At 42.8% G+C, this 65,174-nt stretch overlaps 4 protein-coding genes across 4 annotated transcripts; all 4 read right to left on the bottom strand.

The window, feature by feature from the left end:
- Positions 1–24,899: 24,899 nt before the first annotated feature.
- On the bottom strand, positions 24,900–29,162 carry LOC130483190 (olfactory receptor 13H1-like). Its single transcript, XM_056856016.1, has 2 exons — positions 29,152–29,162; positions 24,900–25,821 (listed from the first exon to the last, which is right to left on the bottom strand). Exons 1-2 carry the CDS (start codon positions 29,160–29,162, stop codon positions 24,900–24,902), a joined length of 933 nt encoding a protein of 310 aa, XP_056711994.1.
- A 10,491-nt stretch (positions 29,163–39,653) lies between these two features.
- On the bottom strand, positions 39,654–40,586 carry LOC130477769 (olfactory receptor 13H1-like). Its single transcript, XM_056849833.1, has one exon. It carries the CDS (start codon positions 40,584–40,586, stop codon positions 39,654–39,656), a length of 933 nt encoding a protein of 310 aa, XP_056705811.1.
- Positions 40,587–48,150: 7,564 nt separating this feature from the next.
- Positions 48,151–49,089, bottom strand: LOC130477761 (olfactory receptor 13H1-like). The gene has a single exon (XM_056849821.1). It carries the CDS (start codon positions 49,087–49,089, stop codon positions 48,151–48,153), a length of 939 nt encoding a protein of 312 aa, XP_056705799.1.
- Positions 49,090–55,703: 6,614 nt separating this feature from the next.
- Positions 55,704–56,609, bottom strand: LOC130477752 (olfactory receptor 13H1-like). The gene has a single exon (XM_056849809.1). It carries the CDS (start codon positions 56,607–56,609, stop codon positions 55,704–55,706), a length of 906 nt encoding a protein of 301 aa, XP_056705787.1.
- Positions 56,610–65,174: the final 8,565 nt, after the last annotated feature.

Below are 65,174 nucleotides of genomic sequence, written 5' to 3'. Positions count from 1 at the left end.
GTTAAATAACAATGTAAGCATTAATACATACTCTTCTACACCTAGCTCTTTGTTTAGTATGTTGCACCATTGCAATATCATTCTTGGCAGTCATTTATGATTCTAATATCTTGGTGGGAGACTTAAATTAAATTATAATATAGTGTGGGTTGTAGACATTATCATCACAGCTGTCAATATTATGTTGTTAGAATATAGTGGCTTTGTATAGTAACTTTATTGCATTAGACATAAGTGCCCGGTGGTGGCGGGCAAACCCCCGGCGATCCGCCCCCTGAACACCGACCTGTTGAGGGTTGGTGGGCAAATATGCCCACAAGCGTACACACGTACGTGTGAACACGTGCAAGCACGTTTGCCCGCCGACCTTCAACAGGTCGGTGGGCAGGGGATCGCCGGGGGTTCAACCAGAAGTGCCACCTCGCGAGGGGCCTTTACTGCAGAATGTCAAGGGCCCGTCAAGGGCCCCTCGCCATGTGGCCCTTCCTGGTGTAAATGCATTGCAAGGGGCCTTTTACCACTCCAACTGGGCCCCTCGCGAAGCAGCACTTCCAGTTGTAAACCGGAAGTCACGCGCATGCTCATCGGTGCAGCTGCGCGTGCGAGATCCTCTCAGCTTTGCCCCAATAGCCTACCGCTGGAGGCGGATGCATTGCATCGTGTATCATTCTCCGAAATTTCCTCGCTTTCTTACATGCCCACTTATATGATAAAATGTTGCATCTATAATGGTTTCACTGTAGTTTCAGCAGGGTAGCCATGTTGGTCTGCAGTAGAAGAGCTAGATTCGAATCCAGTAGCACCATAGAGACCAAGGTTTTCGGGGTATAAGCTTTCGAAGTCAACGCTCCTTTCATCAAATATTTCACAGGAGTATCTGAGGAAGGGAGCTTTGATTCTTAAAAGCTTATACCCCCAAAATCGCCTTCATCTCTGAGGTGCCACCAAACTCAAATCTAGCTAACTATATCTCTAGCAGTAGGAAGGAGCCAGAGTCCAGTAGCACCTTAAAAACTAGCAAAATTTCTGGCAGGGTATGAGCTTTCGTGAGTCACATATCACTTCTTAAGGTACAGTTGTGAGCTGTGACTCACAAAAACCCTGCAAGAAATTGTGTTTGTCTTTAAGGTGCTACTGTACTCTGGCTCCTTTCTACTGCTACAGACAGACTTACAAGGCTACCCATCATGATTTATATCTGTAGCAGAATGATTGCTTAAATTTACTAATTGTTATTAAGCTTAGATATTATTCCATTAAGCTACATAAAGGAATGGGATGAAGATTGAAGAACTGGTTTGCGTTTAAAGAACTGGAAATGGATCTGGGAAAATAGCCCCTTGAAACTAATCTCAATGATCCTGAAAGACATTTTTGTAAATTACTCTTGCAATGGTATCTTACACCCCATGAACTAGTCATTATATATAGAAATACAACAGATGGACAAGTGAGATCCGATTAGGACATGCAAATTTGATACTTGTGATTTGGGTATGTCCAAACTTAATCTATTTTGGTAAAATGTGGTTTAGTTTATTAATGATATGTTGTATGGTAATAGACCACCAGATCTTAAAAGGATTCTGCTAGGATATTTAAAGGAATTGGTATCCACCATTCTGCTTGCAGTTGTGAAGATGGTTATTATGACATGTTAGAAAAAACAGAACCCAGCCCTTCAGAAAAGATTGGTTTAATCTACTGTGGAATGTAGCCTTATTAACTAAATTAACATATTACAAAAGGATGCACACAAATAATTTACAATGTACAGAGAAGTTTGGTGAATGCTGGGCAATGTTCATATGTGCTTGTATGAAAATTAGAAATAAAATGTATATTTTTGCTTTTTATTCACCCTTGTACACATCCTTCTCTTCTTTTTTCCCCATTTTGGTTTAAACTACTATGTAAGGACGGCCCAGGCTAGCCTGATCTGGTCAGATCTTAGAAGCTAATTAGGGTCGGCCCTGGTTAGCAATTGGATGGGAGACCACCAAGGAAGTCCAGGATTGCTATGCATAGGAAGGCAATGGCAGACCACCTCTGTTAGTCTCTTGCATTGAAAACCCTATGGGCAGGTGAAGATTTTAATGGTACAGAAGTTAACGTATTTTTCGCTCCATAACACGCACCTGACCATAACACGCACCTAGATTTTAGAGGAGGAAAACAAGAAAAAAACTTGTTTTCCTCCTCTAAAAACATCCCGGGAAGGGGGGCGGTGGGTCTTTAAACTGCTCAGTTTAACCTCCCCCCGTGCTTCCCAGTCCTGAGGCTCAGCTGTTGGGCGGGTCCCCGCCCAGCAGCTGAGCCTCGGGACCGGGAAGTGCGGGGGAGGGGGGAGAGTGTGCAGAGGTTAAACTGCTCTGTGCTGCCTGCCCAGGCAGCGCAGAGGAGTTTAAACCCCCACCGTCCCCCTTCCCGGGAGTCCCGGGAAGGGGGGCAGTGGTCAGGCAGCGCAGAGCAGTTTAACCTCCCCCCGTGCTTCCTGGTCCAGAGGCTCAGCTGTTGGGCGGGACCCCGTAAAGGGGTGAATGGGGCGCAGCTCCTTCCCCCGGCCCGCCCAGGAAACACCCCCCCACACATCGGCATGGCAATTGGCCGCCGTGGCCTGTGCCACTGAGAGGCCGCAGTAGCGGAGGGGCAAGGTGCGGCTATGCGGCGCTTGGGCACCGGCAGAACTGCCCTCGCCGCCAGTGTAAGTGCGTCCTGATGCGTGATTACACTCACACTGGCGGTGAGGTCACGCCGCCTCCTAAAAGGACTCCCCTCAGGAACGCACAGTTACTGTCTTCCTCTTATTCCTTTAGAACTTTTGGGACACTTTACATGCATTCCTACGTGTCCATATACGTATGGTTTTTATAACTCACTCAGGTATGGGTTGGCCCAAAGAGAGCGCTATACTGGGCATCAAGATACAAAGGTCATTTCTTTGCTGGAAATAATCAATGCCAAAAGGTTCTTGTTTCTGTGCTGACTTTTTCTCTGTCCCTTCTGTGGCCCATAAAGTTGAAATGGAAGTTTACAACACTTTCTTCTTCCTTCTCTAACATTGTACTCAACCACACTTGTATACACACGTGTGTGTGGTCAAGTCACAGCAGACCTATGGTGACCCATAGGGTTTTCAATGCAAGAGACAAGCAGAGGTGATTTGCCATTGCCTGCCTCTGTGTGGGCTGAGAGAGTTCGGAGAGAACTGTGACTAGCCCAAGGTCACCCATCAGGCTTCATGCGGAGGAGTGGGGAATCAAGCTTGGTACCCCATATTAGAGTCCACCACAACCTCTACACCACAGGGGGGGGGGATCACAGGGTGGCACACATATATGCCTCCCTTAATCAGTGGCAATAATTGTCTGGTTCCACTGGAAAATGTATCAGTATGTAAATTTTGTGATCTTAAGAACGTGCATATTGTAATCTATGAAGAGAGCAGGGAGGGAAGGAGAGGACTTATTGCTTGGTAAATAGCAGTGCTTTCCAGGCTGAAGTGCCCTGCATATTTTTTTTTCAGTTCTTCACACTGAACCGTCATTCTAGAAGTCACTGCGAAGCCAGTGCATACCTGCTTCACATTTCTGGTGCCCCTTTAACGCAATATTTTGTATTTGCTCCTCCGCCCCCACCTTGAAGCATCCACTCAAGCAAGCATGAAGAATAATAGCCGAGGGGTTAGCTATGCAAACGACAGTTGCTAATGGCTATGCAAACGAACAAATGAAGGAGCAGGCGAGTGGGGGGTGGAATTTGTTTAACTTTCTCCTCTTGCTATCGGGACCGTGAATAGTCATCCTAAAGGTCGGATTTAAAAAATCAGCATTGAGCGAGGAGCAGATTCAACCCTACATAAATGACCATTGTGTCACACTGATATGGTAGATTTTATTGAGCGCACCACAAAAGTTGCTCTGGAAGTTGCAATTTTTACTGAACCATCCCACTCCCTATAGTGTTCTTACAGTTTTACTCAGATGAAATAATAACTAATCTTTGAGTCTAAAACACAAATGTTAAGTCATTACTTGGCAGTTTTATTAAAGACTTCTGGGTCATATCCCATAAGGACAGCTTATAAAACACTAAGGAGCGAGTGTCAGCAAAATCATTATTTTCTGTCTCCAGGGATGGACAGAGCTGCCCTCCCTGCATGATCTTCTAACATGACCAACAGAAGCAATGTTCTCAAGAACTTTAAAAAAGGGGAACTTTAACTTTCTCCCGTTCTTGCCAATCCTGTGCTTGAACTGACGTAAAATACCATGTGGAATCTTTAAGATTAATCACAGTTAGAGAGAAAGATCAGTTGACATCAGGATATTTTGTGAAGACATCCTTGAACTAATGATTTCGTTGGATGGGATTAATTGAATTCCTGACCTTAAAGAGAAAGATTAGGTTGCTAGTGCTGTTTTTCCCCCCACCTCGCAGCTTGATTGTTGTATTTCAAAATACTTTGAAATGAAGAATCTATATTATTCAAGATCTCAGCCTTCTTTCCAGGCATCACTGGAGAAATAGCACTAGGTAAGTAAAAGCCCTTTAACAACAGAAATAATGTGTGCATAAATGCCCCTTTTGGATTATTACATAAGAACACAAGAAAAGCCCTGCTGGATCGGACCAAGGCCCATCAAGTCCAGCAGTCTGTTCACACAGGGGCCAACCAGGTGCCAACCAGAATTATCCGCCCCCCCATTTATGCTCCTTGTAAATCAATTAGTCATTTTAAATTTTACTTGGATCTTTCTTTAGGGTATGGAAATAAATCAGCATGAACAGACTCCCTGAAACAAAAAGGAAATATAAAAATGACAAGTATTGATTCTATCTAGTCGAAAATACAAATCAAATAATTCTTGCGATGCCAAATCAGCCGTCCATGGAGGAGGTTGCCTGCTGTGCCCTTCCATGAGTCACTGCTCTGTTGTCACTTTATTGTAATTAACCTTTTCTGAGGAGAGCAATTCTGCTGTATCTGCATCAGCCGTCATTGGTGTCATTCTGTCATTCAGTTATTGGGGGGGGGGAATGGTCCCCCCCCTTTGCTTTGCTCTCTACAGTTGCTAAGGTGAAAGCCAAGAGCTACCCAAAAATGTGTTTGCCCCAGCTGATATATAGCCCCCTCTAATTTTAAGGCATCAGGTTATACTGACACCATTCCTTTCCCTGTCCCGCATAACTGTTGGTATCATGAATTAAAGAGGTATGTGAGGAAATTGGCACACAATAAATACTCATTCATTGAATTTGCTGAGCGTACTTCCCAGAAACGTCAATACTAAATTTGTGCTAGGTGCATTTTGCTACTGGGTACTTCCAACTCATATCAGCCCACTCAGCCGGTGGAAGCCAGCCAGGGGCTTCAAGGGAAGCTTCTAGGATGGGAAATGGAGATGAGAAGGACTTTGGGAGAAATAACTCTTTCAACCTATACGCACAGTTTAATTTATTATGAAGCAATTTAAAAAAATTAGGTCCTTCCATTGTGCTGGTAAGTTTTATGTGGATAGAAGTTGGCAAAAGAAGAATCAGTAATTTTTTTTTCCTGGAGGAAAAATGTTGGGGTCTCAGCTTTTACATCAGAAAATCTTATTTGAATCTGTGCCCACAGGCAACCTACCTTTGAACTATTAAGTGTATAGAGAGGTGGGAGACAGCAGTTATTCGTTCATAAGGGAAAGATGTGTGTGTGTGTGTGTGTGTGTGTGTGTGTGTGTGTAAAGTGCCTTCAAGTCGCAGTCAACTTATGGCGACCCCTTTTGGGGTTTTCATGGCAAGAGACTAACAGAGGTGGTTTGCCAGTGCCTTCCTCTGCACAGCAACCCTGGTATTCCTTGGTGGTCTCCCATCCAAATACTAACCAGGGCTGACCCTGCTTAGCTTCTGAGATCTGACGAGATCAGGCTAGCCTGGGCCATCCAGGTCAGGGCAAGGGAAAGATACCCAATCCTAATCTGAAGCCAGACTTCTGGGCTAAGCTCATGGTTTGGTAAGATCCCTGTGATAAAAATATTACCTAGAATACTTTTTAAATTAATGAACAACCACTGGTCATACCATCAATTATTGATACATGGCAGAAATAAATTCAGAATTGAATACAGTATAGTAAAGTATCATGGATTTCTAATAAAACTGTTTGTATACAAAAGGAGGCACTGATTTCCCAAAAACTGGACTATATTATAAAGCAAGAGATAAGAGTGATAGGTTTCTAAATGGAAAAATAACTTGGTTATGAAATCATATTGGGGCCTTCCAGTAAAAATATTTTTTGGTTTCAGGAGAGAGCTAAAGACTATGAACTGGTCTAAGTTTAAATATCTCGATCTGTGTTGGAAAAAGTTTAAATCAATATCAAGTCCAGGAGGGTCAGCATTAATGTCTGTTTTTTATAAGAAAGAGATGAAGGATGTATTTATGCTAAGTATTATCTGAATTTGGAAAGAAGCAATTTTGATTAATTCAGAGGATTTTGGAAGAGAGGGTCATTTTTCTACCCTGAAGAAATCACAGGGATAATGGATGGGAAAATCCTCCAGATTACCAATATTTTTAGGCATGACATGAATAGTGTTAGTAGAATATAATTTGGTATTACAAAAGAATGTAATCATCTAGCCATGCTAGTAATGCTAATACTTACTAATACTTAGTACTAATACTTAGTGATGCTAAAGTTAGGGTCCTTTGGTAATTTAGTTCCAGGCATTCTACTGATTTCTTTCAATATAGTTCTCCAAAAATCCTTAATCACAGGACAGCTCAACCATGAATGTTTAAATTCAGCTCCTAATGAACCACGTTTCCGACATCAATATGCAACAGTATTGTAGATTTGATTCAACCTATGTGGAGTTAGACACCACTGCTATATAATTTTGTAATAATTTCCCCTCAAGTTAATATAGGTTGCCAAAGCAGGTTCTGAGGGGGAAATACTTTGCTGTTCCTCATCTGCCAAGTAAGTTAGTGGCGAACCTACATTTTTGGGACCCTGACGCTTGAACTATTATGGGGGCCCCTTTGCAACCAGCAACAACAGGGCAACATCCAACAAACTCCAAAGGTCCTTGCTGCCCTTGCAAGGACCTCGAGGCCAAAATGGCGGAGAACAGGGTGGTGGGGTGGAGTCCTTGAAAATGGGCCATGCAGTGAGCCCCTTCTCACCAGCAATGAGGTCTGGGTAACCACTGTTATCTTCTTCAATGGGGTTGTTCTATGGCAGATGTATTGGTTCATTCTCTAATAGAGAGGTAGAAGGTCATCAGAGGGGGCTCATTAGGGTAAAGAGGTGAAAATCTGATTTTTGGTGTTAAAATGCACAAGCGAGATGTGTGCAGCGTGAATTGAGAATTGAGATGTCTTTTTATGGTTCCGATTGGCTCTAGCCTAAGGGCTGAGCTATAGAACTATTAAGCTGTGCACCAACAAAGGATTCGAGGATCCAGGTGCCAAAATGTAGGGTATGAATAGATTCTGGTGAGCTCAGGGAGCCCATACAGCTGGGGGTTCAGGTGCTGCAAGCCCCCAAGAAAATTTTGAAATTTTACCAATTACAGGGACATTTTGAGGCCATAAGACCTGGGCATTAGAGCATATTCTAAGGTCAATATTAAGTACTTCAACCCAATGGCTTATGATTCTGTCACTAAAATAGCCTGATTTTAATAATGAGCACTTTAAAAAACTCCATCGATTTTGTTGAAAAATTCGTTAAAAAAAAATTGCTTCGGGGCCCCTCCTAAATTAGGGCCCCTGAAGCTTGAACTTTATTAGTTTCACAGTAGATCCGCCATTGGTCAGAGGACCCAGACTCATGCCTGGCCAGTGGAGGGCAGGCTCAAGATTTGTGGTTTGTTTTTAAACTAAACTTTTGTTTTACTTTAAAATGAACAATACTGAATAAAGAGAAACTTCACATACGGCTTATATTCATATCCAATCAAACGAATTCTCTGGAGCCACTCTGTATGCAAAGATTTTTTCCAGCGATTTAGATTTTTCCCAGTGAACAGCTATTCAAACCTCTGCTTCTGTGAGTGGTCGTAAAACCATTTCAAGCAGTGCAATTTGAAGAACTTTTCTCTGGGACTAAGGCCCATTGCCGAAAAACAGAAAACAAATCAGTGGGTTATAGATCAAATCAAGCCTGAACTGACCCTAGAAGCTAAAGACTAAACTGAGGCTATCGTATTTTGGTCACATCATGAGACGACAAGAGTCACTGAAAAAGACAGTCATGCTGGGAAAATTGGAAGGCAGCAGGAAAACAGGAAGACCCAACAAGAGATGGACTGACTCAATAAAGGAAGCCACAGCCCTCAATTTGCAAGACCTGAGCAAGGCTGTCAAGATAGGACATTTTGGAGGACATTGATTCATAGGGTCGCCATGAGTCAGAAGCGACTTGACGGCACTTAACACACACACAAGGCCCATTGAATAGACTTTAGTAGGATTCTGAGAAGACCCCCTTAGGATTGCTTTCTAAAACACTTTCTGCAATTGATGCTCTTAGATAACCTAACAATATTAGCTTATGGTCCAAAATCAACAGAATTCATGTCATTTCATAAATCTGTCTTATTATGTCACACCAATATGCTTCAGTTTGTGGAAACTCTGGAAAATGTGCAAAAAATCAGTTTTATTCATTTGGCTTGTCTAGCAAAGATCTAGAGAATTAGCATACACCTTAGTTAAGCAATGAGGTATAAGGTAATATTGATACTGGACTTTTATGAAGGTTTTCCCTCAAGTCCATGGATATTAAATTAGAAGATACATTAGGCCATTCTATGTTCTGGAGATCATTCATCCGTAGGCTCGCCATAAGTCAGAAGCTATTGGATGGCACATAACATGCACATGATTGAAAGATGTCTCTAATTTTAATTTTAAATAAAAGTGTACCTCAACAATCCAAAGTCTGGGGAACATTCACTTCAAGAAAGTAGGGTAAGGCCAAAAGGTAAAGTCTGCATATGTGAGAGGATAGCATTTCTTAAAGATTACACTGATGGACAGAGAATTAGGCTTTTAAAAAGAGAACAGAAAACCAGGTGAGAGAACTCCTGAAGCCCTATTCAGTTATATAGCTCCTTATTTCAAAAGGACAGTGTAGTAAGGCAGTGAAAACAATGGGGACATCTTTTAATTCTGATGCATGCATGCTAAGGGTTCTCTCTTTAAATATCTGTTTCCAGCTAGTTCTCCCTTTAAATATCTGTTTCCAGCTAGTGGTAAGGAAAAAATACATCTCCATCATCAGACACACACAACTGAAATAAGTTTCGGGAGGGTAGCCATTCTGGTCTGGGGTAGAAAAGCTAGATTCCAATCCAGTAACAACTAGAGACCAACAAGATTTTTGGGGTATAAGTAGGGTTGCCAACCTCCAGGTAACTAGCTGGAGATCTCCTGCTATTACAACTGATCTCCAGCCGACAGAGATCAGTTCCCCTGGAGAAAATGGCCACTTTGGCCATTAGATTCTATGGCATTGAAGTCCCTCCCCTCCCCAAACCCTGCCCCCCTAAGGCTCTGCCCCAAAAAACTCTCGTCAGTGGTGAAGAGGGACCTGGCAACCCAAGTGGGACCACACCCAGTTGGCATCTTCATCCACACCATCCCTTCTCAAATTGGACTGGAACAGGAGCCTTTTGCAGTTGCTTCACATTGCTGTTTAACTTCAGGCCTGGTCCTCTGAGTGGGTTGAGAAGCTCTAAGTAGGGATGGCAGGAACCACCCAGGTTTGGTGCTCAAAGTCTAAGGATCTATTGGCTGGCACCTAAGCCATCCGAGGATGAAGGATGGTAATCTAACTACAACTGCTTCTGTATGAACAGATTGGGGGGGGGGAGGTGTTGAGGGACCCCTATACAACAGGAGAAATGAGACTTACAGTGCATTCCTGAAGGGGGGGAGTTGCTGTTAGGCAGCTTCCTAACCCCTTTCAGCCTAGGAAATCTCCCTAACACAACAGGGAGCATGTATGCTATGGGGCTTTTCCCCCCATTTGCAGGTTTTTAAAAATACCCCCCCCCACAGTGGCTATGAAACCTCATTGGAGGCTCCGCAACAGTGCCACAGCCAAGCCGCTTTCAGGAATGGGCTGTTAGACTTCTTAATATGTATTTTCTATGTGGGCAAGGAAACATGAAGTACTGCAGCACTGAGCCACTGAACTTCGGGCCAGGTGGGTTTATCATAGGCTGGTAACCTATGGGTTCTTTTTAAGAAATCTAGTGATTGGTTAATGGTAGACCTCTTCCATTAGATTCACAAACATGATATAAAGAATAATTTTTGTAGAGATTTTGATTAACCATTTCAATAGTTTATACTTTAAAAGCAGTACTAACAAAGTAATGACACTTCAGATTTTAGAGCAACAAACTTCCCGAAACTGAAAATCAGTGACTTCCAAACTTAGGAGTTGTTTCAATATAAAATAGAACAAAATATGCTTCTGGGGGAAATCAATTCAGAATCTGGGTTTAAATACAGAACCATTATAAAAGGCATCATATGAATTAAATAACAAAAACAAGATGTTATTGAAGCATTGTAACATTTTACAGATAAGCAAAACTCTATAACTTCAAAACAATTTGCTTTTTTTTCATGCAGAAGAGAAAAGGCAGAGGATATTATGGGAGCTCCAAATGAGACAATGGTGACTGAATTCATCTTGATTGGGTTATCCGAACACCCCAGAGCACAGGCTGCGTTCTTTGGGTTCCTCTTGATGACATACCTCATCAGCCTTCTTGGCAACAGCCTCATCATCATACTGATTACTGCCGACCCCCATCTCCATAATCCCATGTATTTCTTTCTCTGTGTCCTCTCGTCGATTGACCTTGTCATCACCAACAACACAATTCCCGAAGTCTTGGCCAACTGCTTCCTTTTCATGCCCGCCATCTCCTTCTACAGATGTCTGGTCCAGATGTATGTTGGTTTGATGGTTTTCACCACTGAAACCCTCCTGCTGGCCATCATGGCCTACGACCGCTTTGCGGCGATATGCCGGCCCCTCCTCTATATGCAGATCATGAGCTGGAGATTCTGCATCACTCTGGTGGCTTCGTCTGTAGCCCTCTCCTTCCTGGTAACTTTCGTCACAGCGCTCTTGCAGCCCACTGACTTCTGTGGCCACTACATCATCAATCATTTTGCATGCGAGATACAGTCTTTTCTCAAGTTGACCTGCTCCGTCAGACATACTAGTGAGTTCATTGTGCGTATTTCCTGCCTGTTCCTCCTCATACCACCCTTTGGCTTCATTGTTGTGACATATGGGCGCATAGGCTTGGCTGTATTGCGTGTCCGTTCCGCACAGGGTCGCAAGAAAGCCTTCTCCACCTGTAGTTCTCACCTCGTTGTGGTCAGTATCTTCTATGGTGGCCTCATGATGACGTATCTGAAACCCCGACAAGAATCTCTTGCTGAAGAGGAAAAAATTGTATCTGTATTGTATGGGGCTCTGACTCCCATGCTCAACCCCCTGGTCTATAGTTTGAGAAACAGAGATGTGAAGGCAGCTTTCTGGAAAGTGATTGGAGGGAAAATGTCAAAATAAAGAGTTGTGGCCTAGATGTTTTGGATTCTGATCCCTTCCTAATTTCCCCACATAGGGTTGGGAAATACCTGGAGGTTTTGGGGGTGGAGTCTGAGGAGAGTGGGGCTTGGGGAGGGGAGGGACTTCAAGGCCATAGAGTCCAACTGCCAAAGTGGCCATTTTCTCCAGGGCAACTGATCTCTGTCACCTGGAGATCAGTTGTAATAGCAGGAGATCTCCCGCCACCACCTGGAGGTTTGGAATTCAGCATAGATGCGAAAAGATATAACCAAAGTGCAAAAATTTTATGATGCTCCACAATAACACAACTAGGGCTGTTGAAAAAAAAATCGGTATACTTCGGCTTTGGCAAAATTCGGCCCGTTTTTATTCGGGCCGTGCCGCGGTCCAAACTCCCCCACTTCGGATCCCCGAAATTCGGGGGGATCCGGAGTTTGGGGTAAAATTCAGCCCCCCGCGCGCCTTCAGGGAATCCCCCTGAAGGCGCACGGGGGGCCCTTTAAAGAAGCCCCTCTGCGCTGTCTGCGCAGGCAGCGTAGAGGGGTTTAAAGACCCCCCGACCCCCTCCCGGGACTCCCGGGAAGGCAAGCAGGGGGCTGTCAAGCGCCTTTGCACTCTCTGCGCAGAGAGCACAGAGGGGTTTGAAGACCCCCCGCGCGCCTCCAGGGAGCTTCCCTGGAGGTGCGCGGGGGGCCCTTTAAATAGATCTGTGCCTCCCGGCTAGGAGGCACAGATCTATTTAAAGGGCCCCCCGCGCACCACCAGGGAAGCTCCCTGGAGGCGCGGGGGGTCTTCAAACAGATCTGCGCCTCCCGGCCAGGAGGCACAGATCTACTTAAAGCCCCCCCCCAGTCCTGCCAGGAGACCCGGCAGGGCTGGCGCGGGGCTGGCAAGACCTTCTGTGCTGTCTGCGCAGGCAGCGCAGAGGGTTTGCAGACCCCCCCGCCAGTCCTGCCGGGAGTCCCGGCAGGGCTGGAGGGGCCTGGCAAGACCCTCTGCACTATCTGCGCAGGCAGCACAGAGGGTTTGCAGACCCCCCCGCCAGGCTTGCCGGGACTCTGCGTGAGGGGCCCTTTAAACAGCTGGGAGGCGCAGACCTGTTTAAAGGGCCCCCTCCCCGCACCTTCATGGAAGCCCCGTGAAGGCGTGGGGGGGCGAATCTGCCTAATTTATTCACCAAACCCCCCAAATTCAGCAAATTCGGCTCCCCCGTTTCCTGCCTTTTTTGAGTTCGGTTCGTCCAAACCGAAAAACAGCTGAATCGTGGGAAATTCGGCTGTTTTTCGGTTTGGCCCGAACCGAATCAACAGCCCTAAACACAACACAAAACACTTATAAATACAAATATAACATACACTACAAAGATATGTGCATCACCAACAAGCAGTCCAAGACCAATATATGTGGTCCAAATGTTACACAGTCCTTCAAAAGGTAAGTGTTCAGTAATCCCTAGAAAGGTAAGCATACACAGTCAACAATGGTCTCTTGAAGGTTTCCACGAAGTGCAGATGTAGATCGATGGGGTAAGCTAAAGAATCCCCATCGATCTACATGGTAATACATGGCCATTAATTTAAACCTTGTAAGTGTCTCTTCTAAATACTGCACTTAACAACATTTGCACATACTTTGATGAAAAAGATCTTTTTGTTGGGACTGGGGTTGAGCGTATACATGTACACTTATTTGGCTGTAACAGCTGACGAATTCCATTGTAAAATTTTATTTACGATGGCATTTGATTAGTTTAGCATTTGATTTTTATTTAAGATGGAATTGGATTTATTTAGTAAATTGTGATTTTAATTTGCTTTTTTATGTAATGTAATGTATTTTTATGTTTTCTGTTCTGTTTATATTGTACATATACACATGAACACATGAAGCTTCCTTATACTGAATCAGACCCTTGGTCCATCAAAGTCAATATTGTCTACTCAGTCCAGCAGCGGCTCTCCAGGGTCTCAGGCAGAGGTCTTTCACACCACCTACTTGCCTAGTCCCTTTAACTGGAGATGCCAGGGATTGAACCTGGGACCTTCTGCATGCCAAGCAGATGCTCTACAAACTGAGCCACAGCCCCTCCTAAATTGCCTTGAGTTCTAAAAGGTAGGAAGGAAGCTAATAAATATTTTAAATAAATGAATAACAAATAATAAAATGTATTAGTATGCACAAATATTCTATGTGACCTTAAGAGAGGGAGGGAGGGAGGAACAGCACTCATGGTATCATAATTATACAACAGATTTCATCGAGGAAGCCAAAAGAGTTGCTCTGGGAGTTTGAATGTTTACCAAATCATTCCTTAATAGTATTCTTGCAGATTTACTCAGATGAAATAGTAAATAATCTTCTGAATTTGAAAATATTAACTTGAAGTAATTCCCTAGGAATTATATTGGAAGACTTCTGTGTTATATTCCAGAAGGATCTCTAGCAATGCAGCTGGAGCAGGTGCCAGCAAGATCTTCATTATCCTTTGTCTCCAGGAATGGGCAAGTTTGTCTTCTAACTCACACGAGGAAATAAAAGGTAAAGGTAGTCTCCTGTGCAAGCACTGGGTCATCACTGATCCATGGGGTGACGTCACATCCCAGCGTTTGCTAGGCAGACTATGTTTATGGGGTGGTTTGCCATTGCCTTCCCCAGTCGTCTACACGTTACCCCCAGCAAGCTGGGGACTCATTTGACCGACCTCGGAAGGATGGAAGGCTGAGTCAACCTTGAGCCGGCTATGCGAATCCGACTTTGGTCGGGATTGAACTCAGGCCTTGAGCAGAGCTTTGACTGCAGTACTGCAGCTTACCGCTCTGTGCCAAGGGCTCAGGATATTTCTTTTAAAAAAGGGATGTTTAGCTTACCCTCAAGCTTGTCATTCCATCTCTCAAAAGAATGTAAGGGGCTATACAGAATTCTGAAGATCAAACAGAGTCAGAGAGAATGGTCAGGAGATGTTACTGCCATTGAACAACCCTCCGCACCTTGCTCTTCCGAGGCCTCAGTCATAACCAGAGTCAGTGAGTTTGCCTGAAGGAAATCCGAAAGGACATTTTGTGAAGACTGCTTTAAACTGAGGTATTCATTGAAGTGGACTGGATTTAATTGAATTGCTGATATTAAAAAGGAGGATTCAGTGGCTAGCTCCACGATTTCTTTGTTCTCTTTCAAAGTAGTCCCAGATGAATACATTTTATTCTAGAATTCAGTCTTCAGTCTAGATATCACTGGAGAACTAGCATCCGGTAAGTGAAACTCCTTAACAAAAGTAACATGTGGATAAATGCTGCTTTTGGATCACATTCTTTCCCTATATTTCCCTTTGTTATTACTAAACTTGCTTGAATCTCTTTCTTTAGTGTATGAAGTATAAAACTGAGTTCTGAGGATGACTTAGAATTAATTGGCCATATGTAATGGGAGATAATCAATTAATTCCTGTGATCCCAAATCAACTTTCCATAGAGAAGGTTGCATACTATGTCGATTCATGTTCCACTTGTCTGGCGTTTGATTTTCCCCAGTTAACTTTTTCTAGGGGAGAGAAATTCTGCCATCTCTACATCAGATGTGATTAGTATCATTAACTGTACCATCCTAAGCAGAGGTCTACACTTTTAAACCCACTGACTTGAATGCATTTAGAAGGATAGAATCATAGCATCATAGAGTTGGAAGGGACCACCAGGATCATCTAGTCCAACCCCCTGCACAATGCAGGAAATTCACAACTACCGTATATACTCGCGTATAAGCAGAGTTTTTCAGCCCAAAAAAAGGGCTGAAAAAGCCGAACTCGGCTTATACGCGGGTCAATACGGGGGAGGGAGGAGGGAGGAGGGAGGAGGGAGGGGGGAACTTACCGCTACCGCCGCCGCCGGACCCACGCGCTGCTTCCCGCCCCCGGGAGCGGCCTGGGGGCGGCCTCCTGCAGCTGCAGGGAGGCTGCCCCGGCCACCGCCGGGCCGCGCTGCCTCCCCCGTCGGGCCCCCGCTGCTTTTTGCCACCAGGAGCCTGTCAGGTAAGCCTGCGGGGGGGAGGGGTTATAAGCCGACCCTCGGCTTATACTCGGGTGCCTAATTTCCCCCCATTTTTGGGAGAAATGAGGCATCTCGGCTTATACACGGGTCAGCTTATACACGGGTATATACGGTACCTCCCTCCCACACCTAAGTGACCCCCCACTCCATGGCCAAGATGCCATCCCTCTCATGATCTGCCTAAGGTCATAGAATCAGCATTGCTGATGAAGTGCCTCGTTATCTTATAGAGTCCAATGATAGACAACAAGAAGGAGGTTAAGTTAAAAGCAACAGTTCTTTATTTAGCTAAACACAGAGCTGAGGTGAGTTAACCACAAATAAGGCACAGGGTTACCCACCACCCACCCCAGAACAAAGGAAGGTGAACATCATTTATGCATTAGAATGGGGCAGGCCCATAGCTGCTTGCAAGCAGATTGATACACAAAAACATCAATACACGTTAGGTGTCTACTCCATGTTAATTAGCATAGCCTATAGATATTGCCCGAAGGCGTAACTAAGTGCTTGATCTTGTGAACTAGGAAACAGAAACTACATTCCTAAGGATAGAGATAAGAGGAACTGTGAGCTAATTCAAAGACAGCTTTCTCTCATTATGGTGAGAGGCAGTACCAGGCAGAGAGTATGATTTGTTGGTTCATGGCCCCCGGATGCCAACCTCCCCAAAGCTTCCATGTGTATGCATATGAGCACATAGTGTTCTATACCAGCCCTTATATCTGGGCACTACATTTCCCGCCTTTTTTCTTTTACCTTTGAATTCTTTCAAAGTGCTGGAGTGTGAGGGGGCTAGGGGTCCAGGAGGGAGGCGCAGATCTGTTTAAAGGGCCCCCAGCGCGCCTTCAGGGAAGCCCCCTGAAGGCGCGTGGGGGGGGGCGATTTCCCCCCAAACTCCGGATCCCCCAAGAATTTCGGGGATCCGAAGCAGGAAAGTTCGGACTTCGGCACGGCCCGAATAAAAACGGGCCAAATTTTGCCAAAGCCGAACTATACCGAATTTTTTTTTCAACAGCCCTACCTGCAACCCCTATTCATTCTGTACATTTGAGCTCTATATTAATTTCTAATAGGCAAACTTCATATTCTATTTGCTATTTCAACCTTGCCCCATGACAGGCATACATCATAAAACATTTGCCCCTGTAATGTTGTCCATTGTCCATCTAGAGTATCAAACTGAATGTCACGGGCAAAATGTCTTTAAGTAGTTCGTATTGCAACTAAACATGTGGGATGGACAACATCAAAAGTCTATTAAGTCCAAATATGTCCTGGTTATGATGATTAGAAAACCATTGTTCTTGAAATCCCCACAATCTCTTTAGTACACCTGTGTTGATGGTTTCAGTTCAATAGTCACTTTCTGATAACACAGAGCGGACAGGCACATGACCTTGTACATGTGGGCAAGGTCCATACAGTTAATCTCTTTGTGTATAGTCTGAAAAATGGAGATGTGTAGCCAAAGTCCATATTAAAATCAGACACAATACTAGTCTCTCTACAGACAAGACTTAGTCCTTTTGTGAGTGTCAGTGTCAATCGTCTCCAGAAAACACATTCTAAACACTCAGGAAGAACACTCTATCGTCCAGAGGGGTGCCTGGGTTGGTAAACTCTTTGCTTCCTCTTTGCAGAATAAGGTCAGGGTTAGGGCCTGAGATTCCCATTGTTGATTTAGCATCAGGCGTCTGGGGTACCTTTTCCACGTGACTGGCGTGCCCCACGTTGTCCTTTCCACCACGTTGACCGCTGTAAAAGGTATTTGAGCAGTACCTGGAAGCGTCCGCTCTACCTTAGCTGCAGGCCATTGTTTTTGCAGATTTCCTGGATCAGCACCCACTTGTCTGGAATGACATTATAGCTGCCACAGGCCCTCAGGAGTATTTAGGCTTTTTAAACACCTGTAGTAAAAAGCACAGTCAGAACAGACGTCGTTTGTAGCAGTAAGGAATGTCCAAGCCCTATTTCAAAAGGAGTCAGTCTTTGTGAGTGTTGGATAAGGGCTAGAGTAATGATGAAGAGGCTGGAAGAGGGTCAGACACTGGAAACCATGTTCTCCGACTCTCAGGAAAAACATCTCTGCAAAGGCCTGTTCTGCGGGGGGGGGGGTGCCCCCTGATGGAACAGAAGACATCCACAGTAAGACCCATTTTGGGGCTTTTCTCTATAATTTTTCTCCTGTGTGTATGTGTGTGTGGGGGAAGCAGAGTCTGTGTGTGTGTGGGGAGGGAGCAGTTTCTGTGGGTGGGGGGGAAGCCAAAGGGGCTTCTGCCTGTTCTGTGGGGGGGGGGTGTCCGCTCTCCTCTCTCTCTCTGGTTTGGGGGGGGGCTTCAGTTGTGTGTCCTCAGGTTTTCCCTCATTCATAAGATCGGTTAGGTCTACTTTGATGCTTGCTCAAAACTGGTTTTCAATTTGTGACTTAAAGAATGCATTTGCCTGGTCCTGAGTCTGATGCAAAAGGGGAAATTCCACCCCCTCCTGCTCCTTATGTATAGCTAGCTGCCTCTGTCCCTTTTTATGGTTTGCAAATTCCCAGGTGTCAGGTGTTGCTTTGCATGGTTGCAAACATGTTGCTTTGCATTGTTTGTATGGTTGCAAGTGTGTTGCTTTGCATGGTTTGCATGGCTGCAAATGTGTTGCTTTGCATGGTTTGCAAACTTCTTCGCACCTGCCCCACCCTTGCTCCCTGCAGCTCAGCTGTTTGTCGGGGCTGGAAGCTTTGGGGTGGGCGGCAAGCTCTGCTAATTGCAGAGCCCCCATTGTCAGAGATGCACATTAAGGAGGGGGGACCCCTTTCGGGGCCCATATCTCAGCCCCCCCTGACCCAATCTTTACAAAACTTGGGGGTTCTTGCAAGAAGGGTCCCCTCAAGCTACGCTGAAAGTCTGGGACCTCTATCCCCCAAAATGCCCCCCCCGGAGCCGCGGAAAGGCACAATTGTATTTTTAATGGCTTTATTTGGCTGCATTTTCCCCCGAACTCCGGATCTCATGCCGAATTGCGGGGGAGTTCGGACTTCGGCATTTCCCGAATAAAAACAGGAATTTTGCCAAATCCGAATTTTACCGAATTTTTTTTCAACAGCCCTAGTTGTTCCAACCCTGCATTGTTTGATCCACTTATGGGGATAGCTTTTAATAGATTCATTTGACATGATAACTTTCTTGCACCAAAACACACAAAGCTTTCTCCTGATGTCTTCTGTCCACGATCCAGCCTTTCCCCTAAGAATAAAAATCTAAAACAATTCAGTTAGAGCTTGCACAGTATCATAAAATGGAATGTCTCAGACTCAGAGTTCACTCTGTGTATAAGATAGATAGATTTTTTCCCCAATTCTATTATCTATAGGGGAACTGCAAGTTCAATTGTTATATGCAGTAATTTATACAGAAAACAAACACATTATAATTAAACAACCTCTATATTACTTTTGTTTCTGAGCGAATTAAGAATCAGGTTTTGACTCAATTAACAAGTCCCCTCCTTTTTTTCTGGGGGGGGCACATGCCATGTTGAATGGATCATGTGGACAAGGTAAGTGCCGCCTCAACGTGGCCATTGATGAGGCCCCACCTCCTTTTAAAATGCAAAAATGCACTCTGTGTGATTTTGAGTCAGAACATTTTGTGTATCAGCATGTATGTGAAGGCTGCTGTGGAGCAGGCTTTTAGCATCATTTAAAATGAAACAATTAAAACCTGTAAAATGACATACATAAAAAGTTTGGTAAGCTTACAAAAATAGCCAAATATTACCATCTTACAAAATGTTTGGATTCATGGTGCCATTTGGGAACCTATTAGGCCTACTTTTAAAATACTTTAGCCACTTTTAAAATACTATACACTCTGTTTTACATCAACAATTAAGGAATGCGGTGGGGACCTGATTTAAAAGACAAAAGGCATTATTTTTACCAGCACTAAAACATCAGAATTTAACATGACCATCTGTGTTGTCATCAGGGAATTGACTGTCACTGGAAACGACAGTCATGCTAGGAAAAGTTGAGGGCAGCAGGAAAAGAGGAAGACCCAACAGGAGATGGATTGACTCAATAAAGGAAGCCACAGCCTTCAATTTGCGAGATCTGAGCAAGGCTGTCAAACATAGGACATTTTGGAGGACTTTCATTCATAGGGTCGCCATGAGTCGGAAGCGACTTGACGCACTTAACACACACACAAGCATCAGAATTTAACATGACCATCTGTGTTTGTCACTGGGAACTGACAGCTTATTTCCACTCTTAGCCAAACACTTTTAAAACAATAAAAACAATAAAGAACACATTTTGTTGAACCAGCAAGGGGTTATCTGTTTGTTTGTTTGTTTGTTTGTTGTTTTTTTAACACATACAGCAGCATTTAATACTTTCTAATTTCAACATTTATATCGAACCCTTTAAGGCTGAGTCTTTTTTAACCAAAACAAGGTTAGAAATTTCAATTAAAATACAAGAAAATAATGTTTAACCTCTTTGCTCTTTACCAAAGTAAAATGTAAAACTCAAACATGGGTTTCTTTTATTTTACTACAACCTTCTTTTGACCTTCTGTGTACAATGCATATAACTCATTTCTTTACTTTCTCATTCCCTCCCTTTATTTTCACAGTTACACTTACTGAATACCATTTTCAATAACTTTTTCACATTGCCTCTTTGGCTTTCAATGCATAAACCACTTTTACCACCTTTTTCAACGTTTATTAAACCAAGATCCATCAAGCACAACAGTCTGTTCATGACCAGAACCCTTTAGACAGCCCCCCTCCTCCTTCACAAACATGTTCACTCTGATAGCTTACCCTCTGCACGATTTTACAGCAATTATTCAAAATTCCACATGCCAAACCCCTTTATCTGCTTCACATTACCACAAAACATTCACAAATCTCATATTATATTCGCCTCATATCTTCTTTCTGTACCCAAAAGAAAATAAACACTTGCAAGTAGCTCACAGCTGTTATGCCTAGAGTAGAGGCAGCTAGATAAACCTTTTCCCAAGCAGTAGTTTACCTAAGCAACCAAGAGACAAGTGTTTACAGAAAAGAGAAAACACTGAACACAGAGAAAACTCATGCTTAAAAGAAAAAGTAGAAGCATGCTTATGAGCGTCCACAAGCCATGGCTGTGGTTTTTGATGTCCTTACTAAAGCACCTGTGGCACAGAGTGGTAAGCTGCAGTACTGCAGTCCAAGCTCTGCTCACGACCTGAGTTCGATCCCGACGGAAGTTGGTTTCAGGTAGCCGGCTCAAGGTTGACTCAGCCTTTCATCCTTCCGAGGTCGGTAAAATGAGTACCCAGCTTGCTGGGGGTAAAGAGATGACTGGGGAAGGCACTGGTAAACCACCCCATGAACAAAGTCTGCCTAGTAAACGTCGGGATGTGATGTCACCCCATGGGTCAGCTTGTACAGGGGACCTTAACCTTTAATAAAGCACAAAACCAGATAGGCCTAAGCCTTTCCAACTGAAATGGTGTTTAAGAAGAAGAAGAAGAGTTGGTTTTTATATGCCGACTTTCTCTACCACTTAAGGTAGATTCAAACCAGCCTACAATCACCTTCCCCTCCCTACAACAGACACCCTGTGAGGTGGGTGAGGCTGAGGGAGCATGACTTGCCCAAGGTCACCCAGTTGGCTTCGTGTGTAGGAGTGGGGAAACAAATCTACTTCACCAGATTAGCCTCCGCCGCTCATGTGGAGGAGTGGGGAATCAAACCCGGTTCTCCAGATCAGAGTCCACCGCTCCAAGCCACTGCTCTTAACCACTACACCACGCTGGCTCCAAGACTTGGGAGAGCCCTGAAAGAAGGTGCCGGTACTCAGTACCAATGAGTACCATTATAAAAAAGCCCTGGACTTACAGCAGAGTAAACATTTATAGCATCAGGCTGCACACTACCTAACTGGAAGCCAATGTATTTTTCCTCCATAGGACATAATGAAAACAAACAAGCAAATATCTAATTATACCCTCAAAAGCATTTACCAATAGCCTTTATATCCCTGAGCTATTTCAAATGTCAGCAGTACAGGCAGGATTATGCTAACCCCCGAGAATAGGTCTCAAATACGCAATTAATATCTTCACTTGTGCTGGGTGTTGATTTTTTTCTAGGATTCTCAGACAAAATGGCAGTTCAAGATGCATCCAACCAAGCAGGAGAACGTATACATCTACCCCTCCACTCAGGATTAAAATATTAAGGGACAGGAATGGGGGTGGGGGAAGGAGCCCTCCTGCAGCCCCAAAAACAATGAACTCAGTGGGATAGATCTATATTCACTTACTGATGCCTTCTAGTACTGGAGAGCCAGGTGGGAACACCATCCCTACAAAGCAATGCCTTCCTGTCCCAAGTGATTCAGTCAGCCCAGACATTTAGATTGTCTTTATTGCGTGAGAGATTTATGTGAGCGGGGGACTGTTTCAGGAGGATAGACGTATTGGCCTGCAGAAGAAGAGCTAGATTTGAGACCAATGGTACCTTAGAGACCCTCAAGATTTGGGGGTTATGAGCTTTCAGGAGTCATAGCTCCCTTCATTAGAGACCATATCTGAGGATATACCATGAAAATCTTGTTGGTCTCTAAGGTGCTTCAAAAAGTCCAAAGAATCTTCAAAAGGAAATTCATGGGAACATTTTTTTCCTCATATGAAAGGGATCTAGAAAGAGTAATCAACCCATTCAGAAGTCAGTATTCTTCGAACAATTTCCTTTTGAAAATTCTTTGGACTTTTTGAAAAGCAGTGAAGCCATTATTATTGGTCTCTTTAAACATCGTTGTGGTCACTAAGCTGAGGAAGGATTGGATTCCGAAATGCATACTTGTGATAGACCCACCTTGGACCTTTCTTCGTCTCTTCGTGATTTTTCATGGACTATAATTCTTGAGTATACATGAGCCTTTGTTAAGGCCACAGAAATAATTATTGACTTGAATTTATGTGGTTCATGTTTTGTTGTTAAAAGCAATCTGTATATATACATTTTTTGTTATTTCAGACCCAGTGAGGTTTCTGTGTGGCTTTCAACACAGTGTTTATGAATATATGTTGTGTTTTGGATTTTCCAAAAAATAGAATTATTATATTCTATAATATTGATTTCTTTTCCAGTTGGTATATTTCACATTGTATTACCTTTGAAGCCACGTGCTGCCATTTATTATAGTACCTGGAAGTTGGCAACCCTATTGCCAGTCCAGATCGAGAGTGGGGCTGATTGCCTCATCTGACCCATGGTCTGAATAAGAGCTCTCAAGGGGGTGGATCCGGCCAGTGGGTCTTACATTTGACACTCCTGCTCTATGGTTCATGACCCGTACTAGGTCTTAGGGTGCTGACAACACACATTACTCCATCGTCCACTCAGGCCATTTGCTTTCAGCATCAATGAAAGCAAAAGAGGCCCAGAGGTGGATTGAACTAGAGGCTTCTCAGTTGGAATCATTGACAGCTCTGATCCTGAGGGCATAATCATTAAGCAAACGTTTTTGAAGTTATATATTGCAAAACAAATGCAAAGCTAGAATATAATTAAACGATGCATTATTAAATGACATTTTAAAAATAAATAAACCAGGTCTATATATTACATTCAGTCAATATGATTTATGAGCAGGGTCATAGGCTTCTTTGCAGCATGGCTTTTTGGTTTGTCTTGAGCTGTTCTATGGTTGTTTAATTGTAATGACTGGTATGTATATAATTAATGTCATTAAGTGCCTTGAGCATCCAGAAAAGCTGGTGGCATAGAAGCGTAGAATCATAGAGTTGGAAGGGACCACCAGGGTCATCTAGTCCAGGGCTTCTTAAACTTTTTCCACTCACGACCCCTTTTCCCCAAGAAATTTTTACACGACCCCAGGTATAAAGATATATAAAATAGGTATACAAATCAAACGTTTAATGATAATAAATCATAAAGAAACCTTTTACTGTTTCCAATTTTTTTGCGACCCACACATTCAGTTACACGTCCCCCTAGGGGGTCGCGACCCACAGTTTAAGGAGCTTTGATCTAGTCCAACCCCCTGCAAAATGCAGGAAATTCACAACTACCTACCCCCTACCCCCAGTGACCCCTACTCCATGCCCAGAAGATGGCCACGATGCCCTCCCTCTCATGATCTGCCTAAAGTCATAGAATGTGATCTACCTTTCTCCTTAGGTTGGAGAAAGTTACTCTGTCCCAAGAAGACTTCCCTCCACCATATGTCCCTCTTCAATTGGAGGAAGTCTATGTAAGCTGGAGGAAAGCTTCAAACTTTGGTCAGTGAAATAGGATACATTCCATTACATACATGATTTTAATAAATACAGGTAATAAACAACATAAATATCACACATATAGCAGCTTAAATGCTATAGGTTCTCCCAAAGGAATCTGTGACTTGTAATGAGTGAGCTAAGAATACTTCTTGAGAGGCTCTAAGCTTCCCTCAACAACTACAGTCCCTAAAGTTGTCTAGAGAGAGGAAATGGTTACTCACTCAGCTTAAGTGTAAGCTCATGCCACAATAAATGTATTAGTTTTTCAGTACCTAATAATAATAATTAAGTGCTGCCAAGTTGGAGCTAATTTATGGTGACCTCTCATAGGGTTTTCAAGGCAAGAGATGAGCAGAGGTATAGCAAGCTTTGTCTTCCTTGATGGTCTCCCATCCATATGTGCACCGTGGCCAACCATGCTTAGCTTCCATTGGGATAGTCTGAGCTATTCAGGTGGTTTCAGTAGCTAAAGGACTCCATTATTATTAAGCAACAGTATTAAGTTATGACTGCATTGAAGAATGGCAATCAAGTACCCAGGAGAAGCATTCAAATCAGTAGGAATGCGTCTTTTAGGCCATTTATTCATGTCAATTTTGATGCTCACTCAAAGCACTTTTTAAAAATGCGACTTTAAAAATGCCTATTCACGGTCACGATGCAAAAGGAGAAATTTCACCCCCACCACTCGTCTACTTCTTTGTTCCTGATTGCGAAGTCATTAGCATGTGTATAGCTAACACGCAGCTGCTGTTTTGCATGGTTCTTTAAGGAGGATTCTTCGAGGCAAATGCCAAAGATCGCGTTAAGTGAGCTCTTTTGAAATGCGAAGCAGGTATGCGCCGGCTTCGCAGTCACTTCCGGAATGACAGTTCAGCATGTAAAATTCAAAAAAATATGTGGGGCAATTCAGCCTGGAGTGCACTGCTAATTACCATGAATAAATGGCCTTAGTCTTTAGGGCTCCATTTCCTTTCCCATTATTCTCCCCAAAGCTTCCTTCACATCCTTGTTTCTCAGACTGTAGATGATAGGATTGAGCATTGGGGTGACCACTCCATAGATGATGGCAACAAATTTGTCTTGCTCTGAGGATCTGTTTTGTGGTCTCAAGTACATAGCCATAGCTGTGCCATAGAAGATCCCAACCACTGTAAGGTGAGAGCCACATGTAGAGAACGCCTTGCTCCAACCATGTGCTGAGCGAATCCTCAACACTGCCAGAGCAATGCGTACATAGGTCACCAGGATGAAGGCAAATGGCACTAGGAGGGTGAAAACACTGCTGCCCGACATGAGGTCCACATTTGCCGAGATATCTGAGCATGCCAGTTTCACTACAGCCTGCACCTCACATGTGAAATGATCAATGACGTTGTGGCCACACAGTCGAATCTGCATTGTGAAGGAGGGCACAATGGTCAGAAGGAAAGCCAACGTCCATGAGGAGGTCGCCAACCAGCCACACATCTTTCTGTTCATGATAAGCGGGTAGTGTAGTGGGCTGCATATGGCCACATAACGGTCGTATGCCATGACAGCCAGCAAAATGCATTCTGCCACTCCAAGGAAGAGGGAGGCGCACATCTGGATGAAACATCTGGTATTGGAGATGGTGGGCCTTTTTGAGAGGTTATGGACCAGCATCTGTGAGATCGTGCTGGAAGAATAGCAAACGTCAAGAAGGGAGAGGTTTCCTAGGAAGAAATACATGGGAGTGTGGAGGTGAGAATCAACGATGATCAATAGGACAATGAGTCCATTCCCCAAGATGGTGATCAAGTAAAGGATTAAAAACACAAAAAAGAGCACAAGACGTATATGGGGCTGGCTGGAGAGACCTGTCAGTAGGAAGATCTCTGGCTCAGTCTCATTGTTGCTTGCAGGGTATGTGGAGTTGTTATTTCTTCCCATGATGCACAATTAACTGCAAGAAAGAAGAAGAAGAAGAGCTGGTTTTTATAGTGAATGAATGAATATATTCATTTATTTGAATAGATATAGGCCATTACAAAATATCATAGAATCATAGAGTTGGAAGGGATCACCAGGGTCATCAAGTCCAACCCCCTGCACAAATGCAGGAAATTCACAACTACCTCCCCCCCACACCTAGTGACCAGAAGATGGCCAAGATGCCCTCCCTCTCATCATCTGCCTAAGGTCACAGAATCAGCATTGCTGACAGATGGCCATCTAACCTCTTTTTAAAAACCTCCAGGGAAGGAGAGCTTACCATCTCCCAAGGAAGCCTATTCCACCGAGGAACAGCTCTAACTGTTAGAAAATTCTTCCTAACATATGTACCAAAAAAGAAAGCTAAAATGGTATCTAAAAAGGGATAAAGTTGCACCAATATACATTGCCTGGATAAAAATATTTCATACACAATCTCTATTAAAACAAAGGTCACGCTCGTTTGATTTCCTATACAGATTTTTTCTTGATAGCTTCAAGGGCTCTAATCTTCCTGACTGCAATAGCAAATTGAGACATTCTGAGAATGACATGTGAATCAAAGTCAGAAAGTAAGAAAATCAATTCATCGATTTCAGAACAAAAAATTACTCTCTTCAAAATTCCATCCAAAAATTTGGCTCTAGGCTCAGTATACAACAGACATGATAAAACATAATGAAAAATGTCTTCCAGTGATGAAGATCCAGATACATGTACTATGTTCCTTTGGGGTTTTATCATACCTTCCTGTCAGAAAGGCCGAAGGCATGGTCTGAAATCTTAGGGAGGTAAAAGCCACCCTAAGGTTCTGGGATGTGAGGTTGACCAAATAGGGAGATCTAAGATGATATTTCTTATAGGTATGGAACTAGGGGGGGAAATTTAGACTCCTGAATTGTTGCTCTATCAATTAAGGCATCCATCCTAAACACCCAGTCACCATGTAGAGATTTATCTGAGGCAGCATCTAAAAGATCATCAGGTACAGAGTAGCGGCAGTAGATATTATTAAGATGTCTCTGGTATACTTGATTTTTTACCAATAAGTAATCAAAAGCTTTTTATATGCTGACTTTATCACTTAAGGAAGAATCAAACTGGTTTACAATCACCATCCCTTCCTCTCCCCACAACAGACACCCTGTGAGGTAGGTGGGGCTGAGAGAGCTCTGAGCTTTGACTAGCCCAAGGTCACCCAGCTGGCTTCATGTGTAGGAGTGGGGAAACCAACCTGGTTACCAGATTAGCGCCCACCATTCATGTGCAGGAATGGGGAATCAAACCCTGTTCTCCAGATTAGAGTCCACTGCTCATGTGGAGGAGTAGGGAAACGAACCAAGTTCTCCAGATTAGAGTCTGCCACTCATGTAGAGGAGTGGGGAATCAAACCTGGTTCTCCAGATGGGCAAAAGTTTTATTAGTTACACATTTTTTAAAAATGCCCCCCTAATTAGTTATGGTAGGAGCGTCATGGCACAGAGTGGTAAGCTGCAGTACTGCAGTCCAAGCTCTGCTCACGACCTGAGTTCGATCCCAACAGAAGTTGGTTTCAGGTAGCCGGCTCAAGGTTGACTCAGCCTTCCATCCTTCCGAGGTCGGTAGAATGAGTACCCAGCTTGCTGGGGGTAAAGGGAAGATGATTGGGGAAGGCACTGGCAAACCACCCTGTAAACAAAGTCTGCTTTGGAAATGTTGGGATGTGACGTCACCCCATGGGTCAGGAATGACCCGGTGTTTGCACAGGGGACCTTTACCTTTTACCTTTAATTAGTTATGGTGGACCAATAACATACCTTTCACTCCAATCCTACTTGTTTGTTTGCTAAATTCAAATCCAGTATGGTGTAGTAGTTAGGATGTCAGATTACTATGTAGGAGACCCAGGTTCAAATCCTCATATCTCTGTGTCATGGAAGCTTGCTGGGTGACCTTGGGCCAGTCAGGCTCTCATTCTAACTCACAGGGTTGTTGTGAGAATAAAATGCAGGAGTGGAGAATGATGTTGTAAGCTGCTTTGGGTCCCTATTGGGCAGAGAAGTGCAGTCTAAACATCTAAAATAAATATTGAACTTTAAGAAAATTAAAATTGGAAAGGAATATCAATTTGTAATCAGCAGTGAAGAAACAACCAAGGTAGTTGTGGGATACAGTAGTTCATAATATCCTTGAAATCAGCATCACTTACTAGTAATGGTTATGTGCTCATGCATATTTCATTACATTAAAAAAAAAAACTGGAGCCCACAAAGAACTGTGGATAGCAAGGTGTAACTGGTAAATTATTGCCCGAATAGCCCAGGCTAGTCTGATCCCATCAGATCTCAGAAACTAAGCAGGGTCGGCCCTGCTTCGAATTGGGATGGGAGACTGCCAAGGAAGTCCAGGGTTGCTACACAGAGGTAGGCAACGGCAAACCACCTCTGAATGTCTCCTGCCCTGAAAACCTTATGGGGGTCACCATAAATCAGCTGCAATTTGACAGCAAATATATATATATATATATATATATATATATATATATATATATATATATATTGGTGAGCAGACCTGACAACTAGGTGAGGATATCCAAGAGAAACCAAAGTGAAGCCATGTACTAAAAATGTTAATGGTAATTTGTAGGAATCTTGCGTCTTTAAATTCAGGCACTCTGTATGTCTTGTCAAGTAAACGATGAGCAGCACTCAGAAAAACATCTTCACAGAAAAAGCTCAAGGCTGCCGAGGCAGCTATATTGAGATAGACCAAAAAAGACCCAAATCAGCTGGTCCAAAATAAAATAAATACAAGAAGTGATAATAAAAAGGCACAACTCTTTGGAAAGCACAGCAAAACACCCCAGCTACTCAGATAACCAGAAACGTAACTCCCACCAACTTCTCTTATGTTCATCTGTTCACTTAAGAACACAACTGATCAATCCATTGATTCCTGATATAGGATATCTGGAATATAATTTTCTGAGAAGACTATGCAATGGATATGCAAAATAGCAATGTGCATGCAGAGAATGCCCTCTCTCTTGGTATTACTGCTCCTGCTGTCAGGTTCTGGATTACTCTGGCAAAGTCTGTCACTGAAAATCTAACTGCTGTTCAAGGTTATCCAAAATTATATTGCCCATAGTTCGGGTTCCATTTAGATAGAACTGTGAGGCTGGATACTTGGTATTCCAGTTCCCAAATTATCTCATGCCCAAATCTATCCCTGAGGTATATTTCAGTCTCTTTTGTGCAATGCTCAACTGTACATGTCCATCATTACATCTTTCTATGTTTCCAGAGGGGTTTAGATAGATTCTTTGAATTTTGATATATCTCACAAGACTGATCTGTTTGTTAGGACTTTGAGTTCAGAAGCAATGCTCCATCCAGTACATCAGGCTTCCCACAATTGCAAACCAGATGTTCACAAAGCAGGGCCCCATGGCGGCAACCTTTCCCCAGGTTTTGCCCAGCAGCTGGTGGTAGCCAGGGGCAATCTGCTTCTGACCTTGAAAGTTCCCTTTAGATATTATGGGTCCTGGCAGATCTCTAGCTCAGATAGGGTTGCCAACTTCCAGGTACTAGCTGGAGATCTCCTGCTATTACAACTGATCTCCAGCCGATAGAGGTCAGTTCACCTGGAGAAAACTGCCACTTTCAGAAGGATCTAAGATTGGCGATCTGCTCAAAAGCGAGTCGCTCTACATGGCAGACACTCAGAGCCGTCTCTGGTCGTGCCTCTTGGCTAAATGTTTGACCAACTATAGCAGGCTAATTTTTAAGATGATAATTTTGTATGGTCTGCGAATGATGTTATAAATATCCAAATGGCCCTTGGCAGAAAAAAGGTTCCCCACCCCTGGTTTATGGATTTCAATAGACCTATTCTCCATTTGCTCTTTTTAAGCCACCTAAACCACTGGTCATCACCATATGCATGAAACATGGATCCCAATCAAGAAACTATTTGAGATGGGGTGTTTGAATATAAGGTACCATGATTGTCTACATTTGCCCTGAAAGAGGAATATAGGCTATAATTCCCTGCAACAATTTAATTATTATATTTTCCATTCTTGTGTTCTTAACTAAATTGTGTACAGAGTGTCAGCCGCTCTTTTCTGTATTTTTGGACAAAAAAATTGTGTAGTTTTCTGTTGTTTTGTGTCTGATTTTGTTTTTTGTATTTCCCCTGTTCTTGTGTGTGTGTGTTAGGTGCCGTCAAGTCACTTCCAACTCATGGCGACCCTATGAATCAATGTCCTCCAAAATGTCCTATCTTTGACAGTCTTGCTCAGGTCTTGCAAATTGAGGGCTGTAGCTTCCTTTATTGTTCCCTGTTCTTAGGCTGAGATAAATTGGAGCAGGATAGAATTAAAGGCATGGAGAATGGACATTATCCTTGAAGATAATCCGTAGACCCACATGATTTGTAGTTCAGCAACTTGAAGGAATTGGACTTGCCTCTCAGTTCTTAGCTTTCTTTTTTTCCTTACAAACATTTGTATTGAATAGTGATATATGAGAAAGAACAATGAAGGACTCACCTTCACTTCTGACCTTGCAGCAAACATTTGTCTTCAAAAATGTATTGTTCTCTGGTGCTTCATGGAGCTGGATTCAATATCATTTTAGGGACAAGACCATCTCAAGCAATCATCCAGAGGTTTAACATTGTCGATTTAAAATGAAAAAAACAACAACAACAACTACAAACTATTTGGGACAATTGAACCAGGCTAAGAAACAAAGCAAACATGACTTCCTGTAGAGCGTTTGGTCCGAGCGCCATTGTTTCCTGGGGGCTCCCAGGAAACACCAAGAGTCGTTTAGATTTGGAGTGCAAAAAGCACTCCAACTCGGTCCTAAATAGTGGATCGGGAAGCAGGAAATTCCCCTGCAGCCTTCAAGAGCGGTTTGGACTCCCATATTCTCTGAGAGAGCTTTTTTAAGCCTCCCGTAGAGTTGGAAGTTGTCCCCGCCGGCATAGGGGCTACCATTGCCACGGACGACTCTTTGGATTATAGGCTTTGACCTCCTCTATACATTAACATCAAATAATCTATGAAAAGAACAAGAAGCCTCACCTTTGGAAGTCAGAGTGAGTAAAAAGACACTTTTTGCCTTTATCTTGATTGAGAAGACCTGAATGACGATAAAAACACCTACGAAAACAGGCGACTCCCTGCCCAGCGTAACGAGACTTTTAAAATAAACAAATGCCATTAAATGAACTGACTAAGACCTTATCAACTTGATCAGTGAGTAGACACAATAAAAGAGACTTTTGAATGACTTTACAACTACCAATTAAATGCTTTGAGGGGAGGGAGGGAGACGAAAACCTTCCCCCCCCACTTCCGGCTTCTTTGATTCAATGTCCAGCCACGTCGCCTCTTAAGACCGGAAGATAACAAGAAGGGCTTTGTTACCATCGAAAAGACAGGGCAGATTGGAAGACTTGAAGTGAATCTCCCCGGTGTAACCATCAAATCGTTCCTACTACTTAACCACCGAGAGGAGACGACGTAGGGTCTATGATACTGCAGTTTCCTGTCTACTTTCTTTTCTTTATCTGTGCTGCTTTGAAGCATAATTGAGGATATCTTGAAAATTACAAAGCCTGCTTCTATATAAGAATACAAGCAGATATGTCAAACAAGAGGATGGAAGAGATGTTACTCAAACAAATGGACATGTTTGCAGTGCAACAAGATTTAGTCTTTGAAAAACAACAAGCGCTCTCACATCAAGCATTTCAACTAGCTGAGGTGATGAATATCCTATTTAAATCAATTAATGGAAAACTGGACACAATTATTGAGGAGATCCACAATATGAAGACCCAAGATTTTAAAGAGGTAGCTGCAAGTGACCAGCAGGCAAGGAGAGAGAGCAACATGAGAGAACTCAATACCTCTACAATTTACTTGTCTGAGTCACTGCTGACAGGAGGAGCATTATTATCCCAAGAAAATACTTCCTGGCAGCCAGCGATGGAGGGAGACATGATGAAGGATTTTACCAAGAAGATGCTGGAAATTTTAACAAGAAGCCAATGGATACAATCACCGGGATCTTCTTTTACATCTTCAGAGGCCAGAATTGTAGCTACTATATTGAAAAACGGGGGGTGGGGATTGGGAAATAAAGAAGGACTGGCAGATCCCCTCCCAAAACAAGATAATGGCTAAAATGATGCTTATTTTTGGGGTGTAAGGGAGCCACGGTGGATTTACTTTGATGAATTTTTAATGGGAAAATTTGTTTATGTATTGATCTAATCCCTTTAATTTAGAATAATAGAATGTTATATAGAGACAATGATGATAATATTATAACTAGGTAGGACTTGAAATTGCTTATAGAAGTAGTATAGATAGCTTAAAGCAAGTCTGTATGAGAGAAAATAAGGATTAGAAATTAATTTGAAATGCAAAAGTGTTAACCAGTAGAATTAGTGACTGAAGAAGATGCGGGGAAGTCACATATAGTAGATAGCATAGAATATTATAGATAACATATTCTCAGTAATAGCAATGAACTTTTTTTGTTACAAGCAGTTACAACTGAATATATTGTTGAGATATGTTTATTTTAGTTGAATTGTAGAAAATAATAAAAATAACTTAAAAAAATAAGAAACAAAGCAAACATAAAATGGAATAAACTTCATGAAAAGATAAGTAATACCTGAGTTGTCTGATTTACTACCAGACTACCATAGATTAACATCTCCACTGATAATGGTAAATTTACAACAGATTGTTCAGTCAATTGAATCAAGGATTTCCCCTCATGAATAATATAAATACCTCACTCAACATGATGCTTCCTACCTGGATGTCTATAAAAACAGTCAATACAAAAAGTATTGTATTAAATCCACTATTTCCAGGAACCCTTGTGGATATAAATGTTTACCCTTACATATCACATGTAAAGTCTGATCTGGACAATATTCACGCTGCAGTCCTATCTACATTCATTCACCTGTGGGTAAGCCCTGGTGAACCCAGCAAGGCTTACAGCTGAGTAAACAAACATAAGATTGAGCTGCCCCTAACTTAATTGCAAATCGACCTATTTGTGTGGCTAGAAAATGACTTAAAAAAACACTTCTAATTATAACTTCAAAAGCATTTACCAGCTGCCTTGCTAGACTTGAGGTTTCGAAATTTCACCAGTGCAAGGAGGATTACGCCGGCCCCTGAGAATAAGTCCCCAATATGCAATTAAACTCATCACCTGGGTGGGGTACTGACTTGAGTTCTGGCATTCCTTTGGATTCTCAGCCAAAATGGCAGTCCAAGCTGCATCTAGCAAAACAGTAAAACTTACCAACCTTTCCTCCCCTCAACATCAAAATATTAGGGAGTAGGAAGAGAAAAACAGCACGTTCCCGCATAAATGAAAGTGAAGTTGACCTGAATTCATTTAATAAGTTGCTTTCTACTGCCTGTCCATCTTGGACCATCTTGGAATCCTTGCTCAGAAAGGTTGCCTAACAACAGTGTCCTACCAACATTTGTCTAAGACAGGGTTTAGTTAAGCTTTGTTAATGGCTGATCTAAACCAATAAAAATGTTTTGGGCCAATGTTTAATGGTAGGTTGTTGCTAGGGTTGCCAACCTCCAGGTACTAGATGGAGATCTCCTGCTATTACAACTGATCTCCAGCCGATAGAGGTCAGTTCACCTGGAGAAAACTGCCCTACCCTCCTCAGGCTCCGCCCCAAAACCTCCCACTGGTGGTGAAGAAAGGCCTGGCAACCCTAGTTGTTGCCTACCACAGTTACCAGCAATTGGAGCAAACCCCACTGTTGATTCCAAACTTGGACAGCATTCCTACTGGCATTGTTTATCACGGCCTGCATATAAAACCACACAGCAATGAGAGATGTTAAGCCATATTCCCCTTCCTCAACATGCCACTTGAGCTACTCAGTTGATGCATCCCAGCAGAGGGTGTCCCCTCTCCAATCCACCTGACTGCTCAAGCCAAAGTGTGAGCAGCCCTTCATCCTTAGCTGCCTTAAGGATGCTTGCCAATTGCCCTACTTTAGCAAACCTGCCAACCTAGTTATGGCCTTATCAGTGGCCAAGACCAGACCCAATTATACTTAATCAAAAACTCTGAATCAGTGTTGTGGTGGGGAGTGCAATAACATCGCAGCCGACATGACCTGTAGGGTTTTCAAGGCAACAGTCGTTCAGAAGTGGTTTGTCATTGCCTACCTCTGCATAGCAACCCTAGACTTCCTTGATGGTATCCCATCCAAGTTCTCACCAGGGCTGACCCTACTTAGCTTCCAAAAGCTGATGAGACTGGGCTATCCTAACCACCTAGGTCAGGGTAAGTCCATATGGAGCAGGGGGGAAAGGTCCCCTTCATTGCCAGCAAGCTCAAAAAATCCTTCTTAGCCCCATACCAGTAACCCAATAGACCCACGTTATTTCAAGGAGAGGGTGAAATGGCCAGCTGCCAACTTGGAAGGCCTTAAGAGGGAAGTGGGCATGTCCATGGAGGAGAGGTGTATTCATGGCTACTGGTCCAAATGGCTACTAGTCATGATGCATACCTATTCTCTCCAGGATCAGAGGAGCAGGCCTATTATATTAGGTGCTTTGGAACACAGGCAGGATAATCCTGCTGCAGTTGTCCTGTTTGTGGGCTTCCTAGAGGCACCTGGCTGGCCACTGTGTGAACACAGACTGCTGGACTTGATGGACCTTGGTCTGATCCAGCAGGACTTTTCTTATGTTCTTATGATGGGGCTATCCATGGCTACTAGTCAAAATGGATACTAGTCATTATTAGGGCTGTCAATTCGGTTCGGTCCGAACTGAAAATCAGCCGAATTTCCCCTGATTCGGTGGTTTTTAGTTCGGGAGGAACCGAACTCAAAACTGGCGGGCAACCGGGGGGGCCGAATTCAGCGAGTTCGGGAGTTCGCGAATAAATTCGGCAAATTCGGCCTTCAGTAAGCAGCATAACCGTCAGTAAGCAGCATTCTCCTCCCCCGGCCAATCGGTGGGCAAGCTGGGTCTTCTTCTGGCCAATCAGTCAGGATTGAGTACTGGAGGAATCAGCTGATGTGCGGCCCAGCCAGGGAGAGAGAGAGAGCGAAATCCTCGTGTGTGTGTGGGGGGGTGCTTGTGCACATTCGCTCCTTTCTGTGGCTGCAGGGGGCGTATTTTTTGGGGTACAGACACAAAACTTTCACTGGAGTTTCAGACCAGTGTTCTTAAGATACCCCGCAAGTTTTGTGAACATTGGGTCAGGGGGTCCCGAGATATGGGCTTTCCCCTTTCCCCTTTCCCCTTTTCCCTATTGGGATGAATGGATCAGCCGATCCTGTGCATCTCCAGAGCAAAACGTTCCATGCCTAATTGGAATCATCTTGGATTATTTACAAGTCCTCTTCAGCCCCTCTTGATGGAACAGAAGACAGCCACAGTAAGACCCCTTTGGGGGCTTTAATCTATAATTTTTCTCCTGTGTATGTGTGTGTGTGTGGGGGAAAGCAGAGTCTGTGTGTGTGTGGGGAGGGAGTAGTTTCTGTGGGTGGGGGGGAAGCCAAAGGGGGCTTTCGTCGATTCTGCCTGGGGTGTGTGTTCCCCCTCGAGTCTCTCGCTCCCTGGTTTGAGGAGGGAGGTTTCAGTTGTGTGTTGCAAAGGTGTTGTTTAACAGGTTGTGTTGTTTTGCAGTTGTTTTGCAGTTGGTTTGCAAACGTCTCAGCTGTTGTCGGGGCTGGGAGCTTTGTGCATGGGCGGCAAGCTCTGCTGAGAGATGCACATTAAGGGTGGGGGGGACCCCTTTCAGGACCCATATCTCAGCCCCCCCTGACCCAATCTTTACAAAACTTGGGGAGTCTTTCAATAAACGTCCTTTGAAGCTCTGCCGAAAGTTTGGGATCTCTAACCCCAAAAATGTCCCCCCCCCGAGCCGCGGAAAGGCACGGTTGTGTTTTTAATGGCTTTATTCGGCCGAATTTTTTTCCGAACTTTGAATTCCCGCCGAATTGAACGGATCCGAAGTGGGGGAGTTCGGACTTCGGCACGTACCGAACCCACAAGGGCCAAATTCGGCCGAATCCGAACTGTACCGAATTTTTTTTTTGACAGCCCTAGTCATGATGCATACCTATTCTCTCCAGGATCAGAGGAGCATACCTATTATATTGGGTGCTGTGGAACACAGGCAGGATGTTGCTGCAGTCATCTTGTTTGTGGGCTTCCTAGAGGCACCTGGTTGGCCGCTGTGTGAACAGATGGACCTTGGTCTGATCCAGTATGGCTGTTTTTATGTTCTGGTAGGAAGCCTGCAGAATGGTAGCAAAACTACTTAAGTAGCTGTTCACACCTCATTGGTTGCCCAACACAAAGTAGCAAATGGCTCAGCATTTCCCGAACAGGAGTCTTGTGCCCCATTCTAAAGGGGAGCTGCCATCAAACTCTATACATGATGTTTCCATTCAAAAGGGAGGCTGCCACCCTATAGGCTATGAATTGATTTTCGGAAATTAAATATCATCTCCTTGTATTCAGTCTTCCTTTTTAACTCTCAATCTCCCCCACACTATTGTTTTCATGTTCTTACAGCCTGACATTCTCTCTTACCAAGTTCTGTCAAAAATGGCCAGATGTATTTAACATTGGTTTGGTGTCAATGATACGAATTTCAAAAGCACTTAAATTGGCATTTGTATGATAGGCCTTGCAAAGGAAGCCACAGCCTTCAGTTTGCAAGATCTGAGCAAGGCTGTCAAAGATAGGACATTTTGGAGGACTTTCATTCATAGGGTCGCCATGAGTCGGAAGTGACTTGACGGCACTTAACACACACACATACATGATAGGCCTTGCCCTAACCTGATGATCTCAGAAGCTAAGTAGAGTCAGCCCTGGTTGGTATTTGGAAGGGAGGCCACTGAGAAAGTCCAGGGTTGCTATGCAGAGGCAGGCAATGGCAAACCACCTCTGACTCTCTTTCCTCGAAAAGCCTATGGGGTTGTCATAAGTGGGGCTGCGACTTGATAGCACTTTCCACCATGATAGACCTCACCTGATATCCTTCAAGCGATTCTCACCTGATTCTGTTTGGCCAATCAGGTGTGTTGCTAAGATACATGACCATGCACTCAAAGTAGGGTTGCCAGACCCCCACTGATAGCAGGGAATCCCCCAGTTTGGTGCCCCACCCCCTAGTGCTGTTAAGCCAGACAGTGGAGGAACTTACCAGCAGTAAATGTCAGCCAAGGCTCTGGGCATCTGCATGGCGGCAAAGTGATTTAGATGTGAGAACATTAAATAGATTTTCTTCCAGATGTATGAATATTTCCAGATTCCCCCCCCCCCAAAGTGCTTTTGTTATGATAAAACCAAACTGAGAAACATACCAAAGATTTTTTTAAAAGTAATTTAGAACCCATAGAATTCAATAAGTTATTTCGGGGACTTTCGTAACTTTATTTATTTATTATTCTTATAACCCACTCTCCCTGGCTCAGAGTGGCTCGTAACAAAATCAAAACAAATGAAATTCCACAAATACATTAAAACCATAAGTACATTTGTATAATCACAAAAATAAAAATAATAAAACAGCCCCATAAATATCAATAATCAAATTAAATCTGGTATGCAAGGCCCATGAGGAGAAAGTCAATGAGCACAATTCCCTCCCCCCTTCTGATAATCAGACTAAATAACCAGATGTTAAAACCAGGAGGGGGATGCAGGGAGGCCAGCACTGATGGACGAAACTGTAGCTGGCCTCAGCCATAAGCCTAGCGGAATAGCTCCATCTTACAGACCCTGCGGAATTCCTTAAGGTCCCACAGGGTCCTGATTTCATTTGGGAGGCTATTCCACCAGGCAGGGGCCAGGGCAGAAAAAGCCCTGGTCAAGGACAGCCGGACACTCTTTGGGCCCACGAGCAGATAGTTACATGAAGGAATGTTCTCTGGAGGGTATATTAGGAGAGGCGGTCTCGAAGATATCAAGGTCCCAGACCATGTAAGTCTTTAAAGGTCAAAACCAGCACCTTGAACCTGATCCAGTACTCCAGCTAGAGCCATTGCAGATGACGGAGCAATGGCTGAATATGTGCCCGCAGTGGAGTCCTCATATGATTAGATTAATAGCTTGTCAAATCAAATGCCAATCTTCAATAATAAGTAGGGTTGCCAGGTCCCTCTTTGACACCGGAGGGTGGTTTTTGGGGCGGAGCCTGAGGAGGGCGGGGTTTGGGGAGGGGAGGGACTTCAATGCCACAGAGTCCAATTGCCAAAGCGGCCATTTTCTCCAGGTGAACTGATGTCTGTCTGGTGGAGATCAGTTGTAATAGCAGGAGATCTCCAGCTACCACCTGGTGGTTGGCAACCCTAATAATAAGTCAGTTTAAATCATTCACACCTTTTATCTAATTGGAATAAATATTTTATTTGTTCTTGTTTGGAGCTGTGGAAGAAGGTTCCATATAGAAAGTACTATTATCAAGGCCAACAGCCGGGGGAATTAGCATGCTCATGAGTGTTCAATGTTTTTAGGATTAGAGTTAAGATCAGATTTAAGCAATACTGAGCAACCTAATTGTGGTTAGAAAATAATTAGAGAATTCTCTAATGATGCTTTGAAACAATCATTATAATCTTCAGCCTTTTAAAATCAGAACAGCCAAGGGAAGAATACGGAAGCCCTTGGGAACATGTCCCAAATTTGCAATTAAATCATAACCAATTGGGTAATCGGATAATATTAGAACTAGCAAGCTAAGCTCATTATCAAAGTTATGCCACTGACTTCTGAAGTGAAGGAGTCTGGTTTGCAAACTAATGTTTAACTGAATAGTTCAAGCAGGGTTACTTTTCCCCTTTGGCTTGGAAAAAAAATCCTTGTGATTTCTCATGTTATTTGACTAATTAATAGCAATATTTGTGATTTCCAGACTTTGTGACTTTAGTGAATCCTCTCTACATTGCCTTGTCTATTAAGGGACATTTTGCTGTGGAACCCTTGAGTATTTCATGAGATTCGGCAGCATGCTGTAGGGAAGCACAGACATTTCTCAGTGGAACTCTGGCAGTCTTGCCTCACTGTTGATCCTGCAGCAACCGAACATGTACTCCAAAATACATCCAGCCTTCCTCTGGAGTGAGTCATTAATTCAGGGTTGCCAACCTCCAGGTGGCGCCTTGAGATCTCCTGGAATCACATCTGATCTGCAAATGACAGGGATTAATTCCGGTGGAGAAAATGGCTGCTTTGGAAGATGCACTCTATGGCATTATACCCTGTTGAACTGGGACCCACTGCTCACATAGTATTATTTACAATCTGGGAATCTGGGTTAGAACCTAGAGGTATCAAGAATTCAATTCCAGCCCTACTTCCTTTCTAAGCTAATATTAGTTCCAGTTCACATATGATTACAATAATATATTGTCCCAAGAGCTGGTGTCGATATCATTTCATGCCCATTTTGGCAACAAATGGCTACTGCACACCAGATTAGTTTCCACTATGGAAGCCAATTATGTGTGTAGGATAAAGCTGGAATCTCAACAAATGATCATATTTATCCATGTTTGTATGCAGCAAGAAATCAACGCTGGTAGTGGCTTTCCACTGCAGATTGCAAAACAGGGACATGATGCTTATCTCATCTGATGAATTAACCCAATATTCAGTGTGGAAATTGTGATTATGTATGAAAGAAGTTGCCATAAGAAGAACTGGAGTGTCTTGTTCTATTCTGTTTACTTTTATTCTGGCATTTTCCTTCCAAACACTCTCCAGAAAGCTCCCTTGACATCCTTGTTTCTCAAGCTGTAGATCAGGGGATTGAGCATGGGAGTTAAGACACCGTACATTAAAGATATGATCTTATCTTGATCTGAAGAAGATTTTGCTTGGGGCTTCAAGTACATGATCATAATTGTACCATAAAAGACACTGACCACAGTGAGGTGAGAACTACAGGTGGAGAAGGCTTTCTTGCGACCCTGTGTAGAGCGAATGCGCAGAACAGCTAAGCCTATGCGCCCATATGTTACAACAATGAAGACAAAGGGTGGAATTAGGATAAAGAGGCTGGAAACATGCATGAAGAGCTCACTAGTATGTGTGTCAGAGCAGGCCAGTTTGAGGAATGACTGTAGCTCACATGCAAAATGGTTAATGATATTCCGTCCACAGAAGTCAGTTGGCTGCAATAGTACGTTGATCAAAGTAGTCACTACGGAAAAGCCCATAGATGCAACCACTAAACTGATACAAAATCTCCAGCTCATGATCTGCATATAGTGGAGTGGCTGGCATATAGCTGCAAATCGGTCATACGCCATGATGGCTAGAAGAACACACTCTGTTACAATGAGTAATAGACCAACGTACATCTGAACCAAACATCTGTAGAAGGAGACGGTGGGCTTGTAGAAGAAGCAGTTGACCAGGATCTCAGGAAGTGCGTTGTTGGAGAGGATGAGATCTACTGAGGAGAGGATGCAAAGGAAGAAATACATGGGAGAATGAAGATGGGAGTCTGCAATAATTAGTATGATGATGAGGCCATTCCCAAGCAAGCTTGTGAGGTATACCATCAAGAGGAACCAAAAGAACACAGCCTGTGCTCGGGGGTGTTCAGATAACCCAATCAAGATGAATTCAGTCACCATTGTCTTGTTTGGAGCTCCCATGAAATACTCTGCCTTGTTTCTTCTGCAGGAAAAAAAAGATGGAGATGGTATAGAAGTAGCACTGGCAGAGTTTTGCTTACCCATAAAACGTTGAAGTATTTTCTTGAGTTCTATCCTCTGGGATCTGTGCGCTTCCTAAAAAGCCAGTGTACGGTAAACCCATCAAAGTTAATGAGGCTGAAGTATATCTAATTCTGTGGTTTATTAAGGTGATTGACACTGATGGACTCAGTGAAACATAAACCAGAAACTCGATTGTGGCCATGTCAATCGACAGATCCTGTTATGTAATTTCTGTAACACGTAATGTGTCAAGTTAATACTTACATTATGCTTCATTTCTTTCTGGTGCCTGTGCACACTATGGTCATTTATGCTTTGTTGTTAGCTGCGGCAGCCTGGTGGGATTGCTTTGCAGTTAATTTTGACTTTTCATGATTTCTCTGTCCCTCAGCACTCAATTCACACACGGTAAACAGCTTCTCCTCATTTCTAGGAACCTCTTTAAATGCAAATCTGAGGTTTGCTTCAATCCCAAGCCAAAGTCACCTACGCCGAAAATCATTAATAGCTCTTACTTGTTACCTGTGACCATCTTAACATCCTGCCCACTATACTTGTCTCTCATCCCATGTCCACCACCCTTCCGCCCACCCACCCACTTCTTGCACCCAGCGAACACCATTTTTAAAAAAGTCCCCAACTCCATTTTGACCTTTTTTTTGGGTCTCGTTGTGAAATCATATCGCTAAAAAGATAACAATAAGGCTTGGAACTCGGAATCCTAAAGATTGTATGGACCTATGGGGGAGGAGTTTCTAAGGGAGTAGTGATCAAGTTGCCACACCATTGCTCGCCTACACTCACACTGGGTTTGCCATGTATTTATAAGTATCTGCAGGTGCACTCCTGCTTTAAGTGACCGTGGAGGCCTTCAGCATGATTGGCATGGCAGATAACTGTCCACCTCCAGGGATGCAGAGCCCAACTGCCCATAAACATTGCACCTTGAACTGCTGCGTCCCTAGCCCGGCACTGGCCCCCTGATCCCTGCCGGTGAGCTCGCAGGAGCTCTGGGCAGTTGCAGCTATTGAGTTATGTGCTATAAATGTGTGTGTGTTAAGTGCCGTGAAGTCGCTTCCGACTCATGGTGACCCTATGAATAAAAGTCCTCCAAAATGTCCTATCTTTGACAGCCTTGCTCAGATCTTGCAAATTGAAGGCTGTGGCTTCCTTTATTGAGTCAATCCATCTCTTCTTGGGTCTTCCTCTTTTCCTGTTGCCCTCAACTTTTCCTAGCATGACTGTCTTTTTCAGTGACTCTTGTCGTCTCATGACGGGACCAAAATACGATAGCCTCAGTTTAGTCATTTCAGCTTCTAGGGTCAATTCAGGCTTGATTTGATCTATAACCCACTGATTTGTTTTTTTTTTTTGGCAGTCCATGGAATCCGTAACACTCTCCTCTAACACCACATTTCAAAGGAATCTATTTTCTTCCAATCAGCTTTCTTCACTGTCCAGCTTTCACACCCATACATAGTAATAGGGAATAGGGTTGTTGATTCGGTTTGGCCCGAACCTAAAAACAGCCGAATTCCTCCCGATTCGGCGGTTTTTCGGTTCGGACGAACTGAACCCAAAAAAGGGGGGGAACCGGGGAGCCGAATTGGCCGAGTTCAGGGTGTTCCCGAATGAATTCGGCCAATTCGGGCCCTTTAAACAGATCTGCACTTTCCAGCTGGAAGGCACAGATCTGTTCCCCCCCCACGCGCGCCTCCAGGGAGCTTCCCTGGAGACGCGCGGGGTGCCCTTTAAACAGATCAGGTCTGTTTAAAGGGCACCCCGCGCACCTCCAGGGAAGCTCCTGCTCCTCATGGCTGCCCTTCCCAGTCTCAATCTCCTTCTGATTTCTTGGCTGCAGTCTCCGTTTTGGTTGATAGTGGAGCCAAGGAATAGAAAGTCTTGAACAATTTCAATTTCCTCATTGTCAACCTTAAAGTTGTGCTATAAATACACATTGCTTAATAAAATAAAGGAAGGGGGCATTTGAATTGCAGTGAGAAGTACGTACAGCAAGACAGCGGCAGTGAGAAAACACGAGGATTTTTATTGCTAAGTAGTGTTGAAAAAAAAAACACCACTCCGACCATCAATGGCTGCTGCCGAGGTGCGGATGGCAATGCCTGCTTTGTTTTATCACCGTATTTTATTGCTTTCGCAAAATATCGCTGAATTTATAGCATTAAAATAAAAAGAGGGGTGTCCTTGTTGCTTGGTATGGGGACAGCTAGGGATATAGCAATAGAGCGGCAGCAGAGAGAGACGAGGAGCATCGGAATCCACAAATGAGAAAGAAAAAATCAACCCGCTCACGCGCTGAAAGGCTGCTGCTGAGGTGCGGGAGGTCTCTTTTCGCTGGGTATTAGATGGCTTTGAGGTTGACCAAGTCAAGGAGTTTGTTTACCTTGGCATTCTTTTCCCCCATAACCTAAATTGGAATGCCGATCAAAAAGCAGTGTCCAACAAAATTAAACCTGGGGTTGGTGCTATTGTCAACTTTTTTCACACCAAAGGTGGCAAATATATTCCAGGGGCTATTCAGGTTTTTAATCTGAAAATTACCCCAATTATCCTCTTTGGTGTTGCCATCTAGATAACAGTCATCAATGAATCTATAGATTGTCCACTGCTTCAGTTCTTATGAAAACTCCTAAATGCCCCTCGGTGTGTTGCTGGCATTACTCTTCGTTCCGAGTTTGGCAAATGTCACTTGGAGCTAGGGCGTGGTTGGCTGCCTTAAAACTATACCTTAAACTGTGCTTTAGCACTGAGGGGTTCCTAGCTTCTCTGAAGCACGACCCTTTTAAATCCTCATGGCAAAAAATCCTAGATGAGAAACTGTCGTTGTTGGGCTTCTCGCAGGATATATTATTAGATCTTGGGAAAACTGAAGCTTTTACAAAAATTAAAAAGCGCATTAAAGAGCTCGATTATAACAGCACTACTTTTCGTGCTCGTCGCTTCTGTTCATCCCAGTTCTTCGGAGTACCCCCTCCACGTGGTCTGCCTGCCTATACATATTATCTGACAACTCATTTTTGTAGAGCTTTTTGCTTGGCTAGATTGAATGCTAACCCTTCTATGGTAATGCAGGGCAGAATTCTGAATATACCATACTCAGACAGGATCTGCCTTTGCTCTTCTGGCTCTATTGACTCATTAGCTCATGCCCTTTTTGAATGCCGCTTTTACGAGGAACGTCGATTGCACTATATTTCCCCCCTTTTAACATACAAATCCAATGCCTCTGTGACTGACATAATGCCTTTTTTACTAAGCGATAGGGACCCCAAGGTTACATTGTCAGTGGCAAGAATTGTTTCAGTCCTTATATCCCTCCAACACTAGATATATGCTGCTCAAGATCAATTGATCAAGGAGCTTCTAAGGGATAAAAGGAAAGGAAATACTCCTGAATGCAATGAGATATTGTGGGGCAAAGTCCCCCCTTCCAGAGGGATTTGAAAGCACGCATTTACAAACTGTGCACCAAGAGAGCAGCAAACCAGGCGCCAACTCACCAAGCGTAAATGACCTCTGTGTAATCTGTGTTGAGTCCCTGTGAGAAAGAGGGGCTGTAAATAATGTCCATTTTTAAAAAAAATATTATTTAGTACACACAGGTGGGAACCTGCAAGGACTTGCAAGGGGCATCTTATTTTCCCCTCCCCCCACTATTTTCTCTTTCCCCTCTTTGAAAGCCCCATGGCCTCTCCCCTTTTCCTGCTTCCTTCTCTCCTTCCCACCAAACCTACTTTGATCTGTTCCTCTGTCTTCAGCTTGACCTTCCCCCTGGCAGCCTCAGCCTAGCAAAACTATGGCACAGTTGTGTGATGCCAGCCTCTGTGCCAGGTCCACTTGCGTGGTAGGGAGCCCTCAAGGACTCATGGGAGAGCACATCACTTTTCCTGTATCCCCCTCCCTATATTAATTCCCCTTTCCCTTCTTCTGGCAACCCCCATAACCTCCTACCTTTCCTGCCATTCCTTTCCTCCTCCTGCCATTCACCAACCTGTCTTTTGTCTTCAGCTGTATTTATTATTTATTTACTTCATTTATGCTCCACCTTTCTCTACTGTGGGATCCAAAGCAGTTTGCATCAATCTCCTCTCCTCCTTTTGATCTGTACAACAACCCTTGAGGTAGGCTAGTTTGAAAGCATGGGATGGGCACAACATCCCCTAGTGAGCTTCCATGGCTGACTGGTGATTTAACCCTGGTTGTCCCAGACCCTACTCTGAAGCAAGCTTTAAGCGCTACACCACGTTGGCTTTAATAGGGTATCTGCTGTAGAACAATCACAAGCATCCAAGCCTAGGTGAGTCATGCAGTGGAATGGTATCAAGTCACCCAATGCTGGTCCTGATGAGTCCTCCCCCAAAGGCCAAAACAGTCCTGGAAAATGCCATTTCCCATCCCCCTGCCTTTTGCTGACAAAAACCAAGCCTAGAATGCTGTGATTGCCAAGCAACTGCCATTAAGACCTTCTATTTTTTTAAGGTGCAGGAGTTCCTTTTATTATATTGGTTTTTTTTAACCCCCCAATGTATTCTTCTTTATGTTTCAGGTTTGTAGAAAGATCTGTCTTGTCTGTTCACAGCTTGTCTGTTCACAGCTTCAGTCACCAGATTTAAGTATCTTCAGATCTGGCCGACTTTACTATTAAAATATATGATAATGCCTTTTACATAGGTTCTGTATCTAGATTCAGATTTTAATCCATTCCCCACAGTAAATATGCATTAAAGTAACTCGCAGAATTGGAAATGACCCTGATACTACTTTCATGGACCAATGTCTCCTTAAGACATAATAGCAGCAAAGCCTAGAAATGTTTTGTGGCTTTAATCTTATTTTCATCTTATTCTTCCAGTTCACTGAAAAGTTCTAACTTTAAAAAAATCCTGGACTTCTAAAAATCATTTGCAAATATTGAGCATAAATTGTTCCCTCACCAGCACTCTGAATTTGGTCAACTACAGCAACTTCTGTTCATTATTTGCTGTCTCAGGGGTTTAGTAATGCATCCTTAGTCCTCCAGTTATCTACTGGAAATCAGAATCAGAACTCAGAGCACCAAAGTAAATACCAAGATTTATGCCTGCAAGGATGGGCAGTATTGATCTGCACTTAATTTGTGTTCGTAATGGGGTTTTACTTACCTAGCGATGTCTGGACAGTAGACTGAATTCTTCTTCAATATGTATTCTTCATTCCTAAATGCAGCAATCAGACTGTAAGAAAACCCTTGGTACCAGCAACCAAGCCTTTCTCTTCAAGGCCAGGGAATTCAATTCAATCTTATCCTCTTGTAACAGTACCTCATTTGTTCAAGGTGGTCTTTGCAAAGAATCTTTAAAGATTTTTTGGGGGGGTAAATAAATGCTCGCACTAACTGTTACAGCCTAGGATGGATGATATGGAAGAAAGATGCTTTTTGTTTGATTTGATGGCATTTTTTTTGTAGCTAACTGCACAAGATTCCACAGATCTTCCTAACGCAGCTCAAAATGGACTGAAAAAAATGGTGAAAAGACTGAGTCCCCTTTTAAAGAATATCTGGGGAAAGTAGCTTATGTGGAACATATTAGCAGATCTGCTCTTTACTCAAGTGAAAAGAACAGCTTTGCCTTTCTTGGGGAGGGAAGACAATGATTTTGCTGTTACCTGGTCCTTACTGTTCTACGAACTGCAATGCCAGAGGTCCTCCTAGAATATGACACCTAGGGAATAGATCACCTAGGGAAAAATTTCCAATGAGTACTTTAGACTCAACGATTAATTACTCTTTCATCTGATTTAAACTTTAAGAGCCCTCTGGGGAATGTGGGAGTAAGGAATAGTTGGGTAAACATTAAAATTCCCATTGTGATCCATTTCAGAGCCCACAGCCAATATCAGTTGCCAACTCTGGTTTGGAAAATTCTTGGAGGTTTTTCGGAGTGGAGCCTGGGGCGGGTGGGGTTTTGGGAGAGGATGGACCTCAGCAGGGCATAATGCCTTCGAGTCCACCCTTCAAATCTTCCATTTCCTCCAGGGGAATTGATCTCTGTAGTCTGGATCAGCTGTAAGTCTGAGAAATGTCCATCCACCTGGAGGTTCACAATCTTAGTGTCAGCCTAGGAAAAAATGCTCCAGTGTGTAAATCGAAGAGAGGGAGTGATGTAATTATCATTGGATGTTAGATAATTAGATAGCATATTGTTTGGCTCACTGGTATAGATATTTTAGTTATACTGCAGCACGGTTTTAATTTATTTTCAAGAATTTGTAGTATGTATATTTTAGGAATGTTGTATCACCGTTTTCTTTTATTGTTATAATCTCATTTTTTAAAATAAAATAATTTAAAAAAGAAACAGTTCCATCCAATATAGCTGGCACTCGACAAGGATCATTAGGCTTCCAGAATGACTTATTGAGACATGTCAATCAGAATTGTAAATATGTGTGATTTATTTCCATTCCAATAGATGATATATTGTTGTTAATAATTTTTAAAAGAGAAGATGTTATGATAAAAAATGGCCGCTTTGGCAATTGGACTTTATGGCATTGAAGTCCCTCCCCTCGCCAAACCCTGCCCTCCTCAGGCTCTGCCCCAAAACCCTCCAGCCGGTGGTGAAGACGGAACTGGAACCCTATGTGAAAATGAAGAAAAGCAGATCGGGGAACCTTAAAAAGACATCCCAAGAAATTCCTGAATATTTGTGTAATCTAGGGGGGACCTGTCCTTACCAATATTCTGGAATCCCAAACAGATCTGAATACCCAAATATAGCCACAAAAAACACCAAAAGCTCTTTTTTTGATACATATATTTGCACCAAAAATCTCCACATGCAAATCTTACTTTCCTGTCCTTTCTCTATCCTTGGGTTTTGCAGGATAATGCTTTTTAAATGAAGGAACATTTAAATGATAGAACATACTTTGGCAGAGTATATCTCCCCAAAAACGGACATGAAAGACTGGGCAATTATTTGGTTCCCCACGTATTCCAACCCTGTACCCTTTATTGGTGTTCAGCAGGAAAGCATGGTAGACTTCGCCATTAGCAGATGAAAGAATAAAACTCAATTCTAGCTCCTTAAACTCTTTTATACCCTTTCCCATTGTGATCTCGTCTTTGATAGCAGGAAGTGCAATGTCCTTCAACAGAAAAGGTCAGCGCTCCATTCTTTGATCCTGGAGCCGGTTCTTGTTCTAAAGACTTGTTTGCTTTCACCCAAGGACTGTAGCAGCTTCCTGTATAAGTCCAATGTCCATGTTTCACTAGTGAGACAGCAAGGTAGACTTCCTCTGAATGTGGAGGATCCACTTAAGTATTTTGATTTAATAGTTTTTGATAGCCTCTTCTCCTTGTCTGTGAATGTGTTGAGACAGCAAGGGAAAAAATCTGCTTCAGTACAAGACAGTTCTGTGTGTGTTAAGTCAGTGGGGGAAAATGGTGCTTGGGGTATAAGAAAGGTTACCACAAGAAGAATGGGAGTGTATGACACTAAGCTTTGTTTTGACATTTTCTTCCAAACACTCTCCAGAAAGCTCCCTTCACATCCCTGTTTCTCAAGCTGTAGATTAAAGGGTTAAGCATGGGAGTTATGACCCCATACATTAAAGCTATGAGTTTATCTTGATCTGAATTAGATTTTCCTTGGGGCTTCAAGTACATGACCATGATTGTACCATAAAAGACACTGACCACCGTGAGGTGAGAGCTACATGTGGACAAGGCTTTCTTCCGTCCTTGTGTTGAGCGAATGCGCAGAACAGCTAACCCTACACGCCCATATGTCACAACAATGAAGCCAAAGGGTGATACTACAAAAAAGAGGGAGGAAAGTTGCATGTAGAGATTGCTAGTGGTTGTGTCAGAGCAGGCCAGTTTGAGGAATGACTGTAGCTCACATCCAAAATGGTTAATGATATTTCGTCCACAGAAGTCAGTTGGCCGCAACACTACATTGATGAAAGTATTCAGTAAGGCAAGGGTCAAGCATGCAGACACCAGACTGACACAAAATCTCCAGCTCATGATCTGTGTATAGTGGAGCGGGTGGCATACGGCTGCAAAGCGGTCATAGGCCATAATGGCAAGCAGGACACATTCTATTACGACGAGTAATAGACCAACATACATCTGAACCAAACATCTGCAGAAGGAGATGGTGGGCCTGTAGAAGAAGCAGTTGAGCAGGATCTCAGGAAGTACATTGTTGGAGAGGATGAGATCTACTGAGGAGAGGATGCAAAGAAAGAAATACATGGGAGAATGAAGGCGGGAGTCTAGAGTTATCAGTATGATCATGAGGCCATTCCCAAGAAAGGTTATGAAGTATACTGTTAAGAGGATCCAAAAGAACACAGTCTGTGCTTGGGGGTGTTCAGATAACCCAATCAAGATGAATTCAGTCACCATTGTCTCATTTGGAGTTCTCATGATATCCTCTGCCTTGTTCCTTCTAAAGGGAGAAAAAAAAGGACTCGATGGTTTAGAAGTGGCACTTGGAGAGTTTTCATGATCCTTACAATTTTGAAGTTCCTTCTTGAGTCTCCTTGATCTCTGGGATCTATATGTTTCATACGACCCAGTGTACTATAAACCCCCACTAAAGTTAATGAGACTTAAGTTCATCTAATTTTGTGGTTCTTAAACATCTACTAGAAGTAAAAACTCTGTTATGGATTTCATCACAAGAAATGTTAACTTTACGCCCACTAAGACCTGCTCAATTTGTAACTTACCAAGACCTTTTGAAATGGGAAGGTATAAAGTGTTCACTTAAAGACTATGAAGAAGTTAGAGATCTATTGACTTGGTTCCAGTATCACCAAATAAACTCAGTTTTTCAACAAGATTTGAAAACAGGATTTTCTAAAACTAAATCAACCTTACAGAAACTTTTACTGGATACAAATGATCACCTAATATCCAAGATGTATAAACTACTGTTAGAACTTTATTGTGAACAAGAATAAAACCAACCATGATTAGTTGGGTGCAAATGTTGGGTCATGATATAATGTTGCATAAATGGGAAAGGTTATGGACAAGAGATTTGAAACTTATATCCTCGCAACTACTAAGAGAAAATGTATATAAAAGGATGTATAAATGCTATTTAACACCTAAGAAATTAGCAAAATCATTTCCCTCAATGTCACCAAACTGTTGGAAATGTAAAAAAGAAATTGGATCATTTCATCATATCTGGTGGACTTGTGAAAAAGCTAAGGAATTTTGGGAGATGATATACAATGAAATAAGGTTGATTTTACATCAAAATATTCCTAAAACACCTGAAATGATGCTACTATGATACCTGACACTATTTTTACTCATCATACATTTTTGATATATGCCACCACGGCTGCACGTGTGATATATGCAGCTAAATGGAAGAAGGACGAGATATCGACCAGAAAAGACTGGATAAATAAGATGCTGGAATTGACGGAGATGGCGAAACTTACGGCTTTGATAAATCAGAATGACAGTGTACAATTTTGCGGGGAACGGGAGGCGTGGAGAATTTATTGTGAAAATCAATTTATAATGGGACCATTTAAAGAATATTCTTTGATTTAATCTCTCATATATACTCTGTATCATGATTATATTAAGGTATTGAATGAATAACATTAGATAAAATAAGATAAGGTAAATATATATTCATTAAATAATATGGGGATTAGCTTAATCGGCAAAAGTATATACACTTTATTTGTAGATGGAGGAGAGTGAAGGGGAAGTGGGCTTAGTGACACGTAAGCCAGGGACTCAGTTGTGGCCATGACCATAGAGATAAGTATTTAGCCCATATAATACCTTTGGTATTGGTTCTGTATTGATTCAGGTTTTAATTCATTCCCCACTGGCAAATTTTGGTATAAACCTCTATTAAAATAACTCACAGAATTGGGAAGGGCCCTGATGTCACCATAATAGACCAAGGTCTGCATAAAACATAATAGTAGCAAAACTTAGAACTATTTGGGGGCCTTATTTTTAATTAATCATTTATTTATTGCAAAGCAAGACAGTATTATAGCTGAAATAATCCATTACATTAACATTATAAAGTTTCAACAAGAGACTTTTGCCAAATTTTCTTTTTTTTAGTATTTAATTTTTTATTGTTTTCATAGAAGATGGATTGCATTGTTTCAATGTTACAACAAAAAAGAAAAATAGTAGTGCTCATTTTACCCATTACCTCCATTTTATAACCCTCCATCCCCCATCACCCCCCTTCACCGTGAGCGACTCCCGTTGATTAATCTCTTAGATTTATACTTTAACTTATCTTAACCTATACTTATTTCTTTTACTTACAGCCCCTTCATCATTTTTGTAAAATTTACCTTTGCTATTTTTGCCCAATATATCAATGTTTTTTGCCATTGGCTCTTAAATATTTCTATATCTTTTCCTTTCAAGCTATTTGTAATTTTATCCATTTGTATATAGTAAATCATTTTGGCTCTCCAATCTTTCATGTGAAGTTTTTTTTTCCCTTTCCAGGATTTAGCAATTATCAATCGCACTGCTGCAAAACTATACTGACAAACTGCTTTATCTTCCTTTTTAATATCTTTTGGGAATAAACCTAACAAACAAGTTTCTGGTTTTTTCTTTATATTACTCTGTATCATATTCCCTGTTTCCGTGATTACTCTTTTCCAATTTTTTTTTATTCTTTTGCCAAATTTTCTGTTGTTGCAACACATCATATCCTCTTTTTAGATTAATCAGAATGATTAGAAAAAAGGTTTCCTTACATTTCAAGATCCACTCATTGACTGTGGGGGTTACATCAAATTTCCAATAACACGCAAATACTAATCTAGCTGCTGTTAACATATGGGAAATTAGATCATGATTATCTTTCAGAAACATAGCAGTGTAGCTTAACAATGTAACTTCAGCTGAAAAAGGGAAGTCTATATCAAAACCTTTTTTTCAAATAATCTACGACAGGGAACCAATACGTTTTTGCTCTACCACATGTCCACCAGATGTGTAAATAATCTGGAAAAGGTGATTTACAGTAAAGGGGACCTTACTTTTTTATTTGTTTTCAATCTATTCTTCCAGTGCAACGAAAAGTGTTGTCTTTAAAGAATTACTGATCTGCTAAAAATGGCAGTAGATCTATTTATTTCCCACACGCACATTCCCAAGGATGTGAAACATTTTTGAAATCAGTCTGTGATGGACGGAAGGGGGGAAGGAGTCTCTTTGCTGGGAAACTCCCTTAGACGAAGGTTGCTTTTGGAAAGGACCTGGTAACCGCTGCTCGCACCTAGACTGTCCCAGTAAGACGGGTTCCTCCTAGCACAGTACTAGATCAATAAAGACATATCAAGGTGTAAACACTGCAGAGTACCTTAGAGAAAAATAGGGAATGTCTTTGCAGTCTAGCATGTAGGGAAGAGAGGAATAGACATATCCCAAAGAAATATAATTGTACTGACACAATGGAAAAAAAAGAAGAAGAAGAAGAGGAAAGTTTATTATAAAGGGGGAAAAACTGAGAAGGATGTTTGGATCCAGAAAATCGGCTGTGACTTGATGGCACTTTACACACACACACAGAGAAAAAAGGTCGAAACAAAATACAAGGAAAAGGCACCCGAACTCACAGCGTACTCATGCTTACAAATAAATGCGATAAAGTAGGTCTAACTCAGCTAGCTACACTTTACCCAGGCCGTAGTAGGTTCCTCAGAGCACATGCAGAGTTCCTTGCGGTAACAAGATGACAGAGGAGTCTTCAGCTCCTATCCACCATCATGTGGACCCAAGTTTCAAATTGTTCCATGGAAGACAAGGGAAAATCCCAAACGCTCAGATATTTATGGTCAATGGAATCTGACCTGTGCCACCTTCCCCTCTAAGGCCATTTATGCATCGGAGGTTTTATCTTGGATTTGCCGCTCTCTAGATGCACATTTTCCCCATCCAAATTCTCAAAACCCCAAAATAAGCCCCCATGCAGAGTTTTGAGAATGCGGATGGGGAAAATGTGCATCTAGAGCGCGGCAAATCCAAGGCAAAACCTCCCATGAATCAACGGCCTAAGAAGGACTAGCTGATTTAGCTACTCCAATGCCAATCCTCATCTCTGTTGTCTGATTCTAACCTTACTAATTAGAAAATTACTACAGTGACCGTCCTTTCAGCTGAGTAGCTGTAAATAACTCTGAACTACCATGACAAATAGTTGGTCCCATTCAAACCAGTTGTTCCGTTGTCAAAAAAGATTACATTTGGCCTGGTGGCCTAATATGGAATGGGAATGAATTATTCTAATGAAAACCCCAGTGGTCCAACTTCCCAGATGCTCTAGGCGGCATTCTTGAGCCATAGTAAAGCTTAAGGGTTTCTTTCACCCTGTCTTGAGCCCCTCTCTTGAGACTAATTTGTCCTTCAAACAAAAACAGTACTTGGATGATATGAATAGGATTGCCAACCTCCAGGTATGCATCATAACCAGTATTCGTTTTGACTAGTAGCCATGGATAGCCGTATCCGCCATGAACAGGTCCACTCACCTCTTAAAGCCTTCCAAGTTGGCAGCCATTATCACATCCCGGGGCAGGAAGTCCCACAATGTAACTTTGCGGTATGCGTTGTGTGAAGAAATACTTCCTTTTCTCTGTTTTGAATCTCACCCTCCAGCTTCAGTTAAACACCTACCTCTTCTGGCAGTGGAAAGCAGGAGAAAAAGACCCCAATTCCAGGCCAGTTTGAGAAGGAAGGAATGGTGTTGAGAAAGAAGAGGTTGCTAGTTGGGTGGCTTGACTGCTGCAAATGAAGCCCGACAAATAAAACTGTTCCAGAGTCTGGGACAAGTCTAGCCAAACAAATGTCCTCTAGTAGTTGTCCACTGGACGTCAGGATCAGAACTCAGAGCACCCAAATACAAAGCAAGATGTTTGCCTGCAAGAGTAGACAGCATTTATCCACTTTCCTCTTCAAGGCCAGGGAATTTAACTAAATCTAGTCCTCTTCTATGAGCGTGTCACCCGTTCAAAGTTTTTGGGTAAGGTCAGTGCTTACTCTAACTGTTTCTTCCTAGGACTGATGACTTGGAAGAAAGAGTTCCAAAAAGTTGGTGTTTGGCTTGAAGGCAACTGAAGCAGACCAGCTATTCAGGATTGCATGCAGCCTTCTAAATCAGTCTAAGGAGTAGACTGAAGAAAATGATGAAAAGCCAAATTTCCCTTTCAAAGAAGCTCTGGGAAAAGTCGCTTCTGTGGGAAATATTCGCAGATCTGCTATTCAGTCTTATGAAAAGAACAACTCTGCAGGTTCCTGGGGATAGAAGACAATGATGCTGCACTTACCTGGTCCTTATTCTATGAACTACAATATCAGAGGTCCTTCTGGAATATGACACAGAAGTCTTAAATAGAATGCCTAGGGAAACACTTCAAATGCGTATTTTAGACTCAAAGATTAATTATTACTTCTGACTTAAACTTTAAGAATGCTATGGGGAATTTGGGAGTAAGGAACAGTTGGGAAAACACTGCAGTTCCCACTGTGATCCATATCAGAGTCTTCACTCATCATCAATATATCCAATTCTCATCCTGGCAGCATATGTGGACACTGAAATCCAGAGATGGGAGCCATGAACAGATAAGCTAGTTTGATTCTCCTTAAAAGGTAGAGAAAATCAGCATATAAAAAACCAGTTCTTCTTCTTCTTCATGGTGGCATTGCAGCCATCTAGCGGTCCTTGCTTCCAGGGTATGGGTCTCACAATATTGTATTTTGTGCCTGCAGGCCTGGTTCCAATGGTTAAGGCATCATCCAGGACTAGACCCCTCGTCCATCACAGCATAGTTGTAGAGTCCAGTGGAGAGTTCAGATGGGCAACAGCCATTGACTGACCAGCCAGACCCATAGTAATGGCATAGTAATACAAGCCCCTGTGACAGAGGACCTCCCACCAGCCACACACTACAACCTCCCTTCCCCACCCCGGGACATCCAAATTCTTCCTAACATGGGCTATAAAGGTATTCAATTAATCACAGTCATGATTCTGCCCATGTGATCTCCTCGGGGAGGGGGGAGGGATGAATGAGTCCTGCAGTGCAGGAAGAAGAAGAAGAGTTGGTTTTTATATGCTGACTTTCTCTACCACTTAAGGAGAATCAAACAGGTTTACAATCTCCTTCCCTTCCTCTCCCCACAACAGACACCTTGTGAGGTAGGTGGGGCTGAGAGAGTTTGAAGAGAACTGTGATGAGCCCAAGGTCATCCAGCTGGCTTCATGTGTAGGAGTGGGGAAACCAACCCAGTTCACCAGATTAGAGTCTGCTGCTCATGTGGAGGAGTGGGGAATCAAACCCGGTTCTCCAGATCAGAGTCCACTGCTCTTACCACTACACCACAGTGGCTCTCACAGTGCCAACCACACCAGCAAGGGGCCGGTAAGAGAGGAAGAGATGCTAACATTGGGATGATGGGGTGGGCATGACCACCACCAGCAAGGATGGGGACGGGGCAGTGTTGGAGGCTAGAGTCATACAAGGACCAGGACTGACAGCACAAGGCTTTGCTGGGGGGAGGTGAGACTGAAGCAGCATACCCCCAGATGGGGAGAGTATAAAAGGGGACAGTGGGCAAATGCTTGACCATGCCCCAAGTGAGCTCATGGGACTGGTATGTTCCCAAGCCAATGGTGTGAGCAGCCCCCAGAGGTCACAGATGAGGACCGTCATGGAGGAGGTGTGAGGGACCCCTGATAAGGGGAGTGACTGCAGGCATGCCGCCCCAAGGATACAGCAGCACACAACAGGGATGGCAAAGAACCTGATATTTATTCACAGGAAACAATACAGTCAAGGAAACCAAACCAAGAGACAATAGACCCTGAAGAGTCGCTGCCAGTCAGAGTAGACAATACAGACCTCGATGAACCAGTGGTCTGGTTCAGTATAAGGCAGCTTCATAAAAGCAATGATGTTCAGCATTCACTCTTCCATTAACTGGTTATCAACTGGTTATCAACTGTGCATAATGCACAGAGGCCTTTACCTTTTTCTGCTAACCACCTTCCAGAAAGCCCCCTTCACATCCCTGTTTCTCAAGCTGTATATCAGCGGGTTGAGCATGGGAGTCAGAGCCCCGTACATTACAGAGATGATCTTTTCCTCTTCAGAAGGAGATTTCTGCTGAGGCTTTAAGTACATGATCATGATAGCCCCGTAAAAGATACTGACCACTGTGAGGTGAGAACTACAGGTGGAGAAGGCTTTCTTGCGGCCCCATGTCGAGCGGATGCGCAACACAGCCAAAGCGATGCGCCCGTAGGTCACAACAATAAAACCAAAGGGCGGTATTAAGATTAAGAGGCTTGACATCTGCATGAACAGCTCGCTGACGCGAGTGTCAGAGCAGGCTAGCTTCAGAAAAGACTGCAGCTCGCACACAAAATGGTTGATAATGTAGTGGCCGCAGAAGTCAGTCGGCTGCAACAGCACAGTAATGAGAGTGATCAGGAAGGAGAGGGCCACAGAGGCAGACACCAGACTGACGCAAAGTTTCCAGCTCATGATCTGCATGTAGTGAAGAGGCTGGCATATCGCCGCAAAGCGGTCGTAGGCCATGATGGCTAGCAGGACGCATTCTGTCGAGACGAGAAACAGACCAACGTACATCTGGACCAGACACCTGTAGAAGGAGATGGTGGGCATGAAAAGGAGGCAGTTGGCCAAGACCTCAGGGACCGTGTTGCTGGTGATAATGAGGTCAATTGACGAGAGGACGCAGAGAAAGAAATACATGGGATTATGGAGCCGGGGGTCAGCGATAGTCAACGTGATGATGAGGCTGTTGCCAAGGAGGCTGATGAGGTATGCCATCAAGAGGAACCCAAAGAACACAGCCTGTGCTCTGGGGTGTTCAGATAACCCAATTAAGATGAATTCTGTCACCATCGTTTCATTGGTAGTTCCCATTGCATAATTACCACTTCTACAGGAAAGAAAGAACGAGTTGTTTAGAAGTAACACTGGCTGAGTTTTGTTTTTTTCATAAAATGTGGAAGAGCTTTCTTGGGTTCTGCTCTTTTTTATCACCAGTGCATACTATTATGCCAGCATGGTGTAGTGGTTAAGAGCAGTGGTTTGGTGCGGTGGACTCTGATCTGAAGAACCGGGTTTGATTCCCCACTTCTCCACATGAGCTGCGGAGGCTAATCTGATGGACTGGATTTGTTTCCCCACTCCTACATACAAAGCCAGCTGGGTGATCTTGGGCTAGTCACTCTCTCTCAGCCCCACCTACCTCATAGGGTGTCTGTTGTAGGGAGGGGAAGGTGATTGTAGGCTGGTTTGAATCTCCCTTAAGTGGTAGAGAAAGTCGACATATAAAAACCAACTCTTCTCCTTCTTCTTCTTCTTCTTAAACCCCATTTCAGTTGGAAAGGCTTAGGCCTATCTGGTTTTGTGCTTTATTAAAGGTTAAGGTCCCCTATGCAAGCAGTAGGTCATTCCTGACCCACTGGGTGACGTCACATCCCAACGTTTACTAGGCAGACTTTGTTTACAGGGTGGTTTGCCAGTGACTTCCCCAGTCATCTTCCCCTTACCCCCAGCAAGCTGGGTACTCATTTACCGACCTCGGAAGGATGTAAGGCTGAGTCAACCTTGAGCTGGCTACCTGAAACCGACTTCTGTTGGGATCAAACTCAGGTCGTGAGCAGAGCTTAGACTGTAGTACTGCAGCTTACCACTCTGCGCCAAGGGTGCTTTATTAAGGACATCAAAACCCACAGACATGGCTTGTGGACGCTCATAAGTATGGTTCTACATTTTCTTTTAAGCATGAGTTTTTTCTGTGTTCAGTGTTTTCTCTTTTCTGTAAAACACTTCTGTCTCTTGGTAGCTTAGGTAAACTACTGCTTGGGAAAAAGTTTATATGGCTGCCTCTTCTCTAGGCATAACAGCTGTGAGCTACTTTAAAGTGTTTATTTTCTTTTGGGTACAGAAAGAAGATATGAAGCGAATATAATATGAGATTTGTGAATGTTTTGTGGTAATGTGAAGCAGATAAAGGGGTTTTGCATGTGGAATTTTGAATAATTGCTGTAAAATCACGCAGAGGGTAAGCTATAAGAGTGAACATGTTTGTGAAGGAGGAGGGGACTGTCTAACGGGTTCTGGTCATGAACAGAGTGTTGTGCTTGATGGATCTTGGTTTAATAAATGTTGGAAAAGGTGGTAAAAGTGGTTTATGCATTGAAAGCCAAAGAGGCAATGTGAAAAAGTTATTGAAAATGGTATTCAGAAAGTGTAACTGTGAAAATAAAGGGAGGGAATGAAAAAGTAAAGAAATGAGTTATATGTATTGTACACAGAAGGTCAAAAGAAGGTTGTAGTAAAATAAAAGAAACCCATGTTTGAGTTTTACATTTTACTTTGGTAAAGAGCAAAGAGGTTAAACATTATTTTCTTGTATTTTAATTGAAATTTCTAAGCTTGTTTTGGTTAAAAAGGACTCAGCCTTAAAGGGCTCAATATAAATGTTGAAATTAGAAAGTATTAAATGCTGCTGTGTGTGTTTAAAAACAACAAACAAGCAAACAAACAAACAGATAACCCCCTGCTGGTTCAACAAAATGTGTTCTTTATTGTTTTTATTGTTTTAAAAGTGTTTGGCTAAGAGTGGAAATAAGCTGTCAATTCCCTGATGACAAACACAGATGGTCATGTTAAATTCTGATGTTTGTGTGTGTTAAGTGCATCAAGTCGCTTCCGACTCATGGCGACCCTATGAATGAAAGTCCTCCAAAATGTCCTATCTTTGACAACCTTGCTCAGATCTTGCAAATTGAAGGCTGTGGCTTCCTTTATTGAGTCAATCCATCTCCTGTTGGGTCTTCCTCTTTTCCTGCTGCCCTCAACTTTTCCTAGCATGACTGTCTTTTCCAGTGACAGTCAATTCCCTGATGACAAACACAGACGGTCATGTTAAATTCTGATGTTTAAGTGTTGGTAAAAATAATGTCTTTTAAATCAGGTCCCCACCGCATTTCTTAATTGTTGATGTAAAACAGAGTGTATAGTATTTTAAAAGTGGCTAAAGTATTTTAAAAGTGCCTAATAGGTTCACAAATGGCACCATGAATCCAAACATTTTGTAAGATGATAACATTTGGCTATTTTTGTAAGCTTACCAAACTTTTTATGTATGTCATTTTACAGGTTTTAATTGTTTCATTTTAAATGATGCTAAAAGCCTGCTCAACAGCAGCCTCCCCATACACGCTGATACACAAAATGTTCTGACTCAAAATTACACAGAGTGCATTTTTGCATTTTTAAAAGGAGGTGGGGCCTCAACAACAGCCATATTGAGGTGGCACTTACCTTGTCCACATGATCCATTCAACATGGCACGTGCCCCCCCCCCAGTAAAAAAAGGGGGGACTTGTTAATCTGAGTCAAAACCTGATTCTGAATTTTAAGAAAAGTAATATAGAGGTTGTTTAATTATTATGTGTTTGTTTTCTGTATAAATTACTGCATATAACAATTGAACTTGCAGTTCCCCTATAGATAATAGAATTGAAAAAAATCTATCTACCTTAAACACAGAGTAAACTCTGAGTCTGAGACATTCCATTTTATGATACTGTGCAGGCTCTAACTGAATTGTTTTAGATTTTTATTCCTAGGGGAAAGACTGGATCGTGGTCAGAAGACATCAGGAGAATGCTTTGTGTGTTTTGGTGCAAGAAATTTATCATGACAAATGAATCTATTAAAAGCTATCCCCACAAGTGGATCAAACAATGCAGGGTTGGAACAAACCCCCCCCCCATCCAGCCTTTAATGTCAGAAGTATGGCGTTCAGGTACTGTTAATGTTGCAGTTTATTGCAGGGTCTACATCAAAGACAATATCCCCTTTGCAGAGATGTTTTTCCTGAGGGTCGGAGAACGTGGTTTCCAGTGCCTGACCCTCTTCCAAACTCTTAATATGTCTACATGAAAGGTTGTTTATTGCCTAATGATCCTTTTTGTTTTAAGCACGTGCTTTTATTGCATAATAAATTGCTATTCTCTGTGTGTTTTGCTGCGTGTTACAGAGGGGGGATTATGAAAACAAAGAGCCTCTTAGGCTAGAAAAGAACTATCTTGGGGTTGTTATTCCATAGCAATGACTTACACATTGGTTACCTGATTTTATCTTGGTTAAAGAGCTTATTTGTTGTGGTTCTTATCTTGGTATTATTAATTGGTATTATTGTCTGCTGCTGCCTACAGTGCCTGCCCTTAGGTTCTGTATGTATTGACACTTTAGCTCAAACTCTCATGCCTGCAGTTGCTCTCAGCACCAATTGTTCTATTAACCTGCTGATCAAGAGCGCACTGTCCCAAGGGAGTTTGTACGCCTCCTGGACCCCTAGCCCCCTCACACTCCCGCACTTTGAAAGAATTCAAAGGTAAAAGAAAAAGGGGGGAAATGTAGTGCCCAGATATAAGGGCAGGTATAGAACACTATGTGCTCATATGCATACACATGGAAGCTTTGGGGAGGTTGGCATCCGAGGGCCATGAACCAACAAATCAAACTCTCTGCCTGGTACTGCCTCTCATCATAATGAGAGAAAGCTGTCTTTGAATTAGCTCACAGTTCCTCTTACCTCTATTCTTAGGAATGTAGTTTCTGTTTCCTAGCTCACAAGATCAAGCACTTGCTTAGTTACGCCTTTGGGCAATATCTATAGGCTATGCTAATTAAAATGGTGTAGACACCTAACGTGTATTGGTGCCTTTGTGTATCAATCTGCTTGCAAGCAGCTATGGTCCTGCCCCATTCTAATGCATAAATGATGCTCACTTTCCTTTGTTCTGGGATGGGTGGTGGGTAACCCTGTGCCTTATCTGTGGTTAACTCACCCCAGCTCTGTGTTTAGCTAAATAAAGAACTGTTGCTTTTAACTTAACCTCCTCCTTGTTGTCTATCATTGTACTCTATAAGATAACCAGGCACTTCATCAGCAATGCTGATTCTATGACTTTAAGCAGATCATGAGTGGGAGGGCATCTTGGCCATGGAGTGGGGGATCACTTTGGTGTGGGAGGGAGGTAGTTGTGAATTTCCTGCATTGTGCAGGGGGTTGGACTAGATGATCCTGGATGATCCTGGTGGTCCCTTCCAACTCTATGATGCTATGATTCTATCCTTCTAAATGCATTCAAGTCAGTGGGTTTAGAAGTGTATACCTCTGCTTAGGATGGTACAGTTAATGATACTAATCACATCTGATGTAGAGATGGCAGAATTGCTCTCCCGTAGAAAAGGTGAACTGGGGAAAATCAAACGCCAGACAAGTGGAACATGAATCGACATAGAATGCAACCTCCTCTATGGAAAGTTGATTTGGGATCATAGGAATTATTTAATTGATTATCTCCCATTACATATTGCCAATTATTTCTAAGTCATCCTCAGAACCCAGTTTTATACTTCATATACTAAAGAAAGAGATTCAAGCAAGCTTAGTAATAACAAAGGGAAATATAGGGAAAGAATGCGATCCAAAAGCAGCATTTATCTACACGTTACTTTTGTTAAGGAGATTTCACTTACCAGATGCTAGTTCCCCAGTGATATCTAGACTGAAGACTGAGTTCTAGAATCAAATGTATTCATCTCGGACTACTTTGAAAGAGAACAAAGAAATCGTGGCGCTAGCCACTGAATCCTCCTTTTTAATATCGGCAATTCAATTAAATCCAGTCCACTTCAATGAATACCTCAGTTTAAAGCAGTCTTCACAAAATGTCCTTTCGGATTTCCTTCAGGCAAACTCACTGACTCTGGCTTTGACTGAGGCCTTGGAAGAGCAAGGTGTGAAGGGTTGTCCGATGGCAGCTAACATCTCCTGACCATTCTCTCTAACTCTGATTGATCTTCAGAATTCTGTATAGCCCCTTACATTCTTTTGAGAGATGGAATGACAAGCTTGAGGGTAAGCTAAACATCCCTTTTTTAAAAGAAATATCCTGAGCCCTTGGCACAGAATATTAAGCTGCAATACTGCAGTCAAAGCTCTGCTCACGGCCTGAGTTCGATCCCGACCAAAGTCGGATTTGGGTAGCCGGCTCAAGGTTGACTCAGCCTTCCATCCTTCCGAGGTCGGTGAAATGAGTTCCCAGCTTGCTGGGGGTAAAGGGAAGATGACTGGGGAAGGCAATGGCAAACCACCCCATAAACATAGTCTGCCTAGCAAACGTTGGGATGTGACATCACCCCATGGATCAGTGATGACCTGGTGCTTGCACAGGGGACTACCTTTACCTTTTATTTCCTCGTGTGAGTTAGAAGACAAACTTGCCCATTCCTGGAGACAAACGATAATCAAGATCTTGCTGGCAGCTGCTCCAGCTGCATTGCTAGAGATCCTTCTGGAATATGACACAGAAGTCTTCCAATAGAATTCCTAGGGAATTACTTCAAGTTAATATTTTCAAACTCAGAAGATTAATTACTATTTCATCTGAGTAAAACTGCAAGAATACTATTAAGGAGAGAAGGAATGATTCGGTAAACATTCAAACTCCCAGAGCAACTCTTTTGGCTTCCTCGATGAAATCTGTTGTATAATTATGATACCATGAGTGCTGTTCCTCCCTCCCTCCTTCTCTTAAGATCATGAAGAATATTTGGGCATACTAATACATTTTATTATTTGATATTCATTTATTTAAAATATTTATTAGCTGCCTTCCTACCTTTCAGAACTCAAGGCAATTTAGGAGGGGCTGTGGCTCAGTTTGTAGAGCATCTGCTTGACATGCAGAAGGTCCCAGGTTCAATCCCTGGCATCTCCAGTTAAAGGGATTAGGCAAGTAGGTGGTGTGAAAGACCTCTGCCTGAGACCCTGGAGAGCCGCTGCTGGTCTGAGTAGACAATAATGACTTTGATGGACCAAGGGTCTGATTCAGTATAAGGAAGCTTTATGTGTTCATGTGTATGTGTACAATATAAACAGAACAGATCACAATTTACTAAATAAATCCAATTCCATCTTAAATAAAAATCAAATGCTAAACTAATCAAATGCCATCGTAAATAAAATTTTACAATGGAATTCGTCAGCTGTTACAGCCAAATAAGTGTACATGTATACGCTCAGCCCCAATCCCAACAAAAATATCTTTTTCATCAAAGTATGTGCAAATGTGGTTAAGTGCAGTATTTAGAAAAGAAGAGATACTTATAAGGTTTAAATTTATTGGCCACAGAGGGGAAAATCAGAGCAGAAATTGGAATATTTTGGCATTATTTACAACCCCCATAATACCTTGATGAGCTAGCGTTGTGTAGTGGTTAAGAGTGGTGGACTCTAATCTGGAGAACCAGGTTTTATTCCCCATTCCTTCACATTAATAGGGTTGCCAGGGTACTAGCTGGAGATCTCCCGCTGTTACAACCTATCTCCAGCCAATACAGATCAGTTCATCTGGAGAAAATGGTCGCTGAGGGCTGGTGGGCAGGCCTGTTAAATGGCAGGCAATTACCCACCATTAACTGGCAAATGGGAACGCTATGCATTCACTGTCCTTTTTATGGGATTGAGTCTATGATACAAAAGAGCGTTTGAAAGCAGTGTCATGAACACAAAGAGGAGACAGTTCTAAACTGAAACAAGTTCACCTTTATTGGTTACAGCGATGGATCAAAATGTAGAGAAGGGGCAATCTTTTTAAAAATTATTTTATTTTATAATCAGAAAAAAATAACAACCACTCCATCACCAATCAGACATACAATATCTAAAATCTTAAAAAGAGTGTCATTTTTAGTCTGCCCCCATTAAACAGCTAAAATACGAAAAATTCCCATTATTAAAATTGTGTTATACTCCATATTTAAATCCCATTATCCTATCTGGTAAATTATACATTTAGCCTTCTAATTTTGCTACATCTCTACCTCTATCAGCCTATTTCATACTTATCACTATATTATACTAAAATTTGATTACCTGCTAAGTTGATCAATTTGAACATTGATAGTTACTGATTTATTCACCACACCTGAATCTACTACATTACCTAGTCTAATCTATACTTTCTAATTATTTCATTACTGAATATTAAAATAACAATTGAGCATATTCAAAATACAGTTTCCATTTCTTCTGTTGCTCCTCAATGGGTCTTTCATTCATCAGATGAGTCCGCTTTGCCATCACAATGAAAGATGGAGAGCCATCTTCTCTCTCCATCTTTCTGTCTCAGGAATTTCTTCTTGCTTCCATTTTGACACCAACACCACCCTGGCTGCCGTTGTCATATAACAGTTCAGTTCTTTGGGTGCTATACCCAATAGCATTATCTCTGGGTCTAGAGGAAAACTTGATTTGAACACCTTCTGTATCTCTTGATGGATTGCTATCCAAAATTTCTTTACTTTTTTACAGGACCACCAGATATGGAAATAGGTGCCGTCGGTTTCCTTGCATTTCCAACAGTGACTGTTCGCTTTTTTGTAGAAGAGTCAATCTTAAAATGCAATGCAAATAAGAAAAGGATTCACTATACAGGGAGACAAAGTCCTCATTTGGAACAAGCGAACATACACTTGTGGTTATGGAAATAATTTGACAGTTACCCTCCTGGAAGCTTTTGGGATCTCGGCAGTATCTTGCTCTATTTACAAATGCAGCAGCAGAGAAAAGTTGGAAGTCTGGAGGCCCATCTACCAGACCGTAGATCTCAACCCACATGATTTCCCCAGAGACAGTCATCCTGCACCTCCCAGTTGCTCTAGCCCAGAGGTGTCAAACATAAGGCCCATGGGCCGGATCCGGCCCCTTGAGAGTTCTTATGCAACCCACGGGCCAGCCGGCAGCCACCACCACCACCCCACTCTCAATCTGGGCTGGCGAGGCATGGCCTGGCCTGACCAAGTGACATTTATGTCGTATCCAACCCTCGTAACAATTGAATTCGACACCCCTGCTCTAGCCAATTCCACCAGCGATTGTCTACCTCTTTATCTCCAGCCATCATCTAAATGTTTTCCTAAATACCCTTTACGGGCAGACCCCCCCATCGGCTCCTTCCCTCCAAATCAGCAGACAATCCTCCTCTGCTAGCTTGGAAGAACTATTTAACAAAATTATCTCCCAATAGTTAAGGGCGATTGAGAAGATATCTATGACTATTGAGAAGCATTGCTGTTCCTTTGCTGTGTGGGATACATTAAGCCCCAATGATCACAGCCGAAGCATTTCACCACTACCGACTGGCTATAGGATGCCTACTAGCACCAGCAGTGGCACACCAGCATAGCCTGTCCACGATTGTGCGGATAGGGTTGCCAACCTCCAGGTGGTATGTAGGAAAAAGTCACCTCTATGCTAGTACCTAAGGTTTGGAATTCAGCATAGATGCGAAAAGATATAACCAAAGTGCAAAATTTTTATGATGCTACACAATAACACAACACAAAACACTTATAAATACAAATATAACATACACT

This window comes from Euleptes europaea, chromosome 1 (genome assembly GCF_029931775.1).
Source record: "Euleptes europaea isolate rEulEur1 chromosome 1, rEulEur1.hap1, whole genome shotgun sequence".
NCBI classification, from domain to species: Eukaryota; Metazoa; Chordata; class Lepidosauria; order Squamata; family Sphaerodactylidae; genus Euleptes; species Euleptes europaea.
The sequence above is the reverse complement of the archived record's forward strand: the minus strand, read 5'-3'. Positions and strand labels throughout refer to the sequence as shown.

What these genes read in the sequence shown, in the direction of transcription:
- LOC130477769 (XM_056849833.1), bottom strand. Translation starts at nt 40,586, where the DNA reads ATGGGAGCTCCAAACAAGACAATGGTGACTGAATTCATCTTGATTGGG.
- LOC130477761 (XM_056849821.1), bottom strand. Translation starts at nt 49,089, where the DNA reads ATGAGAACTCCAAATGAGACAATGGTGACTGAATTCATCTTGATTGGG.
- LOC130477752 (XM_056849809.1), bottom strand. Translation starts at nt 56,609, where the DNA reads ATGGTGACAGAATTCATCTTAATTGGGTTATCTGAACACCCCAGAGCA.